Source organism: Vidua macroura, chromosome 15 (genome assembly GCF_024509145.1).
Source record: "Vidua macroura isolate BioBank_ID:100142 chromosome 15, ASM2450914v1, whole genome shotgun sequence".
In the NCBI taxonomy this organism is placed as follows: Eukaryota; Metazoa; Chordata; class Aves; order Passeriformes; family Viduidae; genus Vidua; species Vidua macroura.
In genome coordinates, this window is record NC_071585.1 from 17,273,258 (window position 1) to 17,343,210 (window position 69,953).

The 69,953-nt window shown below is 52.8% G+C and overlaps 2 protein-coding genes across 2 annotated transcripts in view; one reads left to right on the forward strand and one right to left on the reverse strand.

Moving 5' to 3' along the window:
- Positions 1-8,325: 8,325 nt before the first annotated feature.
- Positions 8,326-37,363, forward strand: ADRB2 (adrenoceptor beta 2). The gene is made up of 2 exons (XM_053991397.1): positions 8,326-9,719; positions 34,354-37,363. Exons 1-2 carry the CDS (start codon positions 8,546-8,548, stop codon positions 34,386-34,388), a joined length of 1,209 nt encoding a protein of 402 aa, XP_053847372.1. The 5' UTR covers positions 8,326-8,545; the 3' UTR covers positions 34,389-37,363.
- Positions 37,364-60,162: 22,799 nt separating this feature from the next.
- The window catches only part of SH3TC2 (SH3 domain and tetratricopeptide repeats 2), an 18,758-nt gene continuing 8,967 nt past the window's right edge, over positions 60,163-69,953 (reverse strand). Inside the window, 10 exon segments of the mRNA XM_053991358.1 lie at positions 60,163-60,965; positions 61,198-61,394; positions 62,589-62,739; positions 63,178-63,300; positions 63,750-63,900; positions 65,475-65,655; positions 65,750-67,456; positions 67,724-67,765; positions 68,144-68,280; positions 69,385-69,580. Coding sequence (XP_053847333.1) covers positions 60,774-60,965; positions 61,198-61,394; positions 62,589-62,739; positions 63,178-63,300; positions 63,750-63,900; positions 65,475-65,655; positions 65,750-67,456; positions 67,724-67,765; positions 68,144-68,280; positions 69,385-69,580 — 3,077 coding nt within the window. The 3' untranslated portion in view covers positions 60,163-60,773.

Consider the following 69,953-nt stretch of genomic DNA (forward strand, 5'->3'; position numbering starts at 1 on the left):
TCCTTACCAGGGTCTGTCAGCCACAGCCAGCCTGGAACTGTCAGTCTGGACAGGGACAAGGCTCTTTTCCAGATGAAAAGTCTGGGATGCACTGCCTGGCATCAGACACTGGATCTGCCCCACACCCCCTGTGCCTGTAAAATCCCGGCCTCTTCACCTCAGCCAGGCCCTCAGGAAGCAATTTAAGATGTTGTGGAAACTAAAGGAGCGGGTTGCTCTCAAATGACAGGGACAAGAGTTCCTTCCCTGCAGTCACCTCTTGTTTTTGTGGGACAAATCCTGGTGCTCCCATCAGTTCTGGGTGGTGGCAGCTCCTGCCCTGCCTTAGGCCAAGCTGAGTGTCCCCACAAGATGTGCCCCCAACCCTCACGGGGACATCGTGCCGCTGTGACCTCCTCAATCTCTTCCTTACAGCAGTGCAGGAGCACTTTAGGAGACAAAATCAAGGATCTGTCCTTGTTTCCTCGAGAAACAAGGGATTTGTAAACAGGTGACAGACAAAAATTCCTGCTCTCTGCACCTGAGTTGTCAGCTCCGGGATGGAGGTGCTGCTGCTGGACCACACCTGAGCCTTGAGAACCAAAGCAGCCGTGGGTGAAGAGACACAAACCTGCCCTGAGTGCCCTGGGAAGCCCCCAGGGTGCTGTCCCCACGTTCTCCTGGCTAATCCTGCAGGAATGGAGCCACTGGAGAGCACAGGGATGCAGCCAGCCCTGCACCCACAGAGCTCACACATCCCGCTGCTTCCATCCCAAATGGACCCGGGACAGCTCGGGAATTCATCAAAAGCAGGGACAGCAGGGAGAGGGGACAGGAACAGGGAGAACAGGGAGCCCAGGAGGTTAAAAACTGGGATAAAAGTGCTCCTGCTGGGGAGCAGATGGAGCAGAGGAGGTGGGACAAGGCCAGCCCAGCTCTCTGCTCTCCCTGCATAAATCACACAGGCCCCTGCTCAGGACTGCCTGATTTGAAGGATGAAGTCGATTTGTTTCCACCTGTATTTGTAAAATCCTGTGCAATTCCCTGAAATTCATGCCTGCTGCTCTCTGGCTGGGCAGCAGAGCTGCCAGACACAGGAGTGAGCTTTTAAAGCCTTCAGCCCCTGACTCCAAAGGACCTGGCAGTGGAGGGGAGAAGATCTCAGAGTGATTTTCAGGAGAGAAGCCAGAAACCCCATGGATGAAACTGCAGCAGCCTGGAGAGAGGAATTCCACCCCATGAGAGTTCAGTTGATGCCTCAGGTTTTGGCTTTTCTATTTTTCACATTCTGAGCTGCTTTAGTGTGAGGCTCTGAGCTTCGTATCAGGGGATGGTGAGCTCTCTGCACAGAGCAGGGAGACAAAACAATTCCTGCTCCAGCTGGGCACCAAGGACAAATCATCCAAATCTCAGGCCCAGGAGCACAAACAACGTGGGCTGGAGAGAGAAAAACAAGCAGGATGGGAGTGCATGGGCTAAAGCTGGAATGGGACAATGAACTGCAAGGTGCAAATGGAGCAGAGCTGATCCCAGTGAGAGCCCCCGGGAGCGCTCGTGCATTTTGGGAACATTTTGGTTCATCTTGGGTTCATTTTGGGACCATTTTGGTTCATCTTGGGTGCAGCCCTGGCTGGGCTCTGGTGCTGCCCAAGGTGGATCCATGGAGGAGATCCTTTTAATAAATCCCTGCTTTATTCTGTAGCTCTGTCTGGTCTCTGCTCTAGCTCAGCCCTCAAAAGGCATCACATTGGCATTTCTGCCTTTTCCCCTCCTAAAATCCCACCCCAGATCCTCATTTCCACCCAGCCCTGCATTTGGGCAAGGCAGCATCTCCCTCCTTGCTCCACCTGCTCCTCCAGGACACCTTTCCCAACCTCCCACTTGCACCAGAGGGTTACACAAGCGATTATGAAACCAAAGGGCTTTGACCTTTGATGTGGGGAATCACTGCCTGGGCAGGGCTCAGTTCTCTGCAGGAATATTTAACGGGCACAGCAGGGAGGTTGCACGAATTTCTTTCATTCTGGGGAGAAGGCAGGGAGCCAGCACGGTGCTGTGCTCACCTCAAGCATTCAAATCTTCATTATTATCTTGGTTTACCTGGCCTGGCCTTCTGCCCTGCCCTGGGAAGCAGCTCAGCTGCAGGAGGGAAGCCAAGAGATTTTTTTTGTTTGTTTTTTGTTTTTTTTTTTTTTTTTTTTTTTTTGTTTTTTGTTTGGGTGAGGGGGAATATTCCTAGAACTGGAAATATAATGGGAAAAACTTCTCTCAGGGATTTCTTGCACTCAGAGATGGACAGAGGTAACTCTGAGAGAAAACTGCAGGCACAAGGGTTGGTTCCTGGAGAATTTCTCTTCTGCAGCAGCATCTCCAGGGATGCAGCCAAACAGTCCTCAGACAGGCACGAGGGTGGATTTTATAAGGCAAAAAAAAGCTGAGCCTTTGATACTTTCTGGTGAAGTGAGGGAGGAAATTCCTGTTCTCTGGAGAATGGGGAGGAATTCTGGAGGATACAAAGTCCTGAAAACGTTGAGTCTGTGCCTCCGTGGAAAAGGTTAATAGTGGGAGTAGGAGAGGTAGGAACTGCAGGTTCTCTGGTCAGATTCGGAGCCGGGTTTTATCCCAAATATTCTGCTGGCGGAAGGGGCGAATTTGAGCTTGCCAGGGCTAATTTTAGCACGAGACAGCCTTACACCATTTCCCTTAGGGCTGGCAACATGCAGAAAAATTAAAATAAAATCAAGCCCAGATTAAAATCACCCAATTACCATCGCGCAGCAAATAAAAACACTCGTCAGGGATGTAATCTGGCCGTGCTATTAAATCTCGGTACCACACAAAGCCCCGTTCCCAGATACCATCTCCGAGGTGGGTGCCGCACACAATAGCCCATCTAAAAGCAATTACTGGCATTGTTTAAGGAGTTAAATAAGGTTTGTTTAAGGAGTTAAACAGGATTTGTTTAAGGAATTAAACAGGGTTTGTCTGACATTCCAGAGGGGCTGAGGTGGGGAAAGAGCCCGGGTGGTGCTGGAATCCGAAATGCAGAGAACTCTCAGAACTTCGGGCCTGTAAGCCAAAGAATTAAACACAGGATTCGATCTGAGATCTTAGAAAAAGCCTCCAAACTTAGGTGCTAGAAGCCAGAATGTGGATTTATAGTTTAAAGCAGAGACACATAAGCTAAGTAGAGGAACGATAGAGTAGAGTACTGTAAGTTTGTGTGTCATGACACGATTGGCTAAGAAAGCTCACACTGTAGCATGAGTCCATAAAACGGAATATTTAAATAGTGAGTCAAAAGCATAAATATCCTTGTTAGCGGTCTTTTAGTAGTTAATAAATGCTTTTAAAATCTTGTAACGAGAGGTCTTGCGACCTTCTGAGCCGTGCGGTGAAGATGTGAGCCGAACTCACCCTTCCCGCTGGTGCGGAAGATAAGAAAAATAAATCACATTGTCTAAAGCAACTCAGAAATCTCGTCTCTCATTCCTTCCAAATTCCTCACGGGGTGGTGCCTTTCGCTTCCAGCGGCTGCTCCGCCTTCAGCGCGAGTCCTTGAATGAGAAAATGAGAATGGGATATAAAAGGTGGGATGTGCGAGGCGAGCTGGGAGTGGGCTGCGGAATTCCCGCGGAGCACGGGAATGACTTAACGGGGTTCACAGCGTGGCCAGGCTGAGAGGGAGCGAGCGGGAGGGAATTCTGCCTGTCCACCTCAGCCGGACACCTTCGTGCTTCCCACCCTTCTTGCCACCAGACTCGGCCCCCAATTAAGCAAATAAGTTGGCGGTAGCCAATTAAACAACTGACTTTGCATGGTCTGGGGGTGGTTTCGTCCAGAATTCTCAGGGTGTTTTTTTCTCCAGCCCAGTCACTTTTAAAAGGATCCTCCACTCCCCAAATCTTGCAGAATTCAGAATTCACTCCCCAAATCTTGCAGAAATGATTCAGAATGACTTTCTTTTACGGCATCCATTCACTTCCGTGCTCCGAGCAAAATCCCCGTGACAATTCCCGCTGGAACTGTCCAGGGTCTGTGTAAAACGGGATGACTGGTGGAGCAGGCTGAGACTTTACAAAGGGTTCCAACAATTAACCTAAGCCACTTTTGAATTGTTATTTTCTTTTTCCAGCAAGGTTTTTAGGGAAAGGATGGGATCCTTTATGCTGTAGCCACAGAGAAACCCAAACTTTTTAGGACTATCTTGTGAAGTTGCTCCAAAAGAACAGACACCAGTGAATGTCCTCTTAATATACTTGGAGAAATAAGGAGTTGTTGATTGTGTTTCATTGAGGGAAAACAGAAAATCGTGGGCACAATGACTGCAAAGGTCCATGGGATCCAGGAGGAAAAGGTGATTAAACCAAATTAAAGCCTCTTGGGTTTGCCCCAGATGAAGAACATCCCACCGTGGCATCCCACCCTGCAGCAATTCCTCCTCAATCCGTCCCCTCGGGGCTGAGGCAAAGCTCAGCAGCCACTCAGCTATTTTGGGTTTGATACGAGGCAGATTTGATAAGAAAGCTCTCAGGAAAAACCAAATTTCCTCTTGGACTCCGCACATATTCCAGCACATGGAGTTCCTTTTCCTAGCAGCTCATGGAGCAGCCTTCTAAAATTAGGAGTGAGGTGGAGGTCTGTCCTCCCTGCACACAGGGACCTGTGTCCTCAGCTCCAGGACTCACCCTGGGGGCACAGCAGACCCTCCTGGGTGGAGAGATGGGGAGGGCAGAGCTCGCTGTGTTGTTTTCATGGAATATCTCCTGTATCCACGGCCATTATTTATGGGAGTCAGAGCTTTACACCAGGGGAGGTGCCACATCATTTGCCTCCTTCTTAATGACACTGAGAATTGCCAGAGCAGCTCAGAAAAGCAGCGAAAAGGTTTTAAATCAGAAGGCACCTTCAATTCAGCCAAAAATCTGGTGAATTTGTCTTGGAATCAGCCTTGGCCTCACACCATGAGTGTGCAACTCCAGCCCAGGCTGCTCCAGCCCTGCTGCCCTCCCAGCAGTCACAGCTGGCACATCCCGAGGACTGCAGCAGCAAGGAGAGGGAGAGCAGAGTGAATCCCCTCTGAGCAGGCACTGCCAGGGTCACAGGGTGCCCGCTGTGCCTCAGGGTGGGCAGCAGGGCTGCTGTGAGCCAGCAGCCGGAGAGGGAGCGATCCCTCCCCGCTCTCTGCATCCTGCTGCCTCCTCACACCCTTCCCTTCGAGGATTGCACAAATTCCCCTGCCGCCAAACACTGCTTTTGTGGAGGATCGTCACTTCCAAGCTCCTGCCAAGAGCCTGATCTGGCCAGGGCGCTTAATTCCAGTTTGTGATAAACATCTGGGCAGGCAGGGCAGGGCCAGCATCCAGCTCCTCACAGTCCTCAGGAAAGTCTTCCATGCCCAAAAGCCCGGCTGTTTATTCCAATTATGTCAGTTGGGCTGATAAAAGTGATTATTTCTCTCTCCCAGCCCTGCTTTCTCATTGATCCCACAGGCAGCTCTTCAAATGTCACTCAGCGAGCAGGGAGAACGTATCCAATTATGGAAAGGGAAAAGATCAGCGTGATGACAAAGCACCAGGGCCAGTGGGCCATGAAACAAATGAGATCCGTCTGGTTGTGACACCCTACAAGCCCAAGGAACCCAGAAGGAGGCATTTTGGGGCTCTCCCCTCCAAAAAAAATTTCAAACTGAACTGTGTTCATAACATCTCTGAGGTTTGGTGTTGTATTTGTTCCAATATGAAGCCTTGAACCTGATGGAAATCTAATAATTACTCAAAAGCACAGGTAAAGTCATGCAAAGCTCAAAAGCCAGTGAGACTTGGGGTGATGGAATTTATTTTTATCTCAGGCAAATTCCTTCCTTTTTTTTTTAGAACCTGTGGTCACTTGTCCAACTCATTGAGGGCCACATCTGTGTTGTCAAAGACAAAAATCATCTCAGGCCCTGGGCCCACCCGAAAAGGTGAGCAAAGATTGCCAAAGAGGAAATCAAGGGAGCAAACCAAGAAACAAAAATCAGCCTTGCCCTCCTTCCTCCAGCACAGCCTCTTGACCTAAGCCCAGGCTGAGATTTCTTTGACCAGGGTACAACAGAGACAAAATATTGAGCTGGAAACGGGGCTGGCTGATCCCTGCACAGATTTACAGAGTCCTGGAGCTGCCTCTGGAGAGGGATTGCCAGAGCCAGGGCTGCCTTGGTAAAAGCCTTGTTGCAAAGCAGAGAACTTGCTTTTGTCTCTCTCAGAGCAGGGGTTTCCCACCACATCCCCAAATCTGCTTCTGCTCCTGCCAGGACCCAGCGCTGCCTGCAAGGCTGAGCCTCTGTGGGATGAACACCCATATGTTTATTAGGAGAGGGGACTCAATTCTTTAGGAATGCTTGGATTTGGTGTCAGAATGCTCAGGAACAGCCCAGCCAACTCACCTGGTCACTGCCTGACAGCTCGAGTGCTTCCTAGAGCTGTCACATCAGCTCTTACCAAAAAAAGGGGAACAGGGAGCTGAGGGTGAGGTGTAGTTCCCACCATTTCTGCTTTTCTCCTGGTTTTTTCTTTCCCACTACTGCATTTCCTCCACATCCTTGCTTTCCCAGGAGCTTTTGGCCGTGTTTTCCCTGCAGGGTGAGCGCTGCTGGCCTGGGGCAGAGGGTGGGAATGGATATTGCACCCAGCTGGGCTCCCCGAGCCCCTGTGGGCCACAGCCCTGCTGGGGTGAGGTCTGTGAAAGCCTCGGTGCCACAGACTGAACCCAGCAGGTCCCAGCTCTGCCTGGGTGTGTGTGTAGGGAGGGATGGCCCCATTTACCTTATTTATCTTACGGGCAGGGGAAGCTCCAGGCAATGAGCTCAGGTCATGAGCTCCTCCCAGGATCCCTGCTTTGCCAGATGTCTGCAGTGGGAGAGGGGTGAATTCTGGATCTTCTGTTCCTTGTCTCTTCATTTTGAAGCCTCTGAAGTGTGTGGATGCAGAGGTGGAGTGTGGGAAGAGCGGGGAAGCTGCGGGTTCAGGGCAAGACAGACACTCATAACTGCCTTTAATCTCGTTTCCTCATTCCAGTACCTCATCTGCCCCTCTGGTTTAAACCAGAAAACTTCCTCCCTTCCCTATAAATATGCCCAGCACGGCCGGGGCATGGCATGGACACCCAGCAGGCTGTGGGGCAGTGGGGCAAAGGCAGCAAAAAGTGGGGAACCTGGCCCTGGCACCCCAGCACTGCAGGAAAAATGAGGCAGAATCATGAAAACGCATCAGAGCCCAAGAGCTGATGAGTTTCACGTAAGATTCACCATTGATAAGTGTTTAATTGCTGAGAAAGGCAGGAGTCTGGCACTGCCTGTGCCATGGGAGGGCCACAGAGCTGCATCCAACCAGGGATCGAGCTGCAGCTGCTGCTGGTGGCATTGGGGTGATCTGGGAGAAAAGAATTCTTTATTTTGTCCCTTTCTGTGGTACAGGGCAGTTTTAGAACCACAGCTTTCAGCTGTCACCTCTGAAAGCAGCCAGGGCCAGCAGAGTGAGATGGGTCTCTGGGAAAGCAGCGCTGCTTCAGAGGGACGGCAGAAATGAAACTCCAGAGGCAGCGTTTCATCTCCTGTCAGCCTAAAAGGAAGTTTTCAGGATTCCTTAGCCCTTATTTAGCCAGTTTGTTTGTTTTGGAGGGGAATGCTTGTCATAGTGTCTGGCTCTGACCACGTGCCTGGCTGCAGCGTGGCCGGCCACAGTGTCCAGTGGTCATTCCCTGCCTGGTCAGTGCTCCCAGGACAGTTCAGGGGTGTCTCTACCCTTGACCAGCGCTGGGATTTCTGTGGCTGCTTCACTTGGATGCGCCCCACAACTGGGGAGCAGCAAGAGCACTGAGCTGGGGACTGGCAGGGATGGGGACCTGGGTGACATCCTGTCGCGAGGTGCCACCAACGACAGCAGGGTGCCAGGGCTTCTCCACTGCCAGGAGCCCCAGAATCCTCGGGATTTTCCTGGCGCTGTGCGTGCTGGTGAGCACACAGGGGGCACGGGTGGGGTGGGGACACCGCCGGGCGGGGAGCGTGGGGACATGGGTGACGCAGGGAGCGCACTGCGGGCAGAAGGCACGGGGACGCGGCAGTGCGTGCAGCGCACCCCGGGGCGGGGGACAGGAGAGCACCGCGGGGAAGGGGAGCGCACACGGAGCGCGGGGAGCCCGCGGTGCGGGGACGCGGCGGGGACGCAGCAGGCGGGGCGGGGACACGCGTGGGGCAGGCGGGGGTGGCCGCGGGGCGCGGGGGGGGCTCGGGGTGCGGTGCCGCTGCCATTGGCTGCGGCGGGCTGATGTCACGGGCTGCTGTCACTTAAAAAGCTCCGCGGCGCCTAACGGGCTGGGACACGGGCTGGGACACGGCCGGGACGGGACGGGAGCGGAGCGGAGCGGTGCCAGGTGCCCCAGCCGAGCGGCCCCGCGCCTGTCCCCGCGCCTGTCCCGCGCCTGTCCCGCACCTGTCCCGTATGCGCGGCTCCCGGAGCGGCGCCGCGGCTGCGGAGCGCTGAGCGGAGCCGAGCCCCCCCCGCCGCCCCGGGGCTGTCGCCGGGCCATGGCCGCGGCGGCGACAGAGCTGCCCGGCGGCAACGCCAGCGCCAACCAGAGCGCCGCCGACCCCACGGTGTCGCGGGACGTGTGGATGGTGGGCATGGGCATCCTGATGTCGGTGATCGTGCTGGCCATCGTCTTCGGGAACGTGCTGGTGATCACGGCCATCGCCCGCTTCCAGCGCCTGCAGACCGTCACCAACTACTTCATCACCTCGCTGGCCTGTGCCGACCTGGTCATGGGGCTGGCCGTGGTGCCCTTCGGCGCCTGCCACATCATCATGGAGATGTGGAAGTTTGGGAACTTCTGGTGCGAGTTCTGGACCTCTTTGGACGTGCTGTGCGTCACGGCCAGCATCGAGACCCTGTGCGTCATCGCCGTGGACCGGTACTTCGCCATCACCTCCCCGTTCAAGTACCAGAGCCTGCTGACCAAGGGCAAGGCGCGCGTGGTCATCCTGGTGGTGTGGGTGGTGTCGGGCCTGACCTCCTTCCTGCCCATCCAGATGCACTGGTACCGGGCAGACCACGAGGACGCCATCCGCTGCTACCAGAACGAGATGTGCTGCGACTTCTTCACCAACCAAGCCTACGCCATCGCCTCCTCCATCATCTCCTTCTACCTGCCCCTCGTCGTCATGGTCTTCGTGTACGCCAGGGTCTTCCAGGTGGCCAAGAAGCAGCTGCAGAAGATAGACAGGAGCGAGGGGAGGTTTCACACCCAGAACAAGGAGCAGGAGCAGAAAGGGGGAGCCGGGCACCGCCGCTCCTCCAAGTTCTTCCTGAAGGAGCACAAGGCCCTCAAAACCCTGGGCATCATCATGGGCACCTTCACGCTGTGCTGGCTGCCCTTCTTCATCGTCAACATCGTGCACGTCATCCAGGACAACATCATTCCCAAGTACCTGTACATCCTCTTGAACTGGCTGGGCTACATCAACTCTGCCTTCAACCCCCTGATCTACTGCCGGAGCCCCGACTTCAGGTACGCCTTCCAGGAGCTGCTGTGCCTGCGCAGGTCCGCGCTGAAGATGTACGCCAACGGCTACTCCAACAGCAACGGCAGGAGCGACTACAACGAGGAGGACAACGGCTACCCCCTGGCCCCGGATAAAACCTGCGACTTGCTCTGCGAGGAGGGCTCCTTCCCTCGCCCCGAGGACTTTTTGCACGGCAAAGGTACTGTGCCCGGCGGGGAGGGTGCTGGGGGCCCGGGCGGGGGGTGCACGGAGGAGCCTTTCCAAGGAAAATCAACTTCCTTTCATAACAACAGCGATGCTTTTTTAGAGAGCGCCTAAAACCTAACAGCTGCAAGAAACCCCAAACTCAAACTCTGCAGAGCGGGGCTGGCTCCTGGCAGGGCAGAGGGGCTCTTGGCAGCCCCCCCTGGTTTGGGGCACGACCCGGGGGTCCCTTAGCAGGGTGGGGGGGTGCCAGGCTGTGCAGAATTCTCGTCCCCCGAGGGACTTTCTGACCGTGGCCGGGACTGAACTGGCTGGGACTGAACTACCTCATGACCTTGCTGGGAGCTGGGAGCGGGGCTGGACCCCCCCTGCCCCGGTGGGACTGCTCCCGGTCCCCTTGTCACACCCCCGCTGGTGGCTGTGGGAGCCCTCCAGGCTAGGAGGGCACCTGGGGCGGGGGTGGCAGGATTGTCCAGCCCGGGGCACTTTGCGGAGATGGCAAAACCCCTGAATTTGATCTGCGACAAACCGGCGGGGAAGGGATGCAGGCAGCGGGGCGGGCTCGGGAGCTGCCGGCACTGGGACAGTTTGATCACCGCCCGGAAACTGCGAATGCTCTGTGGGGTTTTGTTTTGCCGAGTGCTACAGGACTTTCTGCAGGGAAAAAAAAAAAATAAAAATAAACGGAGCGTTTGCCTAGAATGTGAGCCCGTGACTGTGGGACTCAGGAATGTGGCACTGGGAAGTCGGGTGACACGCGGCTGCAATCACAGCCCAGCCAAAGGCTCGTAAAGCGCCCGGTTTGTTTAACTGCAAGGCTCAGATGACAGCGAGCCCGGGGAGGTGGGACGGGAGGAGCTTTGGATTTTCCGTGGCACCTTGGAAGCGCCGCTCCGACCGCGGCACGGCTGCAGGTCGCTTGGTTGGGTGTGGAGAGGGGTTTGTCCCGTGTGCCAGGCTCTGCCAGGTGTCCCCGGGCAGGGTGGACTGCGGGACAGGACAGGACAGGACAGGACAGGACAGGACAGGACAACAGGACAGTCCCTGCCTGGAGGAGAGCAGCGATTTGGGCTGGGGGCGCACCCCGGTGTGACACGCTGGACCCGCGGCCGGGAGGGTGTGCAGTGCGGAGTTCTCTCAGGAATACTCTTTCAGGAATACTCTTTCAGGAATACTCGGGAAAGGGGCAGGAAAAGCTGCCCCCGGGACCTCTCGGGCCGTGGTGCCCCGGGGAATGCTCGGGGGATGCTCGGGCGTGCGGAGCCCCCGCATTTCCACGCGCTCGCCCCGCACCACGGGGGTGTTGGTGTCAGTTTGGGGGTGTGGGGGTCGCTGGGTGCCCAGGAGACCTGGGTGGGTGGCGAGTGGCCAGCCCGGGGCTGAGTCCCGATGCGGCAGGAGGCAGAGCGGCTTTGGGGCAGCGCCGTGCCCCGTCCCGGAGGAGCCGGAGCTGGGACGGGGGTGGAGCGGGGTTTCTGGTTACCGACACCCCCGGCAGTCCCCGTGTGGCCTTGGCTGCTCTGAGGACTCGCCCCGAGCGCTGGTGCCGACAGGGCTGGAGGGGAATCCCCCGGACGGGCAGGGAGCGCGGAGGGTGTCGTTGTGGGGACAAACTGTTCGAGCTCTCAGGGTAAAACGCAGGGCTCCGGGAACTCCTGCTGCTCCTTTTTCCCCAAGTGCTGCTGATCCTGCCTGCGAAGGGCGCTGGGAAGGAGGAGCAGCCCCAGGAGCCCTCTCCTCCCCAAGCTGTGCCTGACTCGGCTCCTCTTGTCACCTCAGCACTGAGCGGGGACAGGGAATAGCGGCCGGGAGCCCTTCCCTGCCCTCTGCCTGCCTGTGCCCTCACCCGCTGCCTCGGGAGGGATGCCAGCAGTGCCCCGGGTGCTCGGTGTGCGCGGCAAAGGAAGGGTGAGGCGACACGGTGACACTTTGTGGCGTGAGAGGCCGCAGGGCAGCCCCTCGGATAAACATTAACAGGGCAGGAGCGCGGCTGGCAGGCAGGAGCTGCTTGCTCCGCCTTGCACAAGCGCTGAGAGCCGGGAGGTGTGGGGTTGGTGTAGGCACACTCGGTGCAGGAGCACACTCGGTGCATGTACACACTCGGTGTAGGTGCACACTCGGTGTAGGAACACACTCGGTGCATGTACACACTCGGTGTAGGAACACGCTCAGTGTAGAAACACAGTGTATAGAACACTACTCAGTGCAGGAACACACTGTGTAGGTGCACACTTGGTGTAGGTGCACACTCAGTGTAGGAGCACACTCGGTGCAGGTACACACTGGTGTAGGAACACGCTCGGTGTAGAAACACGCTCGGTGTAGGAACACAGTGTATAGAACACTACTCAGTGCAGGAACACACTGTGTAGGTGCACACTTGGTGTAGGTGCACACTCGGTGTAGGAACACACTCGGTGCAGGTACACACTCGGTGCAGGTACACACTGGTGTAGGAACACGCTCGGTGTAGGAACACGCTCAGTGTAGGAACACAGTGTAGGAGCACTACTCAGTGTAGGTACACACTCGGTGTAGGAACACAGTGTATAGAACACTACTCAGTGCAGGAACACACTGTGTAGGTGCACACTCAGTGTAGGTACACACTCAGTGTAGATGAACACTCAGTGCAGGTACACCTGCTCGGTGTAGCTGCACACTCAGTGTAGGTGCACACTCGGTGTAGGTGCACACTCGGTGTAGCTGCACACTCATTGTAGGTGCACACTCGGTGCAGGTGCACACTCAGTGCAGGTACACCTGCTCGGTGTAGCTGCACACTCAGTGTAGGTGCACACTCGGTGTAGCTGCACACTCATTGTAGGTGCACACTCAGTGTAGGTGCACACTCAGTGCAGGTAGACCTGCTCGGTGTAGGAGCACACTCAGTGTAAGTGCACACTCGGTGCAGGTACACCTGCTCGGTGTAGGTGCACACTCGGTGTAGGCACTCACTCTGGGGCTGCAATGCAATTTAGCTCCGTGCAGGCTGTGATTATCAAAGAGCATTCATGAGAAATGAGAATTAACCTCTTGATTGCAGAGATCGATATCTCTGCCTTGGTTTATTTCCTGTATTTTGGCTCTTGGCAGTCACTTCTGTTCTGCAGTGGGCAGAATTCTGCTCTGCCCAGGGCACTGTGGCTTTGAGGGTAGCGAGGGCACAGAGGCACGAGGCATCCTGCAGTGATGGGGGGGTCAGGCCAGCCCCCAGCAGGCTCCAGTTCTCACCATTTGGAGGCAGGACCCTCTGGCACAGAGAATTCCCTGTTGTGGTTTGTATTTTCACTTAGATGAATTATTTGCATTCCAGTAGCACTTGCGGATTTGTTGTTCAAATAATTGTTCTCTTTTTTTTTTTTTTTGGCTTCCTCTTCTTACTTCAAATGTTGTGGCTGTGGGTAGCCAAAGCTGAGAGATGAGCAAGTGATTATTTGCAGAACCACTCCAGCACCCAGAGCACGTGGGTGTGGAAGGGACAGGGAATTTTGGGCTGTTTGCACTGGACAAATGACCTCGGTACTGCAAAGCCCAGCTGCACTGCCAGGAAACCTCAAGCTTGCAGTGGAGTCTGGGTGTTGAAGAAGTGATTTCTTTCCTCTAAGGAAACATTACTAAAACTGGTGAAATATAAACTGTGCAGTTCTGGGGGCAGCTGGAATCAAAAGAGAGAAATAGTGGAGGAAAAAAATATTATGGCACCACCAAAGCCAAACCTTTCCATGGTTAGGAAAAAAAAAAAAACAACTTTGCCCTGTTAAAATATTTTGTATTAAAAAGTTTTATAGACACATTAAAAATGGAACATTGAAGTCAGGAGTCGCTGTTTAAATTGGATTTTAGGATTTTACACTGGCAGAGTTGGCTCGGGTTAAACACATCTGATAAAACACACAGTGGTGGCTTCATTTGAGGGAAATCAGTGACAAACATGAAATTCTTCCTGCAGACAGAGCAGGCTGAAGCAAACTCTGTGCTGCTGGCTTGTACCTCGTGCCACTGCCACAGAGGTGGGGACACAGAGGGGACACAACCCCCAGGTGTTGCTGTGCAGCCAGCTGGGGCTTGGCCCTGCACTCACTGCTTTTATCCACTTTGGCCAAACAGATTTTGTTTTTGTTTTTAAAGTCTTGGTGGAGTGAACGTCACAAACACAGCTTGGGTGTTGTTACAAAATCCTGCCCTGGCTGTGGCTCCTGCCTGGGACTGGGGCAGCTGCAGTTTCCACGCCAGGGCTGTCTTTGCTCCGTTCCCCAGGACAGAAAGCTGCTGGCTTACACCAATCCTTTGCCTCTTGGCAGCATCCCTGGGCACCTTTGGCTGTCTGGGCAGCCAGGGCTGGAAATGCTGCTTGCTGTGGCACTGGGGAGATGTGGACGTGAACAGGGAGGAGGGAAAAGGGTCTGGGTGCAGATCCCCACCTGGAAATGTGGCTCCCGTGCCTTTTTAGGACTGGCTGTTCCCAAAGTGCCTCGTATCCCAAACCGTTCAGCAATTCCTGCAGTCCAGCACTGCCCACAGGTGCTTCTTGCACTGTCCTGCGGTGTCAGGGCCGTGCCTGCCCCAGCCTTACCCTGGAACTGGACCCTGTGTTTGGAGTTTTCACAAACAGGACAGGACTGCTGGGGTACGTTCTTTGAGCTTTTATTGCAGCATCAGCCTCATTACGTGGTTGAGACAATGGAAAGATGGTAAAAGCTCACCTATAATGAGCTTACCTTTACTATTTCCCACAGACCCCACCCTGGGGCTCAGGTGAAGGTGAGGCCCCAGCACAGCAGAGAGGGAGGGCAGAGATTTCAGCTCCTAAATGCCCCCAGATGTTTGAAAACGGGCCAGGGATTAGGGGTGTGGACAGGAGAGCCCGCAGAGGGAGCGGATGTGTGAGCAGCACACGGCTCTGCCCCCTCTCTCCCAGCTGCTGGGCTTTGCAGAGCTAATTTCAGGTTTATTTACTGCAAGGGCCGTGTTTGTGCCCCCCCAGGAGGGCATTGCCAGGCAGCCTCCATTACCTCCCAGCACCTCTTGCCCTTCTGGTGTAGAATCACAGACCCTTTTAGGCTGGAAAAGGCCTTGAAGGTCGAGTCCAGGGTTCTGCCCTCCAGCGAGCCAACATTCCCCTCCAATTTATGAACTGAATGAGGATGTACTCAATCCCCTCATCCAGATCATTGATGAAGATATTAAACGAGACTGGCCCCAAAACTGAGCCCTGGTGACCGAGCACCAGCTGGATTTATTCCATTCCCCACTCTCTGGGCTTTTAACCCCGTCAGGTTTATCCCAGTGAAGAATGGACCCATCCAAGTTAAAGGAATTCAGTTTCTCCAGCAGAATGCTGTGGGAAACGGTGTCAAAGCTTAATTCAAGTCCAGGCAGGCATCACCCAGAGCCTTTTCCTCACCCATGGAGTGGTCATCCTCTCACAGGAGGTCAGGTCCCTCTTTTCCAGCTCAGGGGGTACCTGGAGGACAGCTGGTTTTACTGTCAAAGACTGAGACCAGGAAGGCATTGGGTACCTCAGCCTCTCCCTCATCCTTTGTGTCTCCCCAGTAAAGGATAGAGATTCTCCTTAGCTGTCCTTCTCTTGCTGATGTATTTAGAGGGGCATTTTTAATTGTCATTTCTGGCAGCAGCCGGATCAAATTCTAGCTGGGCTTTGGTCCCTCTAACTTTTCTCCCTGCATCTCCCTGCAGCCTTGTTGTCCTGAATTTCCTGCCCCCATCTCCCTGCAGCCTTGTTGTCCTGAATTTCCTGCCCCTTTCCCAAAGGTCCTAGACTCTCCTTTTTATCCTGAATTCCAGACAAAACTGTCCTGCCAGCCTTGTTTTCTCCCCTGCTGGCTCATGCAGCACACGGGCACAGCCTGCTCCTGCACCTTTAATTCCATCTCCTGCTGCCAGGAGTCTCGAACCCCACAGATTGAGGCAAGGGCTTTGTCCCTCCCTTTGCCAGCCCTCTGCCTCCCGGTGTTTATTTTCCCTGGGTGATGAATTTTCCCAAGGAGATGGGTTTATGAGCACGTTCGTTCCTCTGGCAGGAGGGAGCATGGCCTGCCTTGCCCGTTCCCTTCTCTGCTCTCTGTCAAAGTGCTCAAAAGCAGCAGGGGAGCTGAGGTTTCCTCACCAGGAGGTGTCCCTGGGCTGTGGGGATGGGAGGGGGACTTGGGGAAGGTGCTGCTTGTTCTTGTCACAGCCTTCCCCCCGTGCTGCCCTCCCCAGCCCTGGGCAGCCCCTTGGCTGGCCCCATTGTTTGGTAACTCCTGCAACGGGAACAGGACCCAGAGTGGTTCTGCAGGTTCAGGGGAGCACAGAGGGGACAGGCAGTGCCACTCCAGGCTCCCTGAGGTCCGTGTTCTGCAGGGTGAGGGTTCCTCTCACCGCTGTTTTCACACTTTGCTTGCTTTCTCTGCTCCGTGGCCACTTTGGCATCTCCTCCCTGTGCAAAAAAACCTCTTCCAGTGTGAAAGCTTGGCTCTCTCTGAGACTTCAGCCCAGCAGCCCCAGCATTTCTCCCCCTTGTTCTACTTTTATTGGAGCTCTTCTGAAAGCAAACACCAGCACTAATCTCTCGTGCTGGGGGCAGAGAGAGCATTTTGCAATGAGCACACAGCCCGGGCTGTGAGGGTGCTGGCACTTGGCTACACCCTCACATCAACACGATTCTGTGGGGCACCAGCTGCACCCACAGCAAGCTGGAGATGGTTTTTGTCATATTCCAGAGAGGGGCAGGAATATTCCAGCAGCACTGGCTCCTGGGAGATGCTGTTCCCACAGCAGACCCTGTGGAACGACCCCTCCCCGTCGTACCCTGGTGTTTGCCTGGCACAGACAAAGCCCAGCCAGCTCCCTTGGGGTTTTAGGGACACAGCCCAGCTCTAGACAGAGCTGGAAGTGGAGTGTGCACAGCTTGGAAGGAGATTCTCTCTCCTGGAGTGTTGTAAGAGCAGGACACAACCCCCATCCCCCTGGATCTGGCAGCTGGAATTGCTGTGTGTAAAGGTGCTGAATCAAGCACAGTATTTAAAGGGGCGCTGAGATTTTTTAAACTTTCTCCATCATGAAAAAAAAAAAAAAAAAAAAAGTGGATTTGCTGCTTCTCCATGCATGCAATTTCAGTTTTCCCATTTTCCCTATGGCAAGAGCATCCAGCTGTATTTCTGTGCAATATTTCCAGTGCTAGGGAGAGTGGATTGGGAAATATTCCCTTGTTTCCTGTCCTTGGTAAGGTCATTTTTGCACAAGTGCACATACAGATACATGTCTGTGTGTCTATATTTATTATCTATGTCCAGCAATACGTAGAGCTGTACCTAAACAAGGAAATGTAAAGGGTTTGCTGTGCCAGCTGAGTGCAGAGATGAAGATCTCTATGTTCAAAACTCCGAGTATTTATTGCAGGTCCTATTGACTGACGTGTTTAAATAAAGAGGATTTATGGTATTTATGCTGTAGTCAAGTGTTCTTGCTTAAAGCCATTTCTCCAATATTTCCCAACATTTCCCCAGTGAACCCTTCAGGGCTCATTAAAGAAAACCAACACCTCAAGGAGCAGGGAGGAAACACAGTGTGGACAAAAACTTCCTTAATTTATCCAGTGCTTTGAGCCCTGGCAGTGGGGAGGGGGTTGTGGGTGCTCGGCACTCTCTGGTTTTCCCCTCTCCCATCAGGATCTGCAGACAGGGGTTTAAAAACCCACCTGCTTCTCTGTTTGGACTGGCAACAGTGGGGCACTCCCAGCAGCTGGGAGGGTTTAATCCTCCCCTGGGGCTGGGAGGGAGCTGCAGCCTCCCCAGCTGTGGGGGTTTGGGGCTGGGGGAAGGTGATGAGGTGACTTGTCCTGCAGGAACGGGGTGGCAGCAGCCCCGTGTGGGGCACTTCTGTCTGCCCCAGGTTGCTTCACCTTGGAAAAGCTCATGGAGGTGTTTCCTTGGAGAGGTGCCAACCCCCTTGGCCTGTCCTCTGGTGTCCTGATGTCCCTCCTGCTTCAGGTGGGGGTGAGGAAAGAACAGGAGTGATGCAAAGCAGGATGCCAGCCCAGAATGTTGCAACGACAAGGATTTTGTGTCCTTTGTGTCTTGGCAGCAGAGGACACCGTGCCCGGCACATTTTGAGGCTTCTCCTTTCCAGAAACAACAGCAGGGAATGTTGTAGCTCGGACAGGGAGAGATTGCACCAGGCACTTCCTGCCAAATTATAATAATTTGTGCTTTCAAGGGATAGAGAGCCCCAGCCATGGCTGGAAGAAAAAATCAGTCAGACCTTCAACATCTGTGGGGGAGCAGCAGCTGCCACCCGCCTTTCCCTGTTCCTGTTGAAACAGGACATTCCTGACAGGGAATATTTCACCTGGAAATGGTGGTTGGGCTTAAGAGGTGCTCAGAGCCAGTCCTTACATCCCCTGAGGATGCCAGCAGCCCCTCCTGGCTCTGATCCTCCAGGAATGCCAAAGGAAAGGCCTTAGGGAGCCACGGTGGCCACTGGCAGAGCCTGGGGGCTCAGTTGCACAGCAAGGGGATCTCCCTGCCCTAAAATCAGTCCCCCAGAGGCTCAGGGAGGTTCAGGCTCCGCAGCCTCAGCCCAGGCCTGAGAAATGCATAAACAGCAAATGGCCTCAGGGGAGGCCCTGCCAAGTCCTTTTTCCCCTCGTGTAAATATTTTTTCCTCTTAAGTGTATGTGAGTGTGAAAAACCTCTCCTTAATCTTTTTTTTTTTTTTTTTCTTCCTGGCTGAAGGAAATGCTTGTTCATCCCTGGGTGGGAACAGCCTCATCTTGATATTTTGTAGCTGAAGCAAGAGCCACACTGCTGAAAACATTTCTTATCACCCCCAAAGCCATACTGGAATCAGATTAAAGTTACTTGTCAGGACAGGACCTCCTTGGTGCCAGTTGGATGGATGTCCCATGGGACAGCAAATTGTGAGGCAGCCTTGAAGAAGACTTCAGAAGCAGTGCAAAATATCCCTGGGGTTACAGGATTCCAAAGCCTGAAAGTCCCACCCTGTTGTATAGGACACGTGAGTGGAAATGTGTGGCTTTTTTTTTTCTGAGAAAAACTGAGACCTAAATAAGTTTCTTGCCATCTGGCCTTGAAATCAAATGTCTCAGTGGGAGCTGTGTGTGCTTTCCGATGGTGGTCGCGAGAGGAAGTGTGTCTGCATGCAGCAGAGCTGGTGGCAGCCCCAAAATATCTGTGGGGGAGCAGGGTGGGGGAACTGGGGGTCAGTTCACTGGGGAATCCGTTCTCACTGCTCAGAGGTTTCCTCCCTCTCCATTCCCCTCACCTGCGTGGGGAAGGCTGGGATCAGGCTGTCACCCCTCTGTTCCAGCCCTCCGAGCTGAGCTCTGCCTCAGGAGAACAGGAGTTGTTGCTGATGGTGCATTTTGAGAGGAAAAGGGTCAGCAGCACGGCCAGCCCTGTGCGAGAGAGCGATGCTGAGCTAAGCCTGAACCAGCCAGGCCTGGGGGAGGCCTCAGCAGAACCCAAATCCTGCTCTGAGGCTCTGCCTTGACACCAGAGGGGCTCGTGACCTCTAAAGAGAGCCAAGCCAGGCTCACGAGCTGGGGTTCAGAGGCACCAACAGCTTTACAGACAGAAAATCCCTTTGGCACGGCACCGAGGCCAAGGGGAGCTCGGAGGGCAGGGAAAAGGGAAGGCACAAGCACAGAGAGGAGGTTTGGATGGATGATGGATGGATGATGGATGATGGATGGATGATGGATGGATGGATGGATGGATGGATGGATGGATGGATGGATGGATGATGGATGGATGATGGATGGATGGATGGATGATGGATGGATGGATGGATGGATGATGGATGGATGGATGATGGATGGATGGATGGATGGATGGATGATGGATGGATGGATGGATGATGGATGGATGGATGGATGGATGGATGGATGAGGGATGATGGATGGATGGATGGATGATGGATGGATGATGGATGGATGGATGGATGATGGATGGATGATGGATGGATGATGGATGGATGGATGGATGATGGATGGATGGATGGATGATGGATGGATGGATGGATGGATGGATGGATGAGGGATGATGGATGGATGGATGATGGATGGATGAGGGATGGATGGATGGATGATGGATGGATGGATGGATGGATGGATGATGGATGGATGGATGGATGGATGATGGATGGATGGATCGATGGATGGATGGATGATGGATGGATGGATGGATGATGGATGGATGGATGATGGATGGATGGATGATGGATGGATGGATGATGGATGGATGGATGGATGGATGGATGAGGGATGATGGATGGATGAGGGATGATGGATGGATGGATGGATGGATGATGGATGGATGGATGGATGGATGATGGATGGATGATGGATGGATGGATGATGGATGGATTGATGGATGATGGATGGATGATGGATGGATGGATGATGGATGGATGGATGATGGATGGAGGGATGGATGGATGATGGATGGATGGATCGATGGATGGATGGATGATGGATGGATGGATGGATGATGGATGGATGGATGATGGATGATGGATGGATGGATGATGGATGGATTGATGGATGATGGATGGATGATGGATGGATGGATGATGGATGGATGGATGATGGATGGAGGGATGGATGGATGATGGATGGATGGATGGATGATGGATGGATGGATGATGCATGGATGGATGGATGGATGGATGGATGGATGATGGATGGAGGGATGGATGGATGGATATATGGATGGACAGGCTTTTCCCCTGCAGCCCAGCCCCTCCTGCTGACATTTGCCAGGCTGGAAGGGACAGTGGCATCTCCCTGGTGCACACAGGAGGGGGTGACACAGCCTGGCAGGGATGGGGACAGGGGCAGGGACAGGGACAGGGACAGGGACAGGGACACGGACAGGGACAGGGACAGGGACAGGGACAGGGACAGGGACAGGGACAGGCTGCTCCAGCCCTTTCCAAGGTGAGAAGGGAGGGGAGCATGCTATTCCCAAAAGGAAAGGTCACTGTGCAGAGCTGGGGGTGAGGAGCAGCAGGGCTGGGACGATGATTTCCAGGCAGGACTTGGGGGTGTTGGCCAGGAGAGGCAGAAATGGTGGCCAGGAGGGACAGCAATGGTGGCCAGGAGAGTCAGATTTATTTGAGGATGGGGCAAAAGGGTTTTTGGTTTGAAGGGAAGCATGGGGCTCTGCAGGAGCGCAGGATGAACAATTCCTGCCAGCCTGGAGTGCCCCCCTGGACCTCAGAGGGACCCAGGGTGGGCTGCTGGCATTGCAGCTGCTCAGGTTTGGTCTCAGGCTGGGCTGGCTCCAACTCTCTGGTTTCCAAAGCTGTGCCAAAGGCTGCAGGCTGGGATTTCAGTTTGTCACAGCTACGTGGCCCAGCTTTGGGAATTTTCCTTTCTATATGATTTACAAATCAATAAACTCAGAGTGGATTCAGGGGTGTTTTCTTTCTCTGCCCAAGAATTCCCTTCAGCACTCAAAACTTGGGAGGGGAAAGATAATGATAAAACTGGACAGCTCTTTTAGGACAGGTTTGGACAATTGCAGGTGTCTAAGGAGGCTCCCATCAGCTCTGCCATGAAAGTCACAAATCCAGCACAGACTGGTGATGGGAAGAGAAGGAATCTATGGAGAATTGTTAAATGGAAAGACGGAGGCAACCAAATAAGAGAGACAAAGTACAATGTGGCCCAGGGAGAGTGTAAAAAGATGGAGAACCAATTAAAGGTGAGAAATCAGTCCTAGGAGGGAAAATGACTCAAGCACCAGCAGGAAACTCAAGAGGCTGGATCCTGGATCCCCTGGAAAGGGAGGGAGAAGGAAGGAAGGAATGGATTGCAGAAGAGGAAGCAGGGCTGGGAAAAGCTGTGAGAGCAGGGTCTGCATTTCAGGGCAGGGTCTGTGTTTAAGACAGGGTCTGTGTTTAAGGACAGGATCTGTGTTTCAGGGCAGGGTCTGTGTTTCAGGGCAGGATCTGTGTTTCTGTTCAGGATCTGTGTTTCCATTCAGGATCTGTGTTTCTATTCAGGATCTGTGTTTCTGTGCAGGATCTGTGTTTCAGGGCAGGATCTGTGTTTCTGTGCAGGATCTGTGTTTCAGGGCAGGATCTGTGTTTCAGGGCAGGGTCTGTGTTTCAGGGCAGGATCTGCATTTCAGGGCAGGATCTGTGTTTCTGTGCAGGATCTGTGTTTCAGGGCAGGATCTGCATTTCAGGGCAGTGTCTGTGTTTCAGGGCAGGATCTGTGTTTCAGGGCAGGGTCTGTGTTTCTGTGCAGGATCTGTGTTTCTGTTCAGGATCTGTGTCTCAGGGCAGGATCTGTGTTTCTGTTCAGGATCTGTGTTTCTGTGCAGGATCTGTGTTTCTGTTCAGGATCTGTGTTTCAGGGCAGGATCTGTGTTTCAGGGCAGGGTCTGTGTTTCTGTTCAGGGTCAGTGTTTCAGGGCAGGGTCTGTGTTTCAGGGCAGGATCTGTGTTTCTGTGCAGGATCTGTGTTTCAGGGCAGGGTCTGTGTTTCAGGGCAGGCAGTCTGGCTGGTGCCTCTGCCCTCCCACGTTGGCCATTCCCCATCTGCTCCCGGAGTTTGTGGAGATGATGGTTGCCTCCGGAATGAGCAGTAGCTTTGCTTCCTTCTCGGAGCTGCCCTGCTGCCTGCCAGGGCATGGCTGGGAGGGCGTGGAGCAGGCGTTCCTGTCATTCTGGAGCCGGGGATGCCTTTGGAGTGAGTGTGTGACAGGTATGGAGACAAACCAGGACAGCCGCCCTGTCCCCTGCCTGGCCTCGGTGACAAGGAGGTGGGAATGGGGAATCACAGAACCACTGAGGTGGGGAAAGACTTCTCAGAGAATCCAGCTCAACCTTTGAGCACTTTTCCAGCCAGAAATGGGGTTTTCCCAGCTGAAGGGTTGTGGGGAGGGGTTGGGTACCTGGGTTGTCGCTCTCAGGAGTTTTGCTGGTCTTAATTTGCTCTTTATTTGTCATCCTGAGGTTTCCACAATGCCAGCCAGGAGCTGTGGTTTGTTTGGAAAGGACAGGGCAGCGTTGTCACCTCTGCTGGTGTGTCCATCACGCAGTTTTCCCCAGGGCTGTGGCCGTGCTATTTCCAGCACCCCTGGGAACACGAGCTGTCACTGCCACTTTGCTGAGGTGGCTGATCCATGGGCAGCCCCAGAGGGTGAGTGGAGGGACCCACAGCTCACTGTGCCCCAGGGAATTCCAGATTTCCCAGGGGAAGGTGGCAACCCACGGGATGGGCAGGGCCCAGGCTGTAAACCATGATCCAAATGTCCATTTTTCAATGGGACACTTCTGAAAAGAGATCCTTTGTTAATAATGGAATAGGTTTTTTCTTCCCCTGAAAAAAAGACCACCTTGATTAGGCATTGCAGAATTCAGATGATTTGCAAAATGCATTGTTAAATTTTTCATTTGTTCTATTCATTACCCAGCCCACAAATTTTTGCAAGCAAAATTAAGTTTTAGAGAAAAAGCCATGCAAAGCGAGGAACCTTTGAGTGCCATAACTAACAGGAGCCCTTGGAGCATGGGGATGTCTGTCCAGTGTCCGTGTCCAGCCCTGAAAAGCAGCTGCCCGGGCTGTGCCCAGGCAGAGATTGTGCTGATGCTGACACACACGGGGCTTGGAAAGGCCAAAATGCCCCTCCAGGCTCTGTGTGTAACTCCTCAAGACCTCAGCCCCGCCTGAGGCTTTGGCACGAGGGGCTTGTGGAGTGGCAGGAAGAGAGAAATGCAGCGTGAAGGCGTCACCCTGCTCCGTGGTGACAAACAGCAGGGCCCAGATTAGAAACGAGTCTGTGCCCTGGTGACTCACAGCCCAGCCCAGCCCGGTGCCACCTGCCACTGCCACCTGCCAGGACCTGCCACTGCCACCTGCCAGGACCTGCCACTGCCCCCTGCCAGGACCTGCCACTGCCACCTGCCAGGACCTGCCACTGCCCCCTGCCAGGACCTGCTGCTGCCACCCTGCCAGGACCTGCCACTGCCACCTGCCAGGACCTGCCACTGCCACCCTGCCAGGACCTGCCACTGCCCCCTGCCAGGATTTGCCACTGCCCTGACAGGATCTGCCACTGCCCTGCCAGGACCTGCCACTGCTGCCTGCCAGGACTGGCCACTGGCACCTGCCAGGACCTGCCACTGCCACCTGCCAGGATTTGCCACTGCCCTGCCAGGACCTGCCACTGCTGCCTGCTAGGATTTGCCACTGCCCTGCCAGGACCTGCCACTGGCACCTGCCAGGATCTGCCACGGCTGCCTGCCAGGACCTGCCAGTGCCCTGCCAGGACCTGCCACTGGCACCTGCCAGGACCTGCCACTGCCCTGCCAGGACCTGCTGCTGCAGCTGGGGGAGAAGCAGCTCCCCAGGCACCGCTCAGCGGGAGCGGGAGCCCCAGCCCGGCGCAGCTGCACCTCGGGGTGAAACCCTTCTCCTGCTGTGCCTCTTCCGAGGGTGGCCGTGGGACAACGAGATCTTCCAGGTCACAGAGGGGATGAGAGCCCCAAAATCCTCCACTCCGAACGTGCAGCCCTTGCCTGGCAGCAGTAGAAAGCAATTTTATGTTGTATTTTTTTAGGATGAAACCCTTCTCCTCCTTTGCCACTTTCGAGGGTGGCTGTGGGACAATGAGATCTTCCAGATCACGGAGGGGATGAGACTCAGAGTTGGACCCCCAAAATCCTTCACTGCAAACGTGCAACCCACGCCTGGCAGCAGTAGAAAGGCATTTCATGTTGTATTTTTAAGATGAAACCCTTCTCCTCCTTTGCCACTTTCGAGGGTGGCTGTGGGACAACTCCCCATATTCCAGGTCACAGAGGGGATGAGACTCTGAGCTGGACCCCCAAAATCCTCCACTCCGAACGTGCAGCCCTTGCCTGGCAGTAGTAGAAAACCATTTTATGGTGTATTTTTTTAGGATGAAACACTTCTCCTCCTTTGCCACTCTTGAGGGTGGCTGTGGGACAACGAGATCTTCCAGGTCACAGAGGGGATGAGACTCAGAGCTGGACACCCAAATCCTTCACTCCAAACGTGCAACCCACGCCTGGCAGCAGTAGAAAGCCATTTCATGTTGTATTTTTTTAGTCTTGAGTAATCCTAACCTAAAAGCGACTGCAGCCCCTGCCGGCTTGTTCCATTAACCTTAAATACCTGCTGAATTCTCTTCCCCCCGCCGCTGATGAAACGAGGCTGTGTTTGCAGCAGCTTTCTTCCTTCCCCTCCCCTCCGGGGTGATTCATCCGAGGCTGCCTCATTTCTCGGGCGAGTGCAGAAGGCGATGGCATCGATGCAAATGGGGCCGGACGAGTCGCAGGCTGATAATGGCAATTTGTGTACAAATGCTAATTCTAGGAGCAGCCAAGCCAGGCCCGCGCTGGGGCTTTGCTCGAGGAAATAAATCCCCTGCGGGTTTAGCCAGGAGCTCCAATTCCTTTTGGTTACAATTAATAAGAGAAACTTATTAATTCCTGAAGGGATTCTCTGCTCTAGTGCAGAGCCAGGGGTGGTTTATCCTGCTCGGAAGTGGCCTGGAAGTTTTTCAGGCTGTGTCTTTGCAGAAGGAGGGGGTGTCCCCTTTTTCCCTGGATAAAAGAGTCCGGGACAAGCCAGAGGGACATCACCTCCTAAATCTGTGTCCCCTGCCCTGCCAAGCCAGAGGGACATCACCTCCTAAATCTGTGTCTCCTGCCCTGCCCCGCTTCTCCCCACAGGAATCCTCACCCCCATCCACGGCTCCTTCAAAGGAAGGCGATGGGGATAACGAGCACTTTGTTGTTAATAACAGAGACAATGTCGAGATGAGCTGCTGAGGGATTAAAGGGTTGCTGGACTGGTTTTGGAGGTGAGAATAATGGAGCTGAATAAATGTGCGGAGCTGGATAGATCCCACCCGCTCCTCCTTTCATCTTCCTTACATGGAATTCGTTAAAGTTTGGCTTCCAGTAATTTGTGGGAAGCTCAGTTATCATTCCCACAGCCCTCTTACTGATTTCTGGGCACAGAAACCACTGTGTCATTGCACAGCACAGGGGTTTTTTGGCCCTTTTTAGGATCACTTTATGTGATCCCGAGCCCTGCTCTGTCCTCCTGCCTTTGCAGTGAGCCCTGGAATCACAGGCCCAGGTGTGGAGGAACCAGACAAAGTCACCCAGCTCTGTAAAAAGCTGGGGTCCTTCAGATTTCAGTGCTATCATAACTATGAAGCTGATTTAAAATAAAACATGCCCGAAAATCTCCCGTGTCAGGCCCTCAGAGGGCTGCAGATGAGCTTCTTGAACACTCCTCCCATTCCTGCACAAGTCTTGGGACCACCCATTTTGAAATGAGGTTTCAGGTGACAGCTGGGCTTCTCAACCTTCCTGAACAGGAGGGAAATTACAGTAAATAAGCGACCAAAATGAAAACCTTGTGTCCCCTTAGCATCCTGCCCCTGCATTTCTGCACATTCCTGCACTTTTCCTTCTGCCAGGAGCGTCTGTCTCGTTTCCAGCCCCTCTCTGGGGGTCAAGGCTGGGCTTGCTCTTGTGGTGTGAGCTGGGATTTGCCCTGGGAAGGGTGGACAAGACAACCCCAACCTCCAGAAGCGCTGCTGCTGGCAGGGGCACGGAGGAAGGGCCACATCCATCAAGCGCAGCAGGTCACCGTGACTGAAACCATGAGATCACCAACCAGCCGAGCTCCACCCCGCGGGGGAAATCTTTTTATATCTCCCTGGCAGATGCCAACCATTTGCTGAGTCCCTGCAGAAGGGGCTTGCCAGGGAGCAGAGCAGGAGAGCCGGGCGGGCTGAGCCGCCCTGGTGCCGTCACCAGTGGGAGCTGGGCTCTGGGAAAACAGGCTGTGTTTGCCCAGGTGTGATGGGCAAACAGCCCTGGGTGCCTGGCCCAGCCTGGCTGCGGGCTGTTGTGTCTGCCTGTGATACCATCAGCACCCTGCTGCCAGCCCTGCTGGGCTTTGCTGAACCAAAGCTTGGTGTGAACCCAGCCGTGCCGGAGCCTTTTCCACGCAGGTTTAGCCCTGGGAGTGTTCACCAGGCCTTGGCACAACTCCTGTGCTCCTCCCTTTGATGTGGGTGAGAAGGATAGGGGGAAAAAAAAAAAAAAATCGGGATTTACTCTCAGCCAGTAGCTGCTGCTGCTGAGTGAGCGATTGCCCGAGGTGATTTTGGGAGTGAGGCTGAAGCTCTGGAGCTGCTTTGGAAACAGTCACTGGGGATGTGTTGTACAAGAGGCCAGCTGGGGCTCTGTCCCCCTCCCTGCCCCGTGTAACTCTGCATTGCTGACCTGCTCGTCACTGATTTAATGGGATGGAAGATCCATGGAACTCCCCAGGAGCAGCATCCTCCAAAATCCGAGTGCAGGAGTTGCCACTCACACTCCTCCGGGCTGCCATAAATGTGTTTGCTCTGGGGTTACTTCTGTGGGAGGTGAGAAACAGGGGCGGTTTGAATCCATGAAGTTCTGTCAGGAGGGGATGGGGAGGAGAGCTGATGGATGCTCCACCCTGGGCAGAGAATTTCTGAGGGGCAGAACACGCTGCTCAGTCTTCAAAAGAAGATTTTCTTCTTGTCCTCAGGTGGGAGACAGCAGCATGAGCAGATGGAGAGGATATCCCTGGTTTTTGTGGCAGGAAGCAAACCCCTGGCTGAGCACCCATTTACCAGGCACTGTTGGACTTCCTAAAATAAAAATCCTTCTGCATTTCCCCCTGACGCTGAGATATTTTGCATAAAACAATCAAACTGACCACCCCAAGTCCGTTTACAAGTTTTCCAAGCAATCCTTGGAGCAGTGGGAGGAATTCAGAGTTCAGAGCTGAATTCCACAAGCGATGATGTGATTCTGGGGAAGGATTTTCACTGCTGGAATCCAAATGTCCACAGATGCTGCTTTCTTAAAATGTGGGATGTTTTTGGCGTGGATCCCCTCCAGGCATTCACAGGCACCTGCTGATAATCCCACTTCTGTCAGATCCCTGGCTCCTTCTTTTCTGGAGGATCATTGTCTGCTCTTTTCCTGTGAGGATTTGGTGGTGTCTCCATGGATTTGACATTCCATGGCCTCTTGAGCTTGGCACACAGCAGTGCTCCTACCTCTGTGTTCCACAGGGCTGCAGGAACTGGGAGAGAACCCTGGAGATCATCCCAAGATCCCACCAGAATCCCCTGCTCGCAGCAGGGGCAGGGAGAGCAGCCTGCTCAGGGCTTTGAGCTCGGACTGTGGCAGGAGGGAGCTGAAATTCCATCTCAGATCTTTGTGAGGAGCCCAGAGGCAGGTGGAGGAGAGAATTCAAAATTCCATCCCAGATCTTGCTTTGTGAGGAGCCCAAAGGCAGGTGGAGAATTCACAATTCCATCCCAGATCTTCCTTTGTGTACAGCCCAGAGGCAGGAGGAGAATTCAAAATTCCATCCCAAATCTTCCTTTGTGTACAGCCCAGAGGCAGGTGGAGAATTCAAAATTCCATCCCAGATCTTCCTTTGTGTACAGCCCAGAGGCAGAAGGAGAATTCAAAATTCCATCCCAAATCTTCCTTTGTGTACAGCCCAGAGGCAGGAGGAGAATTCAAAATTCCATCCCAGGTCTCGCTTTGTGAGGAGCCCAAAGGCAGGTGGAAAATTCAAAATTCCATCCCAGATCTTGCTCTGTGTGCAGCCCAAAGGCAGGAGGAGGAGGGGATCTGTTGTTCCTGCAGGGAGAAGGTTGTTCTGCTCATTGTTAACTTGTTTGGCTTGGGTTTAAGTCCTGTGTTAGCTGGAATATCTGCAGAGGAAATTGGGTGTAAGCCAGGCTTAGGGACAAGTCTCCACTCTGCTGGCATCACACCAAGAAAAGGAAATTACAGTGCCACAAAGCAAGGGGAGAGCATTGCCTGCATTGGTTTAGGTGGGATATTGGGATTAAATCCTTCCCTGTGAGGGTTGCCCCATCCCTGGCAGTGTCCAAGGCCAGGCTGGACAGGGCTTGGAGCAACCTGGGATAGTGGAATGTGTCCCTGCCGTGGCAGGGGTGGCACTGGATGATTTTCAGGTTCCTTCCAGCCCCTGTCATTCCATGATTCTGTCCCTGGTCCCTGCTCCCTCTGTTGGGAACAACATTCAATCTGTTCAATGATTAAAAAAACCCCACAAGACCCAAAGCAAACAGTGTCCTTCCACTTCCCCAAAACTGAACAGAAGAAAAAAAAAAAAAAACCCTCAGAAAAGGTGGGACAGGGGAAGGAGAGGGAAATGGGATGACAGAGCTTTTAAAAACCTGTTGCTTTGCAGCTGTTCCCATCCTGGCTGCTTTCCAGAGGTACTTGGATGATCTTCTGCCTGGAAAAAAAAAATTAAGTCCTTCAAACCCATCATTTGATGGGGACATTATTTCTCAGCAAAGGAGACGAAAATCCAGGTTTGGAGTTTAGGAATGGAGCTGCATCAGCGTGGGAGCCAGGGATCTTCACTCAGGTAGATGTGAGTGATATCCCAGTGCTGGGAGATCCTCCAGGTGGGGGTTAAGGGCACAGAGGACTTGGATCTTCAGAGAAGTTTGATACCACAGCCAGCAAGTGGATATGTGGAGTTAATTTGGTGCCTGGCTCATGGGGAAACCTGGCCATGTGCTAAGGACTAACTGGGAATTTGTGTCCCAGCTTGACTTTGTGGCTGCTGGACCAAAAGCCCAGCGGGGCTGTGCTGGGCTTGGCACAGCAAACTGGAAGGGATGAGCTGGAATTTTCCCTTTCCTAGATAAAAGTGATCATAAAGCAGACTAAATCTGGGATTGGGACACTCTGGGGTTATTTTTTAAGCTACACCTTGGCTTCTTATCAGGCATTCACAGGTTTTTCTTTTCCCTCGGGCTGTGCAGGAGCACCTGGTGGTTCCTCTCCTGTTGCTGTGCCCCGGGATTCCTCTCACACCCTGCACTTGGAGCAGATGCTGTTTAAGTGTTCCGGGAGGAGCTGTTGGCAAATGGGGGATGACAGGTTGGAGAAACAGGATAAAATAGCAGGAGTTTCCAAGGGAAGCTCGGAGAGGCAGCAAAGGAAAGGGGGAACAGTCTGGAGAGGAGCCGTGCCAGGCTTGACTGGGTTGTGAGACCCCTGTGGAGGTGCAGACTGTGCAGGGCAAGGCTGGCAGATTTTCCTGGTTCCTGGAGGGCTGGAGCAGGAAATTCTGTCTTGCTCTGCCCTCATTCCACCCTGAATCCTTGGATTGCTTGGGGAGGAGCTGCTCGGCTGCCTTGCAGTGAGCTCCATGTCCATGGACATCCAGCCCCCATGGAGATTTCACAGGGTACAGGGTTCAAATGGAGTGAAGCAAATATAAAATGTATGGAATCAAAGATTCCCAGAATAGTCTGGGTTGGAAGGGACCTTAAAAATCATCTCATTCCACCCCTGCCATGGGCAGGGACAGCTTTCACTAGCCCAGGTTGTTCCAAGTCTCATCCAGCCCGGCCTTGGGCACTGCCAGGGATGCAGGGGCAGCCCCAGCTGCTCTGGGCACCTGTGCCAGGGCCTGCCCACCCTGCCAGGGAAGGATTTCTTCCCAACATCCCATCTAACCCTACTCCCTTTCAGTCTGAAGCCATTCCCCACGTCCTGTCACTGCTGTTCCTGCTGATTTGCAAAACCACTTCGTGCAAAGCACTAAGACAATCCACAGGGAATTTTTTTTCCTCTTCATCCTCTCCTTGACCCCTTGGGAAATGTCCCATGGGAACCATTTCAAGCTCCTGCCGTGACTCTGTGGGCAACAATCCATTCCCATTGACTGGAAAGGGAATTCTGACTTTCTCATCACTCTTCATCTCGTGCAATGCCTGTCCTTGGGCCTGGGATTAATTAGGACTAATGACCAAAAACGTCATCATTAGGCTTCCACCTCTCCTAGGACTGTCCTGAACCAGAAGAAGGGAACGCAGAGGAGTGAATTCCAGCTGGGAAGTTGTTAACAAGGCTGTGCATCCCTTGCTTTGTGGGATGTGGCTGATTCATCCTGCTGAATCCAAGATTCCCACAGGTGAACAGGCACCGCTCAGGACCAGAGGCTGCAAGGCTTTCCTCGGCCAACTTCTGTTTTGAGTATTAAGCTTTGCCTTGTGAACCTTGAGGAACTCAGCTCCCAGGGCAGAGGAAATGTTGGAAGGGGTCAGGCGAGCTGTGCTCTGTCCGTGTCACTGGGAGCAGCCAGCAGCATTCCAGGACAACATCTGATTTTGTGCTTTTACGAGGCAGATGTTTGGGAGAAGGGCTGTGCTGTTTATCCGAGCTGCCATCTCCCAGCCCTCCTCCCTCCGCGCGCGCTCCGAGCCCATAAATAAGGATTCTTGGGATTATGCCGCCCTTTGGACAGCCCTGCCTTCCATCAGGGCCTGGACAAGCTGCAAACCCCGCTCCCCCTGCACCTCACTTTTACAGGGGAATAAATCAGTGAGGGCTAAATCCTCTCTCAGTGACACGAGGATAAATCCGGGATGGCCGCGCTGACGTCGGCGCCGTGGTGGAATTGCGAAGGGGAGTTTGATTCTTTGATTTTTGGAGTGGTGCTGCTGATTTGCTCCAAAAGAGCTTGGGCTCAGCGTGTCCTGGGACTGAGCAGCAAAGCAGGGTTTGCTCTGGGATGCTGACGGCAGAGCAATTCCATGGATTTTAATTGCTGGAATTAATTCACAGCATTCCCGGAGTCACTGGGTTGGAAGAGACCTTCAAGATCATCGAGTCCAACCCAGCCCCAGCACCTCTGTCCTCCTGCCTTTGCAGTGAGCCCTGGAATCACAGGCCCAGGTGTGGAGGAACCAGACAAAGTCACCCAGCTCTGTAAAAAGCTGGGGTCCTTCAGATTTCAGTGCTATCATAACTATGAAGCTGATTTAAAATAAAACATGCCCGAAAATCTCCCGTGTCAGGCCCTCAGAGGGCTGCAGATGAGCTCCTTGAACACTCCTCCCATTCCTGCACAAGCCTTGGGACCACCCATTTTGAAATGAGGTTTCAGGTGAACAGGAGGGAAATTACAGGGAGCCAACTCATCCCTGGCACCCAGTGCCACGTCCAGGCTTTGTTAAACACACCCAGGCATGGTGACTGCACCACCTCCCCGGGCAGAACATTCCAGAACTTTATCACCCTTTCCATGAAAGCTGATGGAAAGGAGCTGGAGCTTCAGCACAATCCGGGCCTCAAAGAGCTCCAGGTCATCAATGAAAGGATAAATCCTGTGTGAAGTGACTGCTGCCATTGCCTGGCACTATTCCAGGAGAGCCCCACAGGGATCCATCCCACCCTTTGGCTCGTGTTGGGATGATGATGGCGAGCCAGGCAGCGGTGCCCTCATCCCACGGTGGCCACCAGGCAGATATCCACGGAGGCACTGGAGATCCCAGCTGCTCCCAGCACCTGGAGGAGCTGCCCCTGGAAGTGGTGCCAAGAGCTGGTCTGGAGGGGTGGGAATGCTGCTCTTGGCTGCACGTTTCTCCTCCAAGTGGACCCAAGAAGTTGTTGAAGGCAGCAATCAAGGTGTTAATCCTCACTTCTTCTAGGTTTTCCCACTTTTTTTTAAGGATTGGAAGTGAAGGAATGTAAAAGAGGTGCTGGCCCCTCTCTGCTGTGGCTCCAGCCTGCAGCCTGTGGGTTTTAGCACTCTGTGGATATTCCCTCTTGAATATTAATATTAATAATTATGGATATGAAGTGGATATTTCCTCTTGAAGCTGTAGGGCTCCCCAGACAACTCTAAAGAGACTTTGCAAAGGAGTGCCTGGAATTCTGCTGGCTGATTTTAGGCAAGCTGGAGAGCCCAGTGGCCACCTCAGGGTCCACCAGCCTTGCCACTGGACACAGGGTGATTTACACCCCTCTGCTGGTGGCACCTGGCCAACCCTTAATTGCTCACAAGTGACTTTTTTAATGGCTCGGCGTGGCTCGGGTTGCCCAGGGTGAGAGGCAGTCGTGTGTGGCACGGCTGCTTTCAAGGTCCAGGAGAAGCACCAGGTGACCTGGAGGTGCCACCAAGCAGCTCAGGCTGGACCTGGGGCCTTCTGGCAGTGACCTGGAGGTGCCTCTGTCAGCTGCAAGGTGCAGTGAGAGCTGGCAGAGCACAGCCCTGATTTTCCCATTTTGTTCTCACTGGATGACTCTGCTCACGGTGGAGTTTGCCAGGAGGGAAACCAAACTGGGATTATTGCCCTGGGAACTGGAGATTGGGTGGGAAGCTGATCCAGTGGGGCAGCAGGACGAGGGCTTTGGACTTCTGTCTCCTGTCAGACTGCGTGGCTTGGATTTGGAACACCACAAAGTCATTATTGTGATCATCTCGTGGCAAGATAGCCACAAACATCAACTTCCTTTGTTTTCCTGGGAAAAACCAAACCAGGATCTCAGCCCCTGGAGGGATGGGGGTGATGAGCAGCACCACTATAATGAGCAAAACTCTCTAATTACAACAGCAGCAATTAAACCCCAGTGGTGAGGGATGCAGAGCTGGAGACACAACCACGCTGAGCTCTGTGGCTCCATTTCCTGAACACAGAAATGGAATTATTTTGGAGCATCCCCTTTTCCTTCCCACTTGATCTCCACCAGTGGCTTTGCCCTGGGAGCTCCGGGAAGGGTTCAGGTTTCCTTGGAAGCTGACAAGCACCATCTATAGGATTGCTGCAGAAGAGGCCTCAGGCTCCCAGCTGATGAAAAAGGGCAGAGGAGCTTCACTCCGAGTTTCCAGATTTGTTCTGGAAAAGCTCCAGCGTGCTCAGCATTCCTCAGCGCACAGAGTCACGGCTTTCCTCGTCCATCCTTCGTGCCTGGGTGGATTGTCCACCCTGGACAAACTGCTGCTCCTTGGTCCCCTGGGGGAATGCTGCCTGTGGAAATTGCTGGAATTGCAGAGCCGGGATTATTTCACACAGGGATCTTCTGAAGAGCTCACAGTCCCCAAGATTTCCAGTTTTCCTCGGGAACTGTAGGGACAGGACAAGGGGGAATGGCTTCAAATGGACAGAGAGGAGGTTGAGGTGGGATATTGGGAAGAAATTCTTCCCCAGGAGGGTGGGGAGGCCCTGGCACAGGTTGGGAAGGAAGGGAAGCAGGGAGCAAGGAAGGAAGGAAGGAAGGAGGGATAAACACACTTTGCAGGGCAGATGGAGTACAAATAATCTTTTTAAAGAGATGCTGGCAAGGGACACTGGTGCAAATCATCTCTGTCACGTTGGAACTTCATCCTTGATTTGCACAAGAAGTACAACTCCAGTTTGGATACCCAGAATTCTTCTGAGAGAGGCATTGTGTTCCCAAAGAACAGATATGTTTTTTTTTTTCCCCTCTCTGCAGATCCATTTTGGCTTTAAAGCTGTTTTCTTCTCCTACACACACAGATGATAATCTTTTACATGTCCTTATTAAAAAAATACCACTTCCAGAAAATAAAAACACTGGCATATTCTGTACTTGTTCCTTTCTCTATCTCTGAATTAATTTCCCATTTTTTCATCTGACTTGTCAGTCATTTCATATCTCCACAATCAAGGAAAGAGGTTTAATCTCTCTCCTGGCTTTGGCATCCGAATCCCTCCTGTGCTAAATTAACGCTGTTTTCATTTCTCTTTTTTTTTCCCCCGCAGAGATCCCTGGATGCCCAGGAGTGGTGGAGAGCTGAATGACCCAACCTCTGTTCCTCGCCACCCTGAGCTCGTGAGGGCTCTGCAGAGATGGAGTGGGAGCACGGCCTCGCTTCCCCGAGCCGGGGGGTGCTGTGGGAAGCGACTGCCTTGGCAAAGGTCCTCATCCCAACCCATCACCCACCATGCAGCACCTCCAGGAGAAGCTGGGCAAGGACAACCAAGGGACCAGGAGAGGCTCTGAGAGCCTTGGAGGACACCGAGAAGCCACAGGAACTGAAGGAGGGGATGTCCAAACCCTGACAAAGGTGCCGAGGGCTTTTTCCCCCTTGGAAAAGCCTTTCCCAAAGGGAGCACCACGTGTGGTCTCCAGCTGGTTTGGAAGAGGCACAGCCAGGTCTCAGGGCCAGGTCAGGAGCCCAGCAGGACGAGCTCGTGGCAGCCTGTCCAGGGGATCCAGGTGAAACAGGAATCTCTGCAAGACCAAGAGAGGGGAGCATGGAAGATTCCTTCGATTCGTTCTGTGCTTGTTTCTCCTTCTGGTGTCTTCTCTGTCTACCTCTTCTCCTCTAGAGAGCACGGGGGGCCCTGACTGTCACAAAGGAGCAGAAAGATTGGCACAGGACAGGAATGTGGCCTTTGTTCTCTCCTTGCTCCAAAAAAATCTCCAACTGTCCTGCCTGGACCTCAGCCATTGGAAAGGCTGGGACCTGGCAAGTCTTTTCCTTGCAGGAAGTCACATTTTAGCAGGACCAGCCACACTTGGGAGCCAAGATTTCCTACCTGAGGCTCAGAACATGACCAGAACATCCATCCCTCTCCTGCAGCTGTGGGAAGGAGCACACTGAGCTCCTGACTTTGGATTGTGGAAAGTCAATTAAGTCATTAAGCGGAGAAAGAGAGGGAGGGACTTACGGCCTCAGGCAGAAAGCAGCAGGAAAAACTGGCTGAGAACCATAAAAAACGTGCTGGACTGGCAGGTGGTGGCCCAGGTGCAGCTCTGTGGTCACTGAGCTGCTCCCAGAGCTGGGCAGGACGTGCTGGTACTGAACTGTGGGAGCCCCATCTCAGACCTCCCCTCTCGGGCTTCCAGCTGCAGGACCTTTCCCTCCAGTGCAATCCTATTTATTTATTTATTGTCTCGCTGCTTGATGTGAAGCTGCTAAAGGAGCCCCCTCCCCACAAACAGCCAGGCCTGTGGGAGGGGCAGGACACAGGGACACCTCCCACCACACCAGGACAGACCTGCTGTGGTGGGCGGGTCGGACTCGGTGGTCTTCAAGGTTCCTTCCAAGCAAACCCACTCCGTGGTTCTGTAAGATCTGGAAAGGATGTCCCATCCCTGGAAGTGTCCAGGGATGGAGCCCTGAGCAGCCTGGGATGGTGGGAGGTGACCCTGCCCACGGCAAGGGGTGGAATTGGCTGAGCTTTAAGGTCCTTCCATTCTAGGATTCTGTGGAGAGGGCACACGAGGGAAGAGGGAAAGCTGAGACCAGGACTGTCCCTGGGGTGAGGATGCAACGTGGATCTTTCAAGGCAGAGCTTTGTTGGGAAGGACAGAGGCTGCAGGAGCTCAGCAGTGCCCCTCTATCCTGACTCTCTCTGTGCAGGGCCATGAGAGTTGCTCACCTGGGGGGCTCTCAGGTGCCCTGCTGCTCTCCCACAGCTTTCAGGATGCCCTGAAATCCCTTGGCACAGCTCCCACTGCCCTAGGAGAACACGATTTCTCCCTTCCCTCTGAAGAGCCCTGCCAAGGCTTAGTCCAAAGCTGCTGAAGGGAGATATTTCCCAAAAAAAACCCAGTTCCTCAGAAGATTCCTGGCTGGCTGCAGTCCCCTATTCTGTACTGGAAACACAGTCCTGGGGTTGTTTGCAGCTTAGGGACGTGCTTGGGGTTGTGGCAGGTCTCTTTCTCCCCAGTCCCTGATGTGCAAGAGCAGGTACAGGGAGAGAAGGGATGAGCTCCAATCCTTTGCCAGCCCAAAAGCAGGGACCTGCCTGGCAGAGCTGTCCAAATCCACCTGCCTGCACCCCTTCGGGCTTGTTCAGGGATTCCATTCCCTGGTGGATCTATTTCTGAGCGCCCTGACCCCGGGGTTACCGTGCTGTCCCCTGGAAGGTGGCTCCGTGCTCCCCAGCAGGAGCTGCTGGGAGTTTTCCACCTGCGTTTTCTCCTGGAAACTTCATTCCATTTCCCCTCGTGCTGCTCCTCAAGCACCTGCTGTTCATGTTCTCCTGCCACTTGACCAGGGCTCCTCTTCCCCTTCCAAGACCCTCCCTGGCCCCCTGATTGCTGCCACTGCCTGTCCTGGCACAGGACGAGCCTGGTCATTAATGAGGAATCCAACCCCATCCCTGGAGCAGCCTCTGGCAGTGCCCAGCTGCTGCTCCCTCCCTCATTTGGGGTGCAGGGAAGGGGCAAACGGAGCCAAAACGGATCAGTGTTGGCACTGAGCACTCGTATCCCAAAATATCAGGAAGAAATCCTTCCCTGTGAGGGTGGTGAGGCCCTGGAATGGATTTCCCAGAAAAGCTGTGGCTGCCCCATCCCTGGAAGTGTCCAAGACCAGGTTGGGAAAGGACTTGGAGCCACCTGGGATAGTGGAAGGTGTCCCTGCCGTGGCAGGGTGGGAATTAAATGATCTTTAATGAACTAAATGACCTTTAATGAATTAAATGATCTCTAATGTCCCTCCCAACCCAAACCCTCTGTGATCCCGTGGGGAGCAGTCCCTGGTAGGGACAAGTGCACAACCTGGGCCCAGCTCAGCAAAGCCCAGCCTGAGCTCCGGCAGTGGGGATGCTCCAGTAGCCCTGTGGAGATGGGCTGGGAACGTGTGGGGAATGGGGAACTGTGCTCTGCCCTGCCTGGGAATCCCAGCCCTGGGCTGGAGCTGCCGGGAGCTGGGGGCACGCGGGGAGCGGGCCTGGGGAGCTCTGGGTGCAGCTGAAGCACCACGGGGAGGGTCACAGCTCTGCTCTTGTCAAAGAACAAATCGTTCCGGCAAATAAAGAATGGGAAGTGCTGCTCTTGCCGCTCTTCTTTTCCCCAGCTGGCGGCAGAGGGAGGGGCTGCACCTGGCTGGTGGGAGCACAGAAACGCCAGGGCGGTTTGGGACCAGGGGGAGAGGCTGGATGCAGTCAGGAGAAGCTGGGGGGGAGGATTATTCAAACACCAGAGCAGGGGGCAGAGCCCCTGCAGGCATTCCTGGTGCTGCTGGGTGATGGGTGCCAATAACTCCAGCTGGGAATGGGCTCTGGGACCGGGCTGGAGCGGAGCTGGGCAGCAGCAGGGCAGTGGGAGTGGGGCTGCAGGAGGAGGAGGAGGCACCAAACAAACCAAGGAGGAGGAGAGAAGAGGGTGAAGAAGGTGCTGAGCATCCCAAGGGCTTCACGGGATGGCAGCAGAGGAATCTGGAGTCTGCTGTGGCACCGTGCTGTCCCCCGGGCTGGTTCTTCACCCAAATCTCAGCTCAGCTCCTTAACTGCTCCTCCCCATCGCTGCTGTTCTCGCGGGTGACCCAGGGCAGGGTGGCAGTGACAGCATTGCAGCTTCTCAAGAGCGTTTGGCAGGGGAAAAAAATCCGTCCCCAAGCAAGGGAAGAATCAAAATGACACATTTCCGACTGAATTAATCACAATTAATCACCCCGGTTAAAATCAGTGGAGATCCTGGAGAGCCCTAATCCATAAAGATGCTCCAGGCAGCAGCACCCTGGGGTTTCACACTGCTCTGGCAGGAGCTGCAGGCAGCACTGCCAGGGGAATTTGGGGATTTTGTCACAGGACAGCCTGAAAAGGAGAATTTGGGAATTTTATCACAGGACAGCCTGAAAAGGAGAATTTGGGAATTTTGTCACAGGACAGCCTGAAAAGGAGAATTTGGGAATTTTATCACAGGACAGCCTGAAAAGGAGAGTTTGGGAATTTTGTCACAGGACAGCCTGAAAAGGAGAATTTGGGAATTTTATCACAGGACAGCCTGAAAAAGGAGAATTTGGGGATTTTATCACAGGACAGCCTGAAAAGGAGAATTTGGGAAATTTATATTTATTTGCCCAACCTCTGCAGGTATGGATGGATTTTCCTCCAGGATGGATTTTCCTTTCCTCCAGGATGGATTTTCTCCATCTCCCAGCCTTTGCAGCTGGATTTACAGAGCTCTGGGGTCAGCCCTGGGTTTTGGGGCTGGAGAAGTGTGAGCCTTTTTTCCAAGAGCCCACACAGCTCCAGACAGGCCAGCAAGTGCCCAGACATCTTCCCGAAGTTCCTAAAGCTTGAGAGCAAAGGGCTGTGAGGAGATGATTGCAGCACATCGCCGCTATAAACCCTTTCTTCATCCTTTCATGGTCCGAGGTATGAACATGAATTACGGCAGCTTTAAACCTCCTGAGAGCTGCTTTCTTAAACGCCTGCTAAAGAGCATTGTTAAGCCGAGATGTCAGCGCTTGCTGGCTGAATGAGGCTGTTTTACGAGGCACTTTAATCCTTCCAGGAATCCCAGGACCCCTTTTCCCCCCACAGATCCACTCCTGGCTCCTTGTTTTCTGTCCTGTTTGTTCCTCGAGGCTCTGGCGCCGTCACCTCTGGCAGCCCCATCGTTTCCAGATGCAAACAGGTTCCTAAAAACCGCACATCTGGCTGGATCTGGGGCTACCTGGCAAACTGCAGAGGCCGCAGAGAAAGCAGGGGCTTCTCTTGTGACTGCTGCAGTTTTTAAGGTCATTTTGTCAGCGGGGCTGCCAGCCCCCAGCAGTCCCTGTGCGATGCCTTCCTGTGGTGCCCTGTGCCTTCTGGGCATGGATTTTGGAGGAGGACTGAGGGGCTGTGCCCTCAGAGAGCCACGGCCACCCCAGGCACAGCCACATCCCTTTGGGATGACCCTTCATCTCTCGGCATCCTTTTAAAATCCTGCTTTAAAATAAGCAGCAGGTACTTTCCCTGCCTTCCTTAACCCCCTTCTGGATGTCGTGTCCCTTTCCTTGCCTTCCTTAACCCCCTTCTGGATGTCGTGTCCCTTTCCCTGCCTTCCTTAATTCCCTTCTGGGTGTCGTGTCCCTTTCCCTGCCTTCCTTAATTCCCTTCTGGATGTCGTGTCCCTTTCCTTGCCTTCCTTAATTCCCTTCTGGATGTCGTGTCCCTTTCCCTGCCTTCATTAATTCCCCTCTGGATGTCGTGTCCCTTTCCCTGCCTTCATTAATTCCCTTCTGGATGTCGTGTCCCTTTCCCTGCCTTCCTTAATTCCCTTCTGGATGCCGTGTCCTTTTCCCTGCTGCCTTTACCCCAAAATCATTCCCGAGGCTTTTCCTTCCCGGGGCACAAGCAGAATTCACCTTTATTTCCATTCAAAAGGCACAAATCCCAGCAAATGCTGGATTAAACCATTCCAAGCTGGTGATTTCCCACCATTTTTATTGCTACAGGAGAATGTTGAGTTCCCAGATGCTCTGGATTGGTCTCCATGGAAATGGGTAGGAACCTTTGGATTGCACAATCCTGAGGCTGAGGTTTTGTCTCGTCAGTTGAGGATGTGATGGGGGCTGCTCTGCTTTGCTTTCTGTGGCAGTGAAATTCCTAATGAAAATGAAAATGTGCCCAGCCCAGGCTGTCACCTGACAGCAGGAAACGGAAAAACAGGAAGAAGGGGCATTACAAAAATGGAAATGATGGCCATTAAAGCACAAAAAAAATCCCATCAAAATAAATCTGGACGTTATAAACACCCAGCTGGTTCATCCATGCTGCATCCAGAGCTCGTTGTGGCTGGAAAGTGGAAAAGCAGGGAAATATCCAATGCTGTTAACCATTAACTGCTGGCTGCAGGGTCTGGCTGCAGCCTGCGCCTGGTTTTAGGGTTAATCTTCCTCCCAAGGCTACCCAAGCCAGTGGAAAGGCTGGATGGGCATCCAGGGATGCAGGTGACAACGAGCAATGGCAAGCAGGTGACAGAGCAGGGAGCCCCAGGTGGCCCCAGGTGGCCCCAGGTGGTTCCAGGTGGTTCCAGGTGGCCCCAGGTGGCCCCAGGTGTCACAGAAGCCACGTGGGAAAGAGGCTGGTCCTGGAAGATCAGGATCAAAATGGGCAAGAAGGGATAAGCAGGAGAATTAAAACAGGCAGAGGGGACGTCCCAGAGGCAGCAACAGCACCCAAAGGGATCCCTGGTTCGGCAGAGCTCCGGGAAACCGCAGGAAATGAGGAGCAAAGGAAAGGAGGAATCTTCATCAGGGACACGCTAAGAGGGATGGGTTCAAGAAAGAGGGGAAATTTAGGCTGGATGTTGGGAAGGAATAGATTATATTATATTATATTATATTATATTATATTATATTATATTATATTATATTATATTATATTTATTATATTTATTATATTATATTTATTATAGATTTATTTTATAAAATATGTGATATGTGATATATGACATATGATATATAATATATAATATATTATATATAATATACAATATACCGTATTATATATATAAAATAGAATATAGAATTTAGAATATAGAATATAGAATATAGAATATTATATATAGAATATTATATATAATGTATAAAATATAATGTATAATATATAAAATATAATGTATAATATATAATATATATTAGATATATAATATGTATATTATATATTATATTAATATATTATATATTATATATTATATTTTATATTTTATATTTTATATATTATATTTTATATTTTATATTTTATATTTTATATATATATAATGTATAATGCATATATATATAATATATAATATATATAATTATATATATTATATTATAGAATATAGAATATAGAATATAGAATATAGAATATAGAATATAGAATATAGAATATAGAATAAATATCCTCCCTGTGAGGGTGGGCAGGCCCTGGCACAGGGTGCCCAGAGCAGCTCTGGCTGCCCCTGCATCCCTGGCAGTGCCCAAGGCCAGGCTGGACAGGGCTCGGAGCCTTGCAAGAAAAATCAGAAAAAACCAAAACTGTAGAGCCAGAAAGGAATTCCACACCGAGCAGATTTGGGGGAAGGGTCTGCGCTTTGCTCATCAGCTTTGAAAAGTCATTTCGGACGTTTCTGTCTAGAAAACAGAGAAGTCACACGCCCATGGTGGCTCTGTTCCCCTTCCCCGGGCGAGGGAAGTGCACTGACCCAGGGATTGCTCCACTTCCTTCCACCCTCCCTCCAGCTTCTGTGATTTGGATGGGTTTGAAACAGCAGAGGAGTGGGGTGGGGGAGAAATGAGAACACCCTCAGCAAGTGCATTCCAGGACAGAGCAAACAAAGAGGAAATTAAATTTTCCACTTTTCTTTTATCATCCAAAGCAGCGCGAAATGAATGCGTCAATCCAAAATTCAATTTTCTGTGTTTGAGAAGCCTCCCCCAAGAAAGTGTAAGCAGAATTTTTTTTTTTTGAGAAAAAAAAAGATGGATTTGATGGAATCAGGCTCTTTGATCCCCAAATTGTGGCTAAGCAGGGTGGAGTGGCACTTCCAGCTCTCCATGCTCTGGCTGCAGTTGGGAATTCCCTGCAGGTCCTGGTGCAAATTTGGGATGGTTTTGGTAAAGAGGTGGAGAATCCCAGCTGGGGCTGAGCCACAGACATCCCACTTGCCATGGAAAGCTGGGAACAGGGCAGATTCTGGCAGGATTTTGACAGAATTTTGGCAGGATTTTGGCAGGATATTGTCAGGATTTTGGCAGGATTCTGGCAGAATTTTGGTCGATTTTTTCAGTATTTTGTCAGGAGTCTGGCAGGATTTTGACAGGATTTTGGCAGGATTTTGGCAGGATTCTGGCAGGATTTTGATAGGATTTTTCTAGTTTTTTTTCAGGATTCTGGCAGGATTTTGGCAGGATTTTGACAGGATTTTGACAGGATTTTTTCAGGGTTCTGGCAGAATTTTGGCAGATTTTGTCAGGATTTTGTCAGGATTTTGGCAGGATTCTGGCAGATTTTGGCAGATTTTGTCAGGATTCTGGCAGGATTTTGGCAGGATTCTGGCAGGCTTTTGGTGGGATTTTTTCAGTATTTTGTCAGGATTCTGGCAGGATTTTGGCAGGATTTTGGCAGGATTCTGGCAGGATTTTGGTGGGATTTTTTCAGTATTTTGTCAGGATTCTGCCAGGATTTTGACAGGATTTTGTCAGGATTTTGGCAGGATTCTGGCAGATTTTGGCAGATTTTGTCAGGATTCTGGCAGGATTTTGGCAGGATTCTGGCAGGCTTTTGGTGGGATTTTTTCAGTATTTTGTCAGGATTCTGGCAGGATTTTGGCAGGATTTTGGCAGGATTCTGGCAGGATTTTGGTGGGATTTTTTCAGTATTTTGTCAGGATTCTGGCAGGATTTTGGCAGCATTTTGGCAGCATTCTGGCAGGTTTTTTTCAGGATTTTGGCAGGATTCTGGCAGGATTTTGGCAGGATTTTGGCAGGACAGGTGGGAGCGGGGGAGCCCCTCCTTGGTCTCCCGTCCTGCCACCCCCACCCCAAGCTCTGCTGCATCCCAGGTGCTCCTGCTGGGATAACAGCAGCAGAAATTCCAGCGGGCTCCAAGCAGCCCCTCCAGGGCATCACCTGTTGTTGAGGCTGCCCTCGGAGGGAGCTCACAGCTATTTTTGGAGCTGCTTGAGGGCAGGGAGGATTAAGGAGCCCCAAATGCACAAGAGAGGGCTCGGATTTGCTCAGCCACAAACCCTGCCCCAGCTGGGGAAGTGAAGGGCCAAGCTGGAGTCCTTGGGAAATTTGGGTTAAATATTAGGGGAAAAATCCCTCCCTGTGAGGGTGGGCAGGCCCTGGCACAGGTGCCCAGAGCAGCTGTGGCTGCCCCTGCATCCCTGGCAGTGCCCAAGGCCAGGTTGGATGAGATGGAGCAGGTCCAGAGCAAGATGCTCACGGCTGGCAGCACTGAGGACAATAATGACATTTATTATTCATTCATCATTATTCATTTTCCTAGTATTTATTGCCTGGCTTTTCTTCTGGAGCAGAAAGACTCTGAGGTGGGGGTTTCTGTGTCTGGAAAATGTCCCTTCTGCCTGTTTTTTTGGGGGGTGTTTCTTGAATCCAAGCTGGCTCTCCCTTCTCCTTTAAATGGTTGTAAATCCCACATCGCTGCAGCCCCTGCAGGACTCACACACAGCCAGGCTCTCCAGAGATCCCAAAGCTCTGCTTTTCCCTGGAAACCTCTCCCAAGACCTCACATGGCCCAGCTTCCAGGGCCCCTTCTCAGGGGATTATTAGAGGGCAGAAAAAAGAGCCTGACTCAGCGTGCCCTGCACCTGCAGCTGGATTTCCCTCCAGACTCATGGCAGGGCTGATTTTCCATCTGCTTTTCAGGATTGATCCCCCCCAGGGCAGTGCCCTGGCTCCATCCTGCCCTGGCCAGGTGTCTCTGTGATGACAGAAGTGTCCCTCAGGCCTGGCCCGTGACCTTCACCTGCTCCCTCCTGCACCTGGGCAGCTCCACCCACACTGACATCCCTGTTTTCCCCCATTCCCTCCATCCTCGGGGGTTTTGAACCGAAACCGTGGAAAACCACCAGGAGTTCTGAGTGGGAAGTTTCCTTCCAGAGAGCTGTGTCTGCATTCCCTGCCCAGGCCCAGGGATAAATCCCAGTGGGAAATGGATTCCTGTCTTTTAGTGATGAATGCAGCCTTCAGCAGCATCAAATACTTCTGCTGATGCAGAGAATTTATAAGCAAGAGGATCATTTACTGCATTTGGGACTGAATAACAGTTCTTTCAATAAATAAATGAAATTCATGGAAGTGGTCGTTCCCCCATGCCAGGGAATCCCAAGGCCAGGTTGGGCAGGGCTTGGAACAACCTGGGATAAGTGAAAGGTGACCCTGCCCATGGAATGAGATGATTTTAAAGTCCCTTCCAACCCAAACCATCCCACAATTCTGTGATTCCTGAAGACAAAGTTTTAGTCTGGTGAAGTCTTGCAGGGAAAGAGTGGGACAAGAGCAATAAAGAGGCTCTGACATTAAATCACATTAATTGCAACATAATCCTGCAAATGTGTTGCTGAATGCCAGATCTGCTCATTCCACGAGCAGCAGCACACCCACATCCCTTCCCCGGGAGCTCAGTGCACACATAAATCACAGCAGGGTCCTTCTCCAGCTCCGAGGATTCCTCCTCCTGCTGCATTTTCTGCTGTGGTTTCTGGTTCAGAACACGCTCTGTCCCTCTGCTTTTTCCCTGTTGTCCTGAGCATGATCCAAGCAAATCCCTGCTCTGCATGGAGCCAAAGCCCAGCTGCCCGTGGCAAGGTGCCTGTGGTCAGTTTAGGTGCTGCCCCTCAAAAATCAGGGGAATTGTCAGCTAATTAAGGAGATAAAAAAATGAGGTGGTTCCAAAAAATAGCTCTTGTGGGTGGGCAGACCCTGTCCTGGGGCAGCGGGGCAGAGCCAGGCTGGACCCCTCAGGCCTTGCAGCTTTAGGGGTTTCAGCCTCTCTGTGGGTTTGGCATCAAACCCACCCCCGAAATTCGAATGCTCAGGTGGGAATTTCGTGGGAATGTTCTGCCTTGCCCAGCACCCAAACCCCAGAGCACCCCAGGAGCTGGTGCAGCGTGTGAGGGGCAGGCTCCGTGTGCAGATGTTGAGCTCGTTTCCCTCCCCACCCTGGCAGGTCCCTGGGAAAAGCCCCTGGGGCTGGCCAAAGCTCGAGATGACCCCACAGTGGTGGAAGTTGCACAGAAGAGGCCAAACCCCAACCCACGGAGCCCAGGCTGGCCCTGTGTGGCACAGGAGGCTCAGAAGCCACTTTCTCATCCTGGCTTCCCACTAAACCACAGCTTCCCCTGAGCCCTGCTCCAGCAGACCTCATTTGACATGGAATTCTGTGCACAGGGGCAGCAGGCAGGAGCCTCTGTTTCCCAAAATATCCCTGACAGGTGCCCTTAAAATCCTGGCAGCAGAGTGACACCGCTGAGAGAGATCCCAAAATGGATTTCATCTCTTTGAGCCCAACCAGAAGCAGCCCTGGACCTCCAGGTCACTTTTATTTGTCCAACTTCTCTCAGGCCCAGGGATTGGAGAGCAGGAACATCTCCATGCCCCCAGCTCCCAGCTGGCTGCCCAGGCACAGAGCTCGGGGCTGGGGCAAGCTCTGGGTCCCCACTGACAAAATGTGGTCATTAAAATGATTAGGGAGGTTTCTCTGCCCTAATTAAGGTGCAAACAACCCCAAAGTCAGTAGCAGAGATTTTTGTTTAACAGTAAATGTGAGGTGCAGAGGGATGGGCAGCGTTTGGATGGATGGATGAACTACACTGGGGTTTTTGGGATTTCTTCCCAGCGCTGCCAAGAGGAAATCTGAAACATCAGCTCCATCCCCTCCTGCATTTTGTCTTCTGAATTCCTCTGTAAAGGCAGGAAGCTCTCTCCAGGACAAGCACCACCAGGCTGTGCAACTGTTGTTGTCCCTAGGGATGCCAGCCACAGGCACAGAGGGATTTTGTGATCCTCTGCCTTCGCTGTACCTGTCCTGTCCCCTCTGCTCCAGCCTGGGCTCCCTGGGCAGGGCCAGCCCAGGCTGCAGGAGCTGCAGGAGCTGCAGGAACTGGATAAGCTGCAGGAGCTGGAGGAGCTTCAGGAACTGGAGGAACTGAAGGAGCTGCAGGAGCTGCAGGAACTGGAGGAGCTGCAGGAGCTGCAGGAGCTGCAGGAACTGGAGGAGCTGCAGGAGCTGCAGGAACTGCAGGAGCTGCAGGAGGTGCAGGAGCTGCAGGAGGTGCAGGAACTGGAGGAGCTGCAGGAGCTGCAGGAGCTGCTCTGCCCGTGGTGGCTGTGGGGACCCTGGAGGTGACAGTGGCACGGGTGGTGCCCCAGCTGTGGTCACCCGGGTGTGAATCCTTCAGAGCTCCACGCAAGGGCCACGGAGGAATTCCTCATTTGTAAAACCACACCGTGTTCCACAGGGAAAAAGGGAAAAAAAAAATCCCCAGCAATGTAACTGAAACCAAGCCAATCTCCAGCAGCAAATCCAATCAAGTTTTCCTGTTAGGCACAGGTTTGGAGAACATTGGATTGAGTCATTCACGGGGCTGGATCGATGGGGATCATCTGGAGCGAGTCCCAGCAGCAGTTTGTGCTTGCAGAGAGACGAATCTTGGGGCAGTGCCCACTCCTGCCATGTCACCACATGGACGTGGTGCCACCAGGGAAGGGTCCCCACAGCGTGGCAGCTGTGGAAAAATGCCCTGCACCACAAACCTCCTTTTTTACCTCCTTAAAAAATGCCAAACCACAGCACCAGAGGGTCCCTGGGTGGGATGGGCTGGGAGGGACCTCGAAGTCCATCCAGTGCCACCCCTGCCGTGGGCAGGGACACCTCCCACTGTCCCAGGTGACTCCAAGCCCCATCCTTGGACACTTCCAGGGATGGAGCAGCCGCTGCTTCTCTGGGAATTCCATCCCAGCCCCTCACAGGGAGGAATTCTTCCCAACACCCCAGCTAACCCTGCCCTCTGGCACTGGGAGCCATTCCCTGTGTCCTGTCCCCCCAGCCTTTGCAAATCCTCTCTCTCCGTGTTTCCTGCAGCTCCTCCAGGCCCTGTGAAGCCACACTGAGCTCGCCCCAAAGCTTCTCGTCTCCAGGTGAGCGATCCCAGCCTTTCCCCCCAGCAGAGCTGCTCCATCCCTGGTGCCTCTTCCCCCAGGACCAGAGGATGCTCTCCCCATCCCCTCTCCATCCCCAGGGTCAGGCTCAGCTCCCTCACCTGCAGCCCTGCCCACCCCGCAGTGGCACGGAGGGAGCTCCAGGACTCTGAGCTGTCCCGGGACCGTGCCACGAGCAGCAAAAAAAAAAAATTCACTTTTACATTTTCAGTTGCGGTGGCAGCTTCAGAGCAACCCGCCCTCGTGCCTTTTTTCCACGGCCAAAAGGAGAGTCCCAGGGAACCGCAGTGATGCAATCCTTGAATCATCCTCTAAAGAGCAGCGGTGGGCGAGGGCTGGGGTGTGAATCACACAGCTCCTAATTGCAGCCCCCGCGGCAGCCAAGTGCCCGAGCAGTTGTTTGCTGCCCTATTTTTCCTTTCACCATTTGACAGCGGTTGTTCATTACAGGGCTTTTTGAGATGCCTACTGCCTATTGTTGGCTCAGGGCTGCCAGTAATTTTTTAATGAATTTCCCCCAGATAGAGACGAACAAAAGAGCTGGAGGAGAGGGTTTGATTTCCAGCCTCTGGCAGCACTTTATAAACAGCTCAGATGATTAAAAAGACAAGGGTGCTCTTTTAATAACAGGTTTTGTCAGGGTTCAGCTAATTAATTTCAGAGGAAAATGGAGCATTTTGGTAAAGCAGCCACTTGAGCTCCTTTCTCTGTTCAGCTTCTCTTCGGCTTCATGATAGGATTTTCCCGTCTCATTTGAAGGGTGGTGGAAGTTGAGGATGGTTTAGGTCCCTTCCAGCCTGGCCAAACCTCACCCTGCTGCCCATCCCCCTGGAAAATGTGGGCAGGGTGGGAATGAGGAGCTCTCCAAGCTGCAGCCTTGGCATGCTGCAGGACAACACAGAGGAAAAACCGCTGGCAAAAAAAAAAAAAAAAAAAAAAAAAAAAAAAAAAATCTAATTAACCCATTTCAAATTAACCCCTTTCAAATTAACCCCTCCTGTCCTCTCCTGCCACACTGAGGGCTCCTGACTGGTGAGAAATCAGGTGTGAGAAGGGAATGGAGAGAAAAGACATGGAAAATTGGGATTCATGCAGTGGGGAGAAGCAGCAGGGAGTCTGTGACCTCTCCAAAGGCGAGGGACAAACTCCATTCCCAGTTTTGCCTTGTTTTCCCTGGATTCCTGATCGAGTCTCCCTCTTCCCCTCCCCGGTGTGTTGCACACCCAGAGCTGGGAAATACCAGGACAAGGAGGCAGTGCCAGGCTGGGGGAGCTCAGCAGAGCCCAGAACCCCTTCCCTGGGCGCAGCAGACAGCAAAAAAATCAGAATATTGCACCCAGCAGGTCCTGCTGGATAAAACCAGGTTCGTTTGCCCTGCAATCTTCACCTTATTTAGAGGCGACCCCGTCCCTGTTGCCCTCCCCTTGCTCCACTTGTGAAATAAATGTCTATTTTTGTGCTCAGCTCCTGCCTGTTCCCCGCGTACTGCCAGGGAAATGAAGAGCTGTGTTTATTCCAAACGGCTTTATTGAAGCATCAGGAAGCACAAATCAGTTTCCAAACAAAGTGCTGCGGTACCCCAGGAATCGGAGCTGACAAACACAGAGATTTGCTGGGTTAAATTAATAGCCAGGCAAGATAAAAAGGCAAGGCAGGCCATAAAATGAGTCAGGTACAACATACTCCCTAAATGTAGAGCTCAGCAGTAAATAACCAGCAGAGGGGTTCTAAAAGTCAACCTGGAAAAGCAAATTCTGGGAATTTGCCATGGAGGAGCCGCTCCTGCCCGTGGTGGGGCTGCAGGGGGAGAGCGCTGCTGGGAATTAAAATCTTCCACTTTTCCAGCTGCTTTGGGCAGAGGGAAATTCAGATTTCCTCGTGTCCTCCTCCAGTGCTGCTGGGGCTTTGCTCTCTGGCTGTGGTTGCCTGCAGAGATTGGGAAATGCTGAGGTTTGGCAAATAAAAGACGGGAAGGATTCGAGCCCTGGGCAAAGGGAGCAGAGCAGGCAGCACCCGGCCCGCAGGAATCGCAGGCACCTCGGGCAGCACCCCCAGGGCTGGAAAAGCCGGGAATCACCCGGGAATGCTGCCCTGGGCAGGCGGGGTGTGGCACAGGGATGTTCCCTCCCGCCTGCTGGAAGCAAAAATGTGAATTTTCTCTTTTCTCTCCGTCCCCTGAGACACTCTTTTTTTTTTTTTTTTTTTTTTTTTGGTTTCATTAACACCGCCTCGTTTCCCCACTGCACTGAGCGGCTTTTCCCAGCGGAGCTGGCCCCAGCAGCCCCCTCTGGTCCCTGCTCATCCCCAGGGACAGGGACAAACTGCCCCAGGTGTGGCTGTCACCCGCTGCCTGAGCTCGCCGAGCATTTTCACATTTCCACACCTTCTCTGGGGCTGCTCCGACTTCTTCCTCCGTCCTCTAATTAACTAATGAGACGTGACGAGGCTGTGGCACCACAAGGAGTGTTCCTTGTGGGATGTGGTGACAAACACTGCAATGGGAGCGCTTGGAAAGGAGAATCGCTCAGAAACACTCAAAATTCTTTAACCCTCTGGATTCTCCTGCATTCCCAAGTGGCCACTGCTGGAAGGAGGGGTGGGAGAAGATCCTGCTTTTCTGGGAGTCTGTCCTTCCTCAAGGCAGTGAGACACAGCCTTTTTTAAACCCTTTTTTTTGGGGGGGGATGTGGCTAAAATTCTCCTGGAATGTTCCAGGCTTGGAGCTGTGAGAGATGAGTAATGGGGTGATTGACTCTCACAATTAACAGACAAATATCACGTACGTGAGTTAAGAAAAGTTTTATAGATTTGTAGTTTTAGTTTATAGTTAATAAAGCTCTTCCACGTAAATTAAGTTACAAGTATCTCATGTTTATCCCTTTGGGTTTCATCACTTTTTGTATGTGAAACTCAATCCAATGATGCATAATAATAATAATAATAATAATAATAATAATTATAATAATAATAGAAGATTGTCTAATGAGCAGGAAATCAATCCCTGTCTCCTGGGCAGCCATAGAATATCAGTAATTTTTTTTTTTTAATCTGTTGGGTTTTTTTGTTTGGTTTTGTTTTTTTTTTTTTATTTTATTTTGTTGGTTTTTTTTTTTGTTTTGGTTTTTTGTTTGTTTGTTTTGGTTTTTTGTTTGGTTTTTTTTTGTTTGTTTGTTTGTTTTTTTTAATAAACGTGATTACTGTGTAACTAAAGCTGAATTAACAGGTTCAGCTGGTGTGTGCCTGGATGTGAAGCAGCTCTGGCTGCTGGGGGTGATTTCTGCAGGCTCCAGCTGAGGCTGGAAGAGATGCAGGGATTGGGAGCAGCTCCTTGCCATGGTAACCCCTGCCCACTGCCAGCCCTGGCTGTGTTTCTCTCAGGCAGGCTCTGAGTTCGAGACACTGTCCCTCAAAAAATTCATCCCATGGGGTGCAGCCCCAGCCTTCCAAAAAAAAATCCTGCCTGCACCTGGAGAACATGGAGAAAATGCAGAATTGCCTCTTCGGGGTGAAGCTTTTGGCATTGAGCTGGTGGAAGAGAATTAATTAATTTAAATATTAGGAAGAAATTGAGGGCTTGGCACAGGGTGCCCAGAGCAGCTGTGGCTGCCCCTGGATCCCTGGCAGTGCCCAAGGCCAGGCTGGACAGGGCTTGGAGCAGCCTGGGACAGTGGGAGGTGTCCCAGCCATGGCAGGGGTGGAATGGGATGATTTTAGGATCCCTTCCAACCCAAACCAGTCTGGGGATCTGGGATATCGACACACAAACGTGCTCAGATCCCAGCTCAGATCCCAGCACATCAAGGCTGCTCCTCCCAGCTCCGGGGCTGAGGTTTAACTCCAGAAGCCAGGTTTAACTCCAGAAGCCAGGTTTAACTCCAGAAGCCAGGTTTAACTCCTGAAGCCAGGTTTGACTCCAGAAGCCAGGTTTAACTCCAGAAGGCAGGTTTAACTCCTGAAGCCAGGTTTAACTCCTGAAGGCAGGTTTGAGTCCTGACCCCAGGTTTCACTCCAGAAGCCAGGTTTAACTCCAGAAGGCAGCTTTAACTCCAGAAGCCAGGTTTAACCCCTGAAGCCAGGTTTAACTCCTGAAGGCAGGTTTAACTCCTGAAGGCAGGTTTGACTCCTGAAGCCAGGTTTAACTCCTGAAGGCAGGTTTAACTCCAGAAGCCAGGTTTAACTCCAGAAGGCAGGTTTGAGTCCTGACCCCAGGTTTCACTCCAGAAGCCAGGTTTAACTCCAGAAGGCAGCTTTAACTCCAGAAGCCAGGTTTAACCCCTGAAGCCAGGTTTAACTCCTGAAGGCAGGTTTAACTCCTGAAGGCAGGTTTGACTCCTGAAGCCAGGTTTAACTCCTGAAGGCAGGTTTGACTCCAGAAGCCAGGTTTGACTCCAGAAGCCAGGTTTGACTCCAGAAGCCAGGTTTGACTCCAGAAGCCAGGTTTAACTCCTGAAGGCAGGTTTAACTCCTGAAGCCAGGTTTAACCCCCTGAGCTGCTGGCTGCCCTGCAGCAGTGAGAACACGGGTGGGCTGGCTGGGAGCAGAGGAGCTTTGGGAGGTGCAGGACGGGGACTTTGGTGTTTACACAACCTCAGATAATGTCAGATAATGTCATCACTGACTGGAGTCTGACTGTGTGAGAGCCCTGCAGGCACCCAGGACAGGCTTTGGTTTGGGCTGAGTAAATCCAGCTTCATTAATGCTCCTTGGAGCTCATTCCCAAGGGAGCTGACTTCATAATATACAGTGTGAAAAACGCCAATCACTTGGTTTTTAAAATTTTTAAAGTTTAATAATAAAAAAATGGTTATAAAAATAGTAATACAATTAGAGTAATAAAAATTTAGAGTTAGGACAATTACAAGACAATAAAAAGCAAAGAATTATGGATGTCTGGATGCTCTCGGGCCCTTAAGCCATGACAAGCAGGCCTTGTGAACAAAGGAATCACCTTAAAAGCAAGAGCCTGTTGCATATACAAAGCACTTCATGATTATGCATATACTTTATTTAAATCAAGAAATTCATCTGGTACTTGTCAAAAAGTTTGTCAAATTAACTTCTGTTAATTCCCAGGCACCTTCGAGTCTAAGTCAGGCTTGAAGAAGTTCGTTTCTGTTGATAAGGAAAGGCATAAATTCCTCTCCTCTGGAAAATTTAGGGGTTTCTGTAATTGTTATCCTTGTGTGAAGAACTCCTTGATTATCCCATCTCTTTCTTGAGCTAGTTAAAAAGTATCTTACATAGTATAGTTTCTATTTTAACATTGTGTTATAATCTAAAAATACATTCAACACACCACTTGAGAGAATTAATACAGCATAACTTTCCAACATTACACATATAATATTCATTGTAACTATTGTGAAAAGCCTATCATAAAATACGCATTTTTCACATACAGAATTCTAAAAGTAACCGTGAATTGGAGGAAAAAATTGCCACCTCTCCAACCACACTGGTCAAACTAGCAGTCTATCAATTATTTCATCTTACAAAGAAGAATGCAAAATAATTATTATTTACGTGAACACGCGTGAGAAACTCCAGTAGAAATATGTAAACATCAGAAGGCATAGAAAACCTTTAAAAGAACCTTAAAACTTCTGAAAGAACAGGGCGACAGGAGTGGTTATAAACGGAAGCACAGTCCCGGTGCTAGAAGCGATTTCAGCATTTATTGCAATACAAAGAAAGGCCCAAAGCAAGGGGCCCGCGGGCCGAGCGGGAGCGATCCCGCCGGGAATGCTGCGCCGCCGGCGCTGGGTCCTGCGAGCAGCGACGGCCCCGACGGTCCGGGCGGAGCGGCACGGGCGGAGCGGGTCAGATGTCCCTTTTTATCCTGTTCTGTGTCCCTTTGCATTGGTTTCTGTTTGGATCCTTCATCTGCAGGAAGGTTTAAGGCGCTCCATTGGCCCGCGGCAGTTCTGGCCAGGCTGGCTCGTTCCGCTGGGGGCGGTGCGCTTTACTCAGGTGTAATACGGTACATCGAGCGCCGTATTTCTGACAAGCCCCGCTCTAAACCCGGGTTTAGCATCACCAAACTAACTGTAACCCCTTTAAACCCGGTTTTACCATCACCAAACTAACAGGAACCCCTTTAAACCCGGTTTTACCATCACCAAACTAACCTTAACTAATCCCTTTTACCATAACCAAACGAACTGTAACCCCTTTAAACCCGGTTTTAGCATCACCAAACTAACTGTAACCCCTTTAAACTCGGTTTTACCATCACCAAACTAACAGGAACCCCTTTAAACCCGGTTTTAGCATCACCAAACTAACAGGAACCCCTTTAAACCCGGTTTTACCATCACCAAACGAACTGTAACCCCTTTAAACCCGGTTTTACCATCACCAAACTAACCTTAACTAATCCCTTTTACCATAACCAAACGAACTGTAACCCCTTTAAACCCGGTTTTAGCATCACCAAACTAACTGTAACCCCTTTAAACTCGGTTTTACCATCACCAAACGAACTGTAACCCCTTTAAACCCGGTTTTAGCATCACCAAACGAACTGTAACCCCTTTAAACCCCTTTCACCATAACCAAAATAACTGTAACCAACCCCTTTTACCATCACCAAACTAACAGTACCTGCTTAACAACTATTGCAAAAAACACCAATCACTTGTTTCTTAAAATCTGAAAAGTTTATTAGTAATAAAATAATTATTACAAATAGTAATAAAATTAGAGTAATAAAAATTTGGACGATGAGGATTAGGACATACGAGACAATAAAAAAGCAAAGAATTTTGGATGTCTGGATGTTTTTGGGCACTGAGCTGCCAAAACCACGCCTTGTGAACAAAGGAACAACCCTTAAAAGCAACAGCCTGTTGCATATTCATACATCTCATACAGGGTGCAGAAATTCCTTGCTAATTAAGAATTTTTCTGGTTTTTCTCAACTTCTTCCCCTCACTCCTGGTGGTTCCATAAAGAGGAGAGAAGGTGGAAGGATGTTTGTCTTTTCTGATAAGGAGGCTGTAACTCTTTGTGTGCCCTGTCTCTGTTATCTCTGTGCAGAGAGTTTCTTGATTATCCCATCCCTTTCTTCAGCTAGTAAAAAATACCTTACATCGCAGAGTTTCCATTTTAACATTATGTTGTAACCTAAAACTATATTTAACACACCACTTAATTAATACAGCACAACTTTCTAACATTACACATATAACATCCATTGTAATATTTGCGAAAAGCCAATCATAAAATATACATTTTCCATACTCCAGTCCCCCTTTCCTGCTGCTTCCCTCTCCCTCCTCTCCCGCAGCGCTGCTCTTCATGCCAGATTTTGGGAACGGAACCCAAACCAAGGCAGAAATCCAGATGTTGGGCGAAATCCCACTCCGCAGGGATGAAGGGGATTTTCAGGAGATTCTGGGGTGGGGAGGACGGGCACGCCCGGGGACACCCCTTTGTCCCGACCGTGGTTCGTGTTTATTTTTTTCTATCAGCCAAGCCTCTCGCCCTTGTTTGAGGGCAAGGAAAAGGAAAGGGCTCGTTTCCCTAAATCCCACAGGAATGGCAGCTGCGGTTTGGCAGGGATGGGCTGGGAATGCTGCGAGGCTGCTCGAGGTACCGACCTCGAGCCCGGAGAGCAGGAAACGTTAACGAGCTGTTAATTAGCCCCGAGTTTCTCTCACACCTACGCCCTGCACTCCTGCACGGGTTTGGGCCAGAGGCTGCTGGCAGCATCTCGGCCACCCAAAAAAAAAAAAAGTGTGAGCAGGGCGAAATGTGGTGGGATTTTTAGCTGCTGTGGCATCACCCTCTGCATTCCACAGGCAAGAGCTTTTCCGGCAAAAAATAAATCACCAGAGGTCCAGTAGGATTTGCAGAGTGCCCAACAGAGACTTCCCTAAGTGTCCCTGAGGCTGTTGTACCTTTCCAGGTGGAAATACAAGAAGATCAAGGGATTTCCAGCTGGAGATGAATCCAGAGAGAGCAGAGGGACGCATCACAAAAGTAGTTTGTGCCAGTTTTTAGGGCAGGTGTGGAAAGGATTCGAGAACAAAGCGGCTCATGCCTGGGAGTTTAGCAAAACAGCAGCAAGAAGATTTCAGGAGAAAATCTGCCAAGGCCAGGAAAGGATCTTCGAGGAGGAGTTCAGGCGATGCAGGAGGAAAGGACTGAGAGAAGGCAGGACAAGGACACCCCCCAAATCTTCTGGGGGTGCCAAATAACTCCCAAAATAGGCGTGGCACAGGCACAGAAGACAGAGATGGCTCTGAAGGTGCCAGGTTTGGCTTCCCTTTGTGAAAAAATGCTTATTTTATGATTGGCTTTTCGCAAATATTACAATGAATGTTATATGTGTAATGTTAGAAAGTTGTGCCGTATTAATTAAGTGGTGTGTTAAATATAGTTTTAGGTTATAACATAATGTTAAAATGGAAACTCTGCGATGTAAGATATTTTTTACTAGCTGAAGAAAGGGATGGGATAATCAAGAAACTCTCTGCACAGAGATAACAGCGACAGGGCACACAAAGAGTTACAGCCTCCTTATCAGAAAAGACAAACATCCTTCCACCTTCTCTCCTCTTTATGGAACCACCAGGAGTGAGGGGAAGAAGTTGAGAAAAACCAGAAAAATTCTTAATTAGCAAGGAGTTTCTGCACCCTGTATGAGATGTATGAATATGCAACAGGCTGTTGCTTTTAAGGGTTGTTCCTTTGTTCACAAGGCGTGGTTTTGGCAGCTCAGTGCCCAAAAACATCCAGACATCCAAAATTCTTTGCTTTTTTATTGTCTCGTACTGTTCTAATCCTCATTTTTATCCTCTAATTTTATTACTACTTTTTTTTTTTTTAAATAACTATTTTATTACTAATAAACTTTTCAGATTTTAAAAAAACAAGTGACTGGTGTTTTTCACGCCTTGGATGCATCCCTGCCTCTCAGTGCTCTGCCCCAGCACAGGCACCACCCGAGCACACATGAGATAAAAATGGCAAAACCCTGCTGATGGCTCAGGGGAATCTGGGAGAGACTCCTGCTGCTCTGGAGTCGTGTAGGAATTCATGAAATCCTTCCCAAAGCACTGGAGAAAGGGTTTTTTTTTTAACCTGATTTATATTGTTGGAATACTTTGGGATCAAGCCTGGCTTAAATGTCAGACAGGAGAAGAAAAACTCGTGCTGCCATTAAACAATCAGCTGCAAGGGAGGATTAAGCCCCACAATCAGCCCATAAATCCTGCAGATATTGTATTTATGACCAATGTTGGGTTTATGCTCTTGTGTGGCCCCAGTGCCTCGGTCAGAGCAGGTGCAAAAGCAAGAAAAAAAAAAAAAAAAAAAAAACAAAAAACAACCCAAACAAAGCAGCAAAAGAAAACAACCAGCCCATAACCAGAGCGAGCACAGAGGGAGTTTGGTTACGTAAGGATTTATTCTTCCTTCCTCAAAACCCATCTGCTGCTCAGGAGCTCATTTCTGTGTATTCATCCTGATTCCTGGACTGCATTCCAAGAGCCTCCACGGCCAAATGTGGAGTCTTTTTCATTTCCCTCCCCTCTCCTGCAGTGTGGCAGGAATTGCTGGCACTTGTGCTGCATCCTACACTTGTCCCCAGTGCTGTGGAGAGAGGAGAATCTTATGCCAGTTTTCCTCCCAGTTTCCCTGCCTGTTTCCTCCAAGTTTTCCTGACTGTTTCCTCCAAGTTTCCCTGCCTATTTCCTCCAAGTTTCCCTGCCTGTTTCCTCCAAGTTTTCCTGACTGTTTCCTCCAAGTTTCCCTGCCTGTTTCCTGCCTATTTCTTGCCAGTTTCCTGCCTCTTTCCTCCCAATTTTCCTACTTCCTCCCAGTTTCCTGCCTCTTTCCTCCCAGTTTTCCTGCCAGTTTCCCACCAATCTTCCTGTCTCTTCCCTGCTTATTTCTTGCCAGTTTTCCTGCTTGTTTCCCACCAGTTTCCTCACAATTTTCCTGCCTGTTTCCTGCCTATTCCTTGCCAGTTTCCTGCCTCTTTCCTCCCAGTTTTCCTGCCAGTTTCCCACCAGTTTTCCCGTCTCTTCCCTCCTTTTTTCCTGCCAGTTTTCCTGCCTGTTTCCTGCCTGTTTCTTGCCACTTTTCCTGCCTGTTTCTCTCTGTGAGCAGCTCTCACTCTTGGCACAGCCCACGGGAGCTCTGAGCAGCTTCCCTGGGACCCCCAGTTCACCCTGGCACCTCCTAACCCAGGACAAGGCAGGAGCTGGGAGCTGTCACCCATCCCCTGGCACCCAGCAGAGCCAGCTGCCCCTCCACATGCCCCTGGCACTGGGGTTTCACCAGCTGGGTGCTTGGAGGGGGTTTTAGAAGGTTAAAAAAGGGGATTAAAAAGGTGCCCCATGTTTCCAGTTCACTGTCCCTGCCCTCTCCGTGCCCACAGGGATGCTCTCCCTGGAAATGCCCATCTCAGGTGTCTGTGGGCAGTGCCAGCAGAGGTGACAGCTCCAGGACTGCCCCCTGCCTGATGCCACCTCAGCACAAGGAGTTTCAGATCCCCGCTGGGGATTATTTTTACATCTGGCCTCTCTATTCCCCACCCAGAGTCACTTCCCTGCTGCTCCTCCCCTCCCTCGGGAACAAGGTGAGCTCTCAGGGCAGGCCCAGCAGCACTGCAGGAATTCCAGGAGTTTTCATCCCAACACACCCCAATGCACAGATGCAGAGTTTATTTAAGCCCCTGCAGCCACAGTTGGTGACTCCTGGCTCTGGCTCAGCCTCAGCCCCCGCTCCTCCTCCTCCCATACATATTTATGAGCCCAATTATCACTGAACAAGCAGGTTGCTGTGCAAATAAATGATTTTTAATCTAAATTACCCAGTTTACACATTCCCCCCAGCTCTGCTTAGCAGAACAGCTGGTGTTTACCAACTCCTCATTACCGATCCAGGCAACAGCAGGAGATGCTGCCCAGAGAGGAGCAGCCACCTCTGAGATAAGCTGAGCTCCAGGTTTATCTCTGCCTCAGCCTCGCTGCTCCTCCACGTCAGGTCTCTCATCCAGCCCAGTTTGCACCACTGTGCCACGAAGGAATGGTGAAAAAATGTCTGCTGATAACCACTGTTATTGTTGGGTGCTGCATTTCTGCAGAAATTAGTCATTTCCACGAAAACCCAAATAAATCCAGCTCTCTGTCCATATCTTTATTTCCATTTATCAGCACTTCCTTTCTCCCCATTCCACGGGAGGCTCACACCGGAGCTCAGATGATGCAAGAATTATTCCTGTCGTGGTATTTCCACTCTCCAAGAATGAATATATGAGGGAGAAATGCAGCCCCTCGCTATTCCAGGCCTTAAACGGCCCCTGAGGCATCAAACAAACACGGGATCACAGCGCCAGGACTGGGAGTGCTGCTGCCTGGAAGGATTGGAGCACCAAATCCAAGGCAGGGATGCTCCTGCAGCTCCCGGCACCCTCTGGAAGCGCTGGGAGGAAGGTGCTGCTCCGAGCAGCACGTGCTGCTGCACGTGGCTCCCTCCAGGCCTATTTCCAGCCTGTCTGGCTGCAGGGAGGGAGGAAAACTCCTGGCCTGGGCATGGAACAGGCAGTCACATGTGGCTGGGAAGGAGTCACAAGCCATGGCACCGCTGGTGTCAGAGGAGATTTGATCCATCCCTTCCCTTTCCCCTATTTCTGCCTCCGGCGGTGGCGGAGCAGGACGCTGCTGGTCGATGCCTTCTGCTGGATAATTCCTGTGTTCCCACATTCCTTCTCTTGCCAGAGCCTTCTCCTGGAGCAGCAGCGCAGCCCTGGCCAGGCTCTGCACCCCTCAGGTGTCCCACAGAATGCCCCAGGAAGGAGGGACAACATCCCCATCCTGGACAGGGTGGAGGATGACAGGAGCTCCAGGAGCTGAGCCACCACCTGGTGACCTCCTCTGGCACAAAGCCCCCACATTTCTCTGCCCACAACACTGGTGGCTGGAGGGATGGAATATCCTCATCTTTCCTTGGGCACCGACCCAGGACTTGGTGCACAAGCTTTAAATTTCACTGTATTGTGAATATGAATTAGCCCTGGCCCCCCTGAGCTCTCATCCCACTGCATCACAATATGTGGGAGCGGGCAGGTGAGGGACAGGGAAAATGATATTTTACAGGATGCTCCCAAGGAGAAAGACTTTCTCCCCCTGCAGGCACCAGAAATTTGTTTTGCTGTGATTTAAGGAGGACACATTTGGTTCCAGGGCAGCTCCAGGGTCCCTGTGAATCAGAACTTCTCTGACTGCTGGAGCTGGGCCGAGTCAGGCCAGCTCAGACACTGAGCCCGTGTTTAAACAAAGCCCTCAGGGCTTCCAGAGCCATCCCAGCTCCTCTCCACACCCTGATTTCCAACTGTCCATCTTCCTCCTGGCACAAAGGTGTGAGATCGTGCTTTTCCCCGTGCGTGAAAAGATCCAGAGGGTGTTAAGGGGTTGGAGTTGTCCTTACAGACCATCCAGACCAAAAGAAAAAGGAGAACTGACTGAAAAACTGCAGAAAGCATCCTGCCCTGGCACGGTGAGCAGCAGCCACCTGCACTGAGATCAGGCAGCCCTGATCTCAGGGCTGGGAGGTTTTGGGGAGCCCTGAGCTCGCTGGATTTCACGCAGGACGGAGATTCCCCTGCTCTGGGCTGGGGTGTGAGGCTGCCCGGCAGCAGCGAGGAATGCTCGGTAAACAAGCAGTAAATAATCATTGCCCCGGTGACAAACGCCTCGAAGGGATTGGAAGAGGAAGCTGAACTCGGCGTTTGTAGAGAGCAGGGAGGAAATAAATATTCTGCATTTAACAAAACCCAGGCAGGGCAGCACGGGCAGGGGGCTGGAGGAACTGGGAGCGGGGTCTGGCTGTGAAGCCCAGATGGCCACCGGTTGCCAAAGCAAAGAGATCAGCTGGGAAAACCTCTCCTTCTTCCCTGTGCTCCAGGCCGGAGCGAAAGCCGAGCTCGGGGCTTGCAGGGAAGCCGCTCCCGCTGCAAAAATGGGCATTTATTGCTCTCTGGCGGCGAGTCTGGCTGAGCAGCGGAGCTGCGCATTCCTGCCGTGTGCCCGGAGAACCGCTCAGCTTGGAAAATCCCTCCCAGGTCATCGAGCCCGACCATTCCCCCAGCACGAAACCGTGCCCCCAAATGCCACATCTACGTTTTGACACCCCCAGGGATGGGACTCCAGCAGATTCCCCGTTCCTGTGCTCCTGCTCTGCACCCGGAGGTTGGATGGCAGGGCTGGGGTGAGGGTGGGCTCTGCCTCCCCCTGAGCAGTTTTTTTCTGCCCTCAGATGAAGCTGGACCAGCCCCTTTATTCCTCCTGACTTCCCTAGTTCTGTCCCTCACTGCCAAAAGCTTTGGTGGTGATTTTTACAGGAGAGGGCTTTGGCAGAGGTGCCACCACAGACCTCGTGGAGCGGGGCAGACGAGGATAAAAACCAGGTGTAAATAAAGGAGTTGCTATTTCAAACAGGTTTGGGTCGGGCTGAGCTGCTGCAAGGTGTGGGGCAGCTGTGGGGACAAGCACACAGCAGCACTCCCCAGTCCCCATCCCGAGCAGGGCACTTCTGAACCCCCTGCCCTGCTGCACCCCTAGCTCCAGCACCGCTGCTGGGGCCTCATCCTGCCCTGGCTGTGCCACCTCCGCTCTGGGCACAGCCCTGCTCCTCAAAAACAAGGGCAGGGTCCCAAGTGCTTGGGAGGAGGAGCCCAAACCCTTCCAGCTCCTCAGGACGTGGTGCAGGACCTCTCCTGGGCCGGTCCTGGAGAGCACACGGACCTTGCACGGTGCCACCGGGGTGGCAGACGGGTCACACCACGTGGCCACCTTGGCTCAGCCACCGGGGCCGGTCCGTGGCACAGCCTGGCGTGCCCTCAGGTCCCCCTGGGGCTCCGGGGATGGCACCCAGCTTGGCACGGAGCAGGGCTTGCAGCTCCTGGTCTCCCAGCTCGGCGGCTGCGGCGAGGGCCAGCAGGAAGTAGGAGGCTGCATCCTGTTCATCCTGAGCAGAAAGCAGGGCACAGGCGTTAGGAAGGGGCTCACGGGGCAGGAGGGAACTGGAGCAGAGCCTGGGGGGTCCCGGCAGGACCCAGGGACACCTGATGCCACTGGAATGCTGCTAAGTCCCAGCACTTCTTTCCAAATTACCTTCCCCCCTTCAAAGCCAGAAGATGCGACCTCCACCCTCAGCTCTCCGTCCAAGGCACGGCACCACGGGAGATCTCCTTGCTTACCTTCAGCTTGTGCAGAGTCAGGTTGCCCAGGTGCCAGTAGACCTTGCAGTAGTACAGGGCCTCTGCTGAGCTCTGCAGCACGGGGGGACGCATGGCCAGGGTCTTCAGGTAGCAATCCTCGGCCATCTCGTGCATGTGCAGCAAGTCATAGGCTGTGGCCAGGCGGTGGAAGGCAACCAGCTCCTGCAGCTGGTCCCCTGCAAAAGAGAGGGGTGGGATCAACCAGCTCCTGGCATGGATGTGGAAAAGAAATGGGTGGGATCAACCAGCTCCTGCCATGGATGTGGAAAAGAAATGGGTGGGATCGACCAGCTCCTGCCATGGATCTCCTGGAAAACAGAAGGGTGGGATCAACCAGCTCCTGCAGCTGGTCCCCTGCAAAAGAGAGGGGTGGGATCAACCAGTTCCTGCCATGGATGTGGAAAAGAGAGAGGTGGGATCAACCAGCTCCTGGCATGGATGTGGAAAAGAGAGGGGTGGGATCGACCAGCTCCTGGCATGGATCCATGGAAAAGAGAGGGGTGGGATCAACCAGTTCCTGCCATGGATGTGGAAAAGAGAGGGGTGGGATCAACAAGCTCCTGGCATGGATGTGGAAAAGAAATGGGTGGGATCAACCAGCTCCTTCCATGGATGCCATGGAAAACAGAAGGGTGGGATCAACCAGCTCCTGTCATGGATCCCACAGAAAAGAGAGGGGTGGGATCAACCAGCTCCTGCAGCTGGTCCCCTGCAAAAGAGAGAGGTGGGATCAACCAGTTCCTGCCATGGATGTGGAAAAGAGGGGTGGGATCAACCAGCTCCTGGCATGGATCCTCTGGAAAAGTTGCTGATCCAGCTCAATCTATCCCCAGCCCTGCTGAGCCACTTTGGATGCATTTTCTCAGCAGCCTGGGGGCATGGATACCTCTGAGAGGAAAGAGAGGCATGGGCAGGGTGGTTGATGCCACAGCTGGACAGATTGGCCCAGGAGTATCATTCAGCCAGGAGATTTTTTTGGGTGGTAGAGGGGCTGTTACAAGACTGGTCCCATCCCAAACATTTAAGCTGGCTTTTTGCCCATCCAAGCTATTTTTGTAATGGGAAGGGGTGAGGTTTTTAGCAGAACCAGGACAGAGAGGAACTGCTGAGTCCTGTGCTTTCACCAGACTTCCCGTGCTCTGGGGTAACAAAACCCTCTGCTGTCACAGCTGAAAAAAAAAGGGAAGTGGCCTTAAAAAGATGTCTTGACATTGGGTAAGAGTAGGTCCAGCAGTGTCAGGAAAGCAGGAGATCCCCTTTTCACATGGATCCTGTTCTCATCCACAAGATTCAGTGGCTCCCCCCAAAAATCACCCGCTGCCCAGTAACTCCCAGTAGCTCCCAGTAACTTTTGGGTGTAAATCACTCACCGACCCTGAGGCTGAGCCTGGCTGCCAGCGTGGCAAACTCCAGAGCCTTCTCGTAGCCCTGCAGGCTGATCTGCAGCTCGGCCAGTTTATTGAACAGCCGCAGCTCTGTCTGGGTGGCCTTGAGTTTCCTGGCCAAGGGCACAGCACCTCCCTAAGGAGAGAGAATGGTGAGTTCAGGATGTTCCTGGAGGGATCAGCACTGCCTGAGAGGGGTGGCAGAGCACAGGACAAGGAGCAAAGCAGGGGATGGGCACTGCAGCTTTAGGTTTTAGTCCCTTCTTTCCCTTGAAAATGAGTTTTAAATCCCAGAGCGTGGCTCTCATAGCCTGATCCTCACATCTCTGCCCTTCCTTGTGTGCCTGGAATTCTGACTGGGTGTACTAAGACTTAACACCACCAGGATCTGTAACGGAAGGAGCCCATTCCCAATCCCAAACGATCTCTGGGGTTTTTTGCACACCTGTGCTCTCCCATTCTGGCACCCTCAGGATCACCCCATCCCTCTCCACCCTCCATCCTTGGGGCAAAGCCCTCCCCAGCCACCACCCCGTGGGGACAGAGGGACAGAAATGCTCAGAGGGCTCCATACCCTGTAAAACTCCACTGCCCGGGCCCTGTTCCGGCTGCCATTGAAGAAGGTGTCACCTGCTTTCTCATAAAGATCCATGGCCAAGGAGAAGTTGTCCCCTTTCAGAGCAGTCTGGATGGCTGCCTGGAAGGAAAAAGGGGCTGGAGTGGCATTTGGCGAGGCAGAGACATTGGTGTGATTAAACAAACCCCAGATTTTAGGAGCTGCTCTTCCACTTTGCAGCTCAGCTGATAAAATAATGCTGGAGATGGAGAGGTGCCAGAAGTCTTCAACTCCAAGGACTTCCCTGGCACTCACGCCTTATTTATGGATATTTCAATGAGAACTGCTCACTTGACACCTCCAGCTTCTTTTGGCACTCCCACATCACTTTCTGACTCAATGAATTCACCTCTTTTCACCCCAAAATCCTCTAAACTCAGTGGATGGAAAGAAAGAGAGGAAATTCAGTGCCTGAGGGGAAGGCAAGAGCTCCTCCTTCCAGCAGCAGGTTTACAGTGCTCAGAACTTTTTCTTCCCCCAAAAGGCTGTGGTGGGAATGCATGGCACAGCTCCAGCCACCCCCTCCATACCTGGAAGTACATCTCCACCAGCTCATCCTCCTGCAGAAGATAATAGAGTTTTCCTGCCTGCAGCCAGGCCTCTGCTGCCTTCGCAGCCTCCTCGAGGTCGATGAAGATCCTCAGGCTCTGCTTGGTGCAGTCCAGGGATTGTCTCAAAGCCCTGTGATGGCAACAGGCAAAAAGCCACCTCAGAGGAGTCACAGAGCTGTCCCCAGGCCACCTCCCCATGGCACTGACCCCCTGCCCTCTCCTCCTCTAGTCACCAAAGGCTGGGGACCAAAGGACATTGTCAGCTCTGAGCAATGTGTCCTGGTAGGATCACGGACATCTCCATGCTTTAATGTTCAGGTTTAAGGTGGCTTTTGGCCACCTTAGGACAATTCAGGACACCAGTGGTCCCACTCAGGCTGCTCCTCACCTCTGTGGGATAAAAAGGGCTTCATCCAGGTCACCCACAAACCCAATTTGCCTCCCTAAACCGAGTCCCAAAGTCACTCCCAGCTCCACATGGGAGCACAGGCAGGGAATGCTTGTACTCACATCTCCCAGACAGCACCCGGCACCCAAACCCACACCTTTGCCTGGTGTTTGTCCCTTGTGCAGCCATGGAGAGAGCTCTGGCTCCATGTCCAAGCCCCTTTTCCAGCCCCTGGTCACTGGAGCACCCAGGGCCAGGCAGTGGGATGAGCCAGAGGGCTGGACACAGAGCCAGCAGTGTCCAGGGCAGTTTGTTTGCTTGGTGTCTCTCCTGCTGGCAAGCAGGCCCAGCTGTCCTGGGAGCCCAGGGAATGGGGTGCTTTGTGATCCTAAATAGCACCGTTCACATGACAGGCATCTGCTCCCTAAATACCTTCCCCCTGCACTCACCGTGGCCTGGCTGGGGAGGTGAACCTCCCAGCTGGGGACAGCCCTGCCCATTTGTCCTTCTGGGACTGGGAGCTGGCTCTCCACACTTTGATCTGATTGCCTTCAAGGTGTGTGGCCTGTCTCAGCCCTCTCCTCTCCTCTCCTCTCCTCTCCTCTCCTCTCCTCTCCTCTCCTCTCCTCTCCTCTCCTCTCCTCTCCTCTCCTCTCCTCTCCTCTCCTCTCCTCTCCTCTCCTCTCCTCTCCTCTCCTCTCCTCTCCTCTCCTCTCCTCTCCTCTCCTCTCCTCTCCTCTCCTCTCCTCTCCTCTCCTCTCCTCTCCTCTCCTCTCCTCTCCTCTCCTCTCCTCTCCTCTCCTCTCCTCTCCTCTCCCTGTCCTGCAGTGTTAGGCAGGAGATTAAAGGTGAGCTGATACCAGGTTTTAAGCACCTCCTGTGGGTTTTTTAAGCACCTCCTGTGGCTCTTAAGTCCCTCCCTGGGGACAATATCACAGCAGATATGGGAAGGGCAGCCTTGGCAGCTGGAGGCTGCAACCAGACTTACTCAAAGAGCAGATAAGGAGCCTGTTCTTGCTGGGGAGTGGTGATTAATCATTGGGATAAGCTTCCAAAGGAAGCAATGAATTCCCTGCCACCCTGCTGAAGGCTGGATGTGTCTTGGAAAACTTTGTTTGGCCGGGCTCCAGCTCTGTCTGGGACAATGTTTGCCCAGCTCTGGTTGACATTGAGCTGCTCCCTCTCAGAGCACAGCTGACAGCTCATAAATCTCAGAACCAGAACTGTGGGGCAGGTGGAGCCACCACACCCTGCTCGAGGGACACCCCAGGAGAGCCACTGCACTCTGGCAGCATGGCACAGCCCCAGCCACTCACTCAGGTGTGCCCACAGCCTGGTAGAGCTGGCTGAGGGCCTGCCTGGCACTGGCCTCCAGCTCCCTGTCCTGCAGCTGCCGTGCCAGGGACGCCCAGTGCTCGTGGTAGGTGATGCAGGCCCGCAGGTCGGGGCACACTCTGCTGTAGAAGTGGCACAGACGCTCCGTGACGTGCAGCTGACCTGTGTGGCACAGGGACAGGGAGAAGGACGGCTCAGGGGACGGCGTTGGGCACCTGGTGGGGTCGAACACCGCCCGGCTCCCCTCTATACTCACTCCTCAGGTTCTGCCACTTCAGGCCAAACCCCAGCGCCAGTTCATAGCAGAGTTTGGCGTCTTCCGTCCTCTGCCTGTCCACCGTGGCCTGTGCCAGCCACAGCAGCACGTGTGCCAGCTCCATGTCCAGCTCTTGGTGCCCCTGGAGCTCGGCGTAGAGCCGCACTGACCACAGCAGGTAGAGCTCGGCCAGCTGGGCGGCCCCACACGAGAGGCTCAGCTGGCCCAGGTTAGCCAGGGCCACGGCCTGATTCCTCCTGCCGCCCGTCTCCTTGGCCTTGTGCAGGGCCCTCAGGAAGTTCTCCGCGGCCTCCTGGACGTGCCCCTGGGCCCCGAGGGCCACGGCCAGCAGGTTGTGCACGGCCCCGCCGGGGTTCTGGCCGGCCGTGCCGCGCAGGGAGCGCAGCAGCGGCCGCAGGACGTCCCCGGCAGGGCCCGGCCGCTGCTGCAGGAGGTACACCCAGCCCAAGCACAGCGAGGACTCAAAAGCCTCCTCCTCCCCCAGCAGCCTGCCCAGGGCTGCCGCCCTGGCTGCGTAACGAACGGCCCCGTCCAGCAGCCCGTGCTGGAGGCACGTCCTGGACAGGACGGCGCAGAGCGTCCTCTGCATGGGCACGGCCCTGCTCTCGCAGCAGAACTGCAGCGCTTGCCTCAGGTACAGACAAGCCAGCGCTGGGATGCTGCTCCTGCCCAGCTGCTGCTTCCCCAGCAGCTTGGAAGCAGCCTGGAGGATGAAGCCAGCTCTCCAGATGGGCGTCGGTGTCCCCTTGGCGCTGCTGGGAACAAAGGACCTGACGGAGGCCAGCGCGATGTTCGGCAGGCACTTCTTGTCATAGAGGTAGCCCAAGGTGGCAGCGGCATCCAGTGGCCCAGCACGGGTGCCTGGGCTGAGCCAGGTGCTGCTGAGACACTGGAGGTGCTCCAGAAAGGGCAGCACCTCCTCGGTTCTGCCCAGCTGCAGGAAGAGCTTGGCAATGAGGAAGCAGATCCGGGCCTCCAGCGGAGCGTTGCCCACAGCGATGGATTCCCTCAGGATGTAGGTGAGGAGCTCCAGCTCGTTCTCCGAGCTGAAGGAGCGGCCAGGCAGGCACACGAGCAGCGTCACCGTCTTCCCCAGCAGCGAGGAGAACTTGTGCTTCATGTTCTGCTTCAGGTAGACGGAGGCGAGGCTCACGTGCAGCGCTGCCAGCAGGGGCAGGTCCCCAAAGCCCCTGTCCAGGACACTCATGGCTTCCTCCAAGTACACCCGGGCCTGGGAGAACTTGACCTTTTTGATGCAGAGCTTCCCCAAGAGGAAACAGAGCCTGGCGTGAGCCCAAACTGAACCAGTCCTCTTGGCCCAGTTCCGGGAAGTCTCGAGGTACAGCACCAGTTCATCCTCATCAGAGAAACCGTAAAAAGTGGAGTGGAGAAAGGAAAAGCTGAGATCGTAAAAGCTTTGAAAGCTGGGCACGAAACTGTCTTGGTTGAGGAAGGTCAATATGGGGTCAAAGACATCAGCATCCTCCATGTGTCCAGCGTTGAGGTCGATGAAGAATTTGGGATAATCCAAGTCATCCAGCTTCTCCAGGAGAACATCTTCCAGCGTGGCAGGGGCTGTTTCACTGCCTGGGCTGGACAGCTCTGAGGTGCTGCTGGTAGCCCAGTCATTGATTTCCTCCCAGGACTGGAGCACTTGGATTTCTCTACTGCCATGGAGAGCAGCCTCTGGAAGGGACGGGGAAGCCACAGTGGGATCAGGAGGAAAGTGTTCCCTGTGGCTGCCCCATCCCTGGAAGTGTCCAAGGCCAGGTTGGACGGGGCTTGGAGAAACCTGGGATAGTGGAAGGTGTCCCTGACCATGGCAGAGGATGGGGCTGGATGACCTTTAAGGTTGCTCCCAACCCACGCCATTCTCTGATGTTTCCTCCTGTCCAAATTCACCCTCAGAAGCCGTCACCAAAGCCTCCCCCTCCGTCCCCTCCTCATACTCACCTGGTGGCACTTGTGGGAACACGGCTGTGGGTTCAAACCCCGCTGTGCAAAGAGACAAACAGAAAACAAAACCCCAAATCCTTGGTCGGTGCCACTGTGCAGAAATCAGCTGAAGTCCCAAAGCCACCCAGCCAGAACAGAGAAAGTGAGAGCCCCCCAAAAAAAACCCTGGCCCTGGTCCTTCAGGCCAGCATCTGCCAGGGTGAATCCCAGCTCGGCAGCAGAGAAGGTCCCTACAGACTCCAGCATGGCAGGGCCACCTCCTGAGGACACCTCCAGCCTCCATCACCAGGCTGAGCACGGGTTTGTGCTGCCTCCACCCCAGAATTTGCCTCCACTGCACTCCCACGATCTCTCCAGGCCCTGCCCAGCTCTTCCTGGGGATGCAGGGACTGGGATATGAGGAGAGGGGACACTCACCCAGCCTGTACACAGAGGTGATGTCAGTGTGCGCCAGGTCCCCCAGGAGGGTGGCAAAGTGCTGCTCGTCACCATTGCAGGGGATGTGCAGCACTGGGCACTTCTCCTCTTCGCTCAGGAACACAAAGCCCTTTCCCCTGGGGTGGGGCAGGAGGAAAGAGTCAGCGTGTCCCCGGCCCCTGACACTGCAGCTGCCCCGTGGGGTGGGGTGGGATGGCATGGGATGGGATGGGATGGGATGGGATGGGATGGGATGGGATGGGATGGGATGGGATGACATGGGATGGGATGGGATGGGATGGGATGGGATGGGATGGGATGAGATGGGATGGGATGGGATGGGATGGGATGGGATGGGATGGGATGGGATGGGATGGGATGAGATGGGATGGGATGGGATGAGATGGGATGGGAAAGGAAGTTTTCCCATCTCTTCTCTTCCTCCCACCACAGAAGTTGTGTTGCAGATGAACACAGGATTTTGGACACCTTCCCCATCCAGGTTCTCCACGAAGGAACAGAAAGGCACCAGAGGAAAGGACCTATTGGTCTTTTTTGGAATCCAGAAGCCACAGGATACCACCTGATCTGCTCTGTCCCTTCTGGAGTGTCAGAGAAAAGTGCTACAACTCACCTTGAGTGACTCTGGGAGGGGAAAGCCCAGCAGACCTTGGTTAAAACCTTGTCCTCCTACAGACACTCCTGGAGAAGCCTTTTGGGATGGGCATGGAATGGAAGCCACCAACAGAGACAGCTGCTGAGCCAGGGTGGGATTTACACCCTCCCTCCCTCCCTGGACAGCTCTTGCTGTGTCCTTGGGAGGGTGTGGAATTCTGCTCTGTGCCAGTGGCCGTTCTGCCCCCACACCCAGGGCAGGAGGAAGGAAAGCAGGATTTGTTTCCTCGGCAGGGAATGCTCTCCCCACCCTTGCCAGGCTCCCAGCCCCTCAGAGCTACAAACTGAAGACATTTCGAGGACAAACTGGGAAGCCAGCTTGCAGGAAGCCAGATCAAGCCAGGGCTGGACCTGCTCCTCTCCAAGAATCACCTGAGGCAGGTGAAATGCAATTTCTTTGTCTGGGCTGCAGCAGAGCCTGGCCAAAGCTTCTGCTCACACCTCAGACCCACCCTCTGGGAAGGTCCTGCAAAGGGAATCACCTGCCCTAGGCTCTCACACAGCCTTGAGGGGGGATTTGGAGCCTCCCCTCCCTTTTCTCCAGAATTAAATTGAAATCAACTCACAGAGGTTCGCAAGCCTCGGGATTTACGTGTTGGGTGGGAACGAAGCCAATGCTCCTGGTGCTGAGGGATTTGCCCACAAACCAGGGCAGCCCAGGGATGAAGAAGCCAATGATTTCTATAGGATCTCCTTTGGAGAAGCTCAGTTCATCCCACGCTGCTCCTCTGTGGTCCTTGGTGGCGATGCACCTGCCTCTGACTGGGAAACCAAGGCAAAAAAGGGAATTTCAGTGGGATCCCTGCTAAAACCTCCTCACTGGAAAAGACCTGGGCGGGGAGAGGCCGTGATTCCAGCTGGAGGGGGCTGCCTCTCTCTCCCCTAAGATTTATTGTGAACTTGGATCCAGCTCTCTGCCATTTCTCCTTGAGAAGTGGATTATAATACAAAATAGAAGAGGGATGGATAAACTCCACACCTCTGCGAGCTGCAGCCTGGAAGGTGACTGGAAATACAAATTTTCACAGACACTGCCCTATCTCAAGTCTGCCAGGAGTGAAATCCTGGACAGTGCAAATGTCCATCCCTCCATGACAAAGTCACACCTGCAGGGACCTCCTGTGTCCAGCTTGCT

Bases quoted from the DNA above. Each gene is read 5' to 3' on its own strand.
- ADRB2 (XM_053991397.1), top strand. From the start codon at position 8,546: ATGGCCGCGGCGGCGACAGAGCTGCCCGGCGGCAACGCCAGCGCCAAC. The intron at 9,720-34,353 runs GTACTGTGCCCG...TTTCCCCCGCAG, and splicing joins GGACTTTTTGCACGGCAAAG to AGATCCCTGGATGCCCAGGA.